The sequence below is a fragment of the Hippopotamus amphibius genome, chromosome X (genome assembly GCF_030028045.1).
Source record: "Hippopotamus amphibius kiboko isolate mHipAmp2 chromosome X, mHipAmp2.hap2, whole genome shotgun sequence".
Lineage (NCBI taxonomy): Eukaryota > Metazoa > Chordata > Mammalia > Artiodactyla > Hippopotamidae > Hippopotamus > Hippopotamus amphibius.
Genome location: NC_080203.1, coordinates 123,182,914 through 123,255,002, shown reverse-complemented (window position 1 = coordinate 123,255,002; position 72,089 = coordinate 123,182,914).

Genomic DNA, 72,089 nt, shown 5'->3' with positions numbered 1-72,089 from the left:
TCGTCTCATTACTGACATTGATCAGAATAATCCAAACCATTGCATTTCATATGAAGATTGAAGATTGGTCTAAATGGAACCTGGAATCAATTCTAAAATGAGTGAATGGTTGGAAAAACAAAGTGGTCCTTCCTTAGGTAGCTGAGTCTCAGCTGCTGATGACTTATCTGTGTTGAATAACACCTTAAAATGGATGAAACGTCATGAATAAAGAGGCTTCTCTGTGGCTGCCTTTCTGTAAACCACACAGCACTTCTGTTTACTTTTACTAAAAGCTGAGATGAATGTAATTTGAAGAGTGTAGCAAATGAAGTGGCTGTCAACAGATATGTCTAAGGGATATATATATATATTTTTCAATCACATTGCTTTTTGTATTGGTAGAAAAGGATAATAGATGTTAGCAGTGCCACCAGAGACAATTTATCTAGATCTCAGAAAGATAGTTGATGACCTTTGGTATAGTAAGCTAATAAATAAGATTAAGGAATTTAAAAATCAGTACTAACATTCATACATGGAAATTATCCTAGCTAGAGTTTGAAATGCAATATTTTAAAGGCAATGGTACCAAATATGTCATAGTAACTAGGATAGAAAGAAACTCCTGCTATTTGCTTAGGCAAGATAAGCTATCAGGTAAAAGTTCTATTCTAAACAATAAAATTCTTTTATGGAAAAAGTATGTTTCGCTGTATAAGCCTAAACATAGAATTTAAGTCTCATAATATTTTTAAGTTTAATGTATAGTCATTTCTCTTTTATAAAAGGAAATCACTCTTGCCTGTCACTGCAAATTGGAATTCCTTAAAATATTTTGTTGGAAATCTATTTGCAAAAACACTGTGATTCTGAAGTTGCAATACGAAAGGCATGGCAAAGGAGGCTTTTATAACCTGGTTCCAACATATCTTTCAATGTTAATTTCCATCACACCCTTGCGCTGCCCTGCTTTCTAAGCTCTAATTATTAAAGAATAGCCATTCTTTCCGGAACAGGTCATTACTCTCCATCTAATTTTGTCATTTATTATTCCCTCCACCTAAAATGCTCTTCTTCCTGCCTCCCCGACCTCCCCCATCACTCCCTTGGCATCCTGGCAAAATCTTACTTATCTTGATCTCATTAAGAACCAATGCATGTGTCTCTTCCTTTATGAGAGGGTCCTTAATGATCCCAGGCAGAGTTGGTTCTACTTTCCTTTGTTCTTTTACAGTGTATACACCAACTCTAGCCCTGGCCACACCCTACTGCCATCTTCCTGTCTGGAGTATGAGTTCCCCAAGGACAAAGAAACGATTCCAAACATCTTTGAATTCTCAGAGTCTTCCCCATAGCCAGTGCGCAGTGCATGAGGGATAAAGGAATTTCCACGTAATAACTGCCATTGGTGCCCTGCCCATAGCACCTTGGCTCTTACTTTTCAGTGCACGTAGGCTCAGCTTTCAAATGTGAATGTCTGCAACAGTTTGCCAGGGGACATTCTCTGGCTGCTGAAGCTTGTGCTGCCCGTGCTCAGGCTGAAAGTACAGAGCAGGCTAGAGATACAGGAGCAGCCTTCAACCGACATGAGTTGGTGGGTAAGACTCCCACCCTCTCACTCCTCGGGTAGGATGACTCGGAGTTCTGTAATCTACACCGTCCACCAGAATTCTCAGGGTGGGGATGAAGCTCAAACTGCCCTTAGTTTAATGTCTTGGTGCCACACCCTGCAATGACTGTTTCCTTCCCCGCCTCATTTCCCCACGTTCCTACTGGTGTTTCCTGGGGCCACCTCACACGTTAACCACTAGCACTCAGTCCTTGTCTCCAGGTCTACTTGTTGCGGAACCCAAGTTAAGAAAACGAAATACTGAGTTGAATGTGGCACAGAGTTTCAAGGGGCTCTCAGTTAAGGTGAGTGTGTCCTTTTAGAGACTGCTTGCTTGAATTTGCCCTTTAGATCAAATGTACCCTTTCAGAGATCACCTGCCCTAACATTGGGAGTCTTGACTTATTCCTTGAAACAATAGAAAGATTTACAGCTTTTTGAGCAGAAGAATAGCATGATAGAGGCAGTGTTTTAGGACAGTTATTCTGGCAGCAGTAGACGGATGGATGAATGGATGGGTAAGTAAGTGAAGACATCAAGGAAGCTGACTAAGCAACTGAAACCTGCAAGAGGGCCTTCACCCAAACCTGAGCAGGCTGACACCCTGATCTCAGACTTCCATCCTCCAGAACTATGAGAAATAAATTTCTGTTATTTATAGGCCACACAGTGTATAGTCTTTTGTTATAGCAGCCTGAAAGCACTAAGACATGTACTATGGTTATACAAAATAACATCTTTTAAAAAAACTTTTCTTCCCATGATGACAAGGGAAAACTGGCTGAATGGTACATGGAAACTGTACTATTTTTGCAACTTCTTGTGAGATTATCATACTAAATGAAGTCAGGCAGAGAAAGACAAATACCATATGATATCACTTATATGTGGAATCTAAAAAATGACACAAATGAACCTATCTATGAAAAAGAAACAGACTCACAGACATAGAAAACAAACTTATGGTTACCAAAAGGGAAAGGTGGGGGTGGGGGGGGATAAATTGGGAGTTTGGAACTAACATATACACACTACTACATACAAAATAGATAAACAAGGACCTACTGTAGAGCACAGGGAACTCTACTCAATATTTTGTAATAACCTATATGGGAAAAGAATCTGAAAAAGAATATATATATGTAAGTGTATATATATACACACACATATAAGATCAATATAACTGAGTCACTCTGCTGTACACCTGAAACTAACACAACATTGTAAATCAACTATACTCCAATTAAAAAAAAAGATGTTATCATGGGAAGAAAAGTTTTTTAAAGATGCTATCATAAGGGGAAACTGGGTTAATGGTACATGGAACTGTACTATTTTTGCAACTTCTTGTGAGTCAAACTACATCACAATAAAACATATGTAGAAGTAAATTAATTGTTAAAAACATTTGAGCCACAGTCTAGACACAAGTGGATAAGTCCCAACCACTATGTCCCTTTGCTCAGAGGTCTAAACCTTTCAAGTCCACTCCTTGTCACCGGATGACCGTTCCCCATGCAGCCTACCTCTTCCCTGCGCATCCAAGGTAAAGTGATCTCTGTTTGGCTCCTGCCCATCCTCTGCCACTTGGCTTCTGGAGCAACATCCTTTTCTGTTTGATTCCCAATTCTTCCTACTTGGGTCACACTGCCGTCAAAGCCCACCTGCCACAAAGCTCAGAGGAATCTCCTCAAGTCTGCCCACCAGCCTCAGTGCTCTCTGCTAACCCCGGTCAGTGAGCTTTCCCACCACCCCTGCATCTGTATCCACCACTCCTGCACTGTCTTACCTCCTCTGGTGAGGAGAGAAGGGGGTTCCTACTTTGTATCCCCTTATCTCCTCAACCACATACATCAAACCCCCCAGTCAGTCTGGAGAGCCTTTCCTCCTCTATGCAGCCATCTTTTCTTCGGCATCCACTTTAGCACTTCAACTAGAATCATCCTTGACCCATCCACAGGAATCATCCATCTCCCCTCCACATCAGGCACCCACACCCAGCAGCCCAAAGCCAGGGTACCTGGGAGACTTTGGGTGATGTGCTTCCTTCCACCACAAGCATTCAGAGCCTGGTTCAGAGCAAGAGTGCTTGGCTAATTGACAAAAATCATATCCTTCCTTTCAAATAGTAAAGCAGGTAATACCCTAGTTTTACTTGTAATCTCATTGTTCTCTCCTCCCTCTCTACAGTAATTCCTTTACTCAAAATTTTTTTGAAAGAGTTAATTTGGCAAAGCCTGGCATTGCCCAGCCTCTGAAAAACCAACACAACAACATCGTGTGCACTGTATTTTTGTGGATGTGAACATGTCCATCAAGACCCAAGGTCATGATTAGTCCAGCAAATTGCTATAGTATCCATCTAGAAATTGTCATTACGTGAGGCATGGAGGATTGCAGAGGTGTGGACATTGGAAATTGGGTCTATAAAGACCAATTAGTCTATAAATGAGCCCCTTGTTCAATTTCTGTTGTCAATACTATAAAATCAATTTGGCAGCAGAGTTAAAAACACCTGCGGGAATTCATGTTAGGCTGTTGTTTTTCCTGGCATCAGGCCTTCCTGCTGTCATCGGGTGTCAAGAGGCTCTCTGGCTGGGAGGACGCTGGTCCTCTCTGTTGCACGCTCCTCTCCCAGCAGCTGCACGATGCTCCTCAGCACTGGCCCCGGGGCTTCAGAGAGTTCCGCTTCCTTTGTCGTAGATGAGCAACTTTGACTCCAAGTCCTTGGAGCTGTTATGAATATTTTATATTTTCTGTATATATTTACCAAAATATTTATGTATTTACATATGTAATATATTTTATATTAAACATATTTGGCCTCAGCAGCAACAATCTCAGAATAAAGTTTTTCCTTGAATCTCAAATTTCTAGTAAATGCATAGCCTTTCTATGATTTTATCTAAGGTTTGAGAGCGTGGTCTCTTTTGAAACATTGTTAAGTAGTGGAAAAAAGAAAAAACAGCTTCTACCATCCAGCTATAACTTAGGTAATGTTGAGCCAAGTAGTGAGGAATCTAAATTCTGCTACTAAATTAATTCTCTCCCAACTCAGTTCATAAGATAAATTGGAACATGGTTAGTATAAGTTTGTCACCCGGATCAGCTACATCATTTGTGGGGCCCCGTGAAAATGAAAATGGGCCTCTTATTCAAAAATTAAGAATTTTAAGATCACAACAGCAGAGCATTAAACCAAACATAAAGCCCTCCTGAGAACGGAGCCTGTACAACTACACAGGTTTGTTTCTCACCGCTAAATTCCACTGTTTCCTTGGAAATGGCTTGGAGCCTCAAGGTTGAAAGCCAGCCCTGTGTATCCGAGTTAAGAAATCAAAATTGAAGCATGTTTCAGAAGGGCTTTGGTGCTTAATCAGACAACCTGGGGAAGCCAGTGTTTTAGTTAGCCATGTCCGGGAACCCATTGATTATAGTTCACCCAAATAGGGATGTGTTTATTTCAGGCGCCAAGAATTCTGGGAGTAGGTAGCCAGGGCTGGCCTAGCAGCTCATAGGTGGCAGGAGAAAACAGGCTCCTTCGGTCTCTCCCACTCTTAGCAACAGGGCTGACACTTGTTAGCATCAGAGGTGTTCCAAGCAGGAAGGAGGAGGCAGAAGCAACAGCACAGCAGGTTGTGCATACGTCTCATTTGGTCAAGACTAAAGCATGGGTCCAACATTAGCTGGAAAGGAGGCTGAAGATTTGAGTTCTTAGCTTTCCAGCCTCCAGAGTTAGACCATAAGGTTGGAATAGTTGATGCAGAACTTAGAATACCATGTTGGCATGTAAATCGGCTGGAATACAGTATCTGCCAAGCCACTTAGGTGCTCCCCTAGAGCAGTGCTTCTCAAATTCAATGTGTATATAAGTTACCTGGGGGTTTTGTTAGACTACAGATTCTGAATGAGTAGATCTGGGGTGAGGCCCAAGATTCTGCCTTTCCCAAGTGATGCCAATACTTCTGATCTATGCACCACACTTTGAGCATTGAGTCCCTGCGATACTGAGAGCCAGGAGAGGGAAAATGAGATAAAAATGAATAAACCTAAAGCGGAGGAACAGGCACTGACATACACTCACAGGAGAAAGGAAACTTGGTTCTCCTTAACTGAGAGAGCAGTATGGAAGCCTCCTGACCAGAATGCCCAGAGGAACTTTCCAATCAAACGGACAACTTGCTCCTGTACAGCACTTGCATCCTGAAGCCAATAATGAGACATTCAGGAAAGATTCAGTTATTTGATAACGTTGATGGTTCGGAAAAGATAGCTCAGCCTACCTTAGTGAATTAATAAGCACAGTGAGTTTCAAAGCCTGAGTCCATTAAGTAGAGGCATAAAAATAAAAGCATGAAAACGGGAAAAGCTGGAAAGTAGAAGTTAACTCTCCAAGCTGAGACTGTCCCTGCAATTATCTTAAGAGTATAAAATTCAAATTAACAGTGTGAATTTGACTCAAATGAACAGGGTGCTCCCAGAGATGAGAGTTTTATTTTGTTTTTGCTAACTTCAGGTGACAATATCACAGAGTTACCCAGGGTCAGCAGTGACAACAAACCATCCAGGATGGTGTATCAATCAGGAGTCCATACTTTCAAGGAACAGAAACCAAGTCTGGCTGCCTTAAACATAAGACAACTTACTGGAGGACTACCGATGCTTACAGAAACGATGGATCTTGGGAATGGACAGGAACCAACAGAATCCCAGAGGATTAGGAAGCGGAAACCACAGCCATAGTCTTAGATCAGACAAAGTCTGTTTCGCACACCATTCCTTCCTGCACTTGAGTTAAAGTCCCAGAAAAGAACTTCCAGTCGGCCACTCTTAGGTTACATACTTCTATCCCGCCAAGTCCTCTTGGCTTCTGTAAAATGTTGTTGGCATCTGGAATTGCTCTCCCACCAAGACTACACTATGCAAAAACCTAACTCCCCCAAAAGAAATCCAAATGATAGCAGGCAGGTGAAATGGGTGCTGGGCAATCAAAAACAGTAATGGGTACAAACTCCAATTGGCTGCTGGTGGCTGCCTGGAGTTTATGTTGAGAAGGTTTCTGAAACCATGTCCAAGCATAATGGGAAAAGGTGCCATCACTGATTAGTGGAGTTGACTCTCAGCACAGAAAGAGCAAGTAGTAAAGTATGTCGCAGCTCTTTGCCACTTTCTGCCCAGCAGACATCTACCTCCCTCCTCCGTAAAAGCTTCCTCTCACCCTTCCTGCTAGAATTAAACCCTCCCCTCTTTGGCTCATATTATTTTCCACTCCTGAATAACTGAGCAAAACTACTAGCAACAATCTGACCCCTCTGTGCCTCCACTTTTCATGGATTAATGAAATATTAATACCCAATTCATAGGGTGGTTTTGAGTGTTATATACACTAAAACATGGCAAACATTTTGCCTGATGCCTGACAAAAAGTCGGCACTCAGTGTTAGTATGCCCCCAGTATGAACCTCTTTACAACCAATGATACATTCTTCCTTGTGTCATGGCTCTTTGTGTCTAAGTATACAGAGACGGAATCAATGGACACTGGACTTTGAAACCTCCTACTCATACCTTTTCCACTCACTGACCATGTGGCCTAATCTTACTTATCACTGTATTTCCACCACCCAGTACAGTACATATCACTTAGAGCAAGAGCTCAGGGAATAGTCACTGAACGAATGAGAAAGTTAACCTCCCTGAGCCTCAGTTCTCCCAGCTATAAATTGAGATCCTACCTGAAAACATCGATATCGCCCGGCACAGTCTTTAACCCCCTATTTGCTGGCCCAGAAATGTTAGGTTCCTTCCTGTCTCAAAAACTAGTATTTTCAATGAATTTTTAAAAATGGCCCTTGAGTGTGATCCATTTCATATACTCAGATTAAACCAGTGAGTAGCTGTATTAATTAGATCTGAACACTTGTTTTAAAAACATAAATGTGTGAGCCACAAAGGAACCCATTTCAGTTTTAACTGAAGGTAACTGAAAGCTACATTTCTATAAGGAAGAAGCCAGACCAAAAAAATCTTCTTTGTTCCTTCCCCCTTCATTATTCCAAGAGGTGTCAAATTATTGACATACACCCAGAAAGTGGTTTTCATGGACTGCAGAGGAATAGGAACAAAAGGACACTACTAAAATAAAGCAAATGCTTACTATTATTTTTAGCTCCCAAACTAGAATGGGTAAAAATTGAAAACTGCTTGTTTCTGCAAGTTCTAAAGGATTGGTCATTCTGAAAACAAATTTATACTTCCTTTAAGATACACTTGGAAAATAATATCACTGTAATAAGTTGAAATTCATCGTGGGCTCCTTTCGCAAAAGGATTTAACTAGAGGGAGCAATTTTCTAGCAATCTGTATTTTTGTACAGACACAGACACATGAAAGAATAGCTTGGAACTCGGTTTACTGCACAATAAAAAATAAAAGCTACTCTTCATTTAAAAATGTTTCAATTACCTTTTGCTTCCTTCCCTTCCATCGTACAGATTTCTTTTCTTCTTCCTTGATTGTTTTCCATTTCACTTATGGAAGAGGAAGCCAACCGCCTAATTCTTATGGTAGATCTATACCCTGTTGATGACACAGCTCTCTTAATTTTCCAATTGTGGGTTTTAGCTACATTAGGCAAGAACTCTGGTTTTTGTCCTCTCTAAAGAATATTGACAGAAATTGAGCCATAGCAAAACATCCGTGTGAGTGTTTGTGTGTTTGTGTCAATGTGTCTGTGTGGGCATATACAAAACACAGAGGAAGCTATAAGTTACTTTAAATACTGATTGTTTTTAACAAAAATTTCTCTTGATTAAAAGAAAGAGAAATGTCATGTGGGCCCCAGGTTGATCATCAGAAAAGCTGGGCTTTCGTTTCTCATTTCTCAGCTAAATAGCTCTGTGAGTGTGGTAGCCAGCCTCCAAGATGGTGTCAAATGATCTCTTCCTTCCGGTACTCACGCCCTTACGTAGTCCCCGCCCGCATTCTATCAGGGTAGGTCTGTGTAACTGACAGAATATGGAAGTATTATCACTGCTGAGGCTCGTGTGTAGGAAGCATTGTAGCTTGTCTACCTGGCTCTCTTGGATCACTCGGTCTGAGGGAAGCCAGTTGCTATGTTATGAGAACACTCAAGCAGTCCTATGGAGGGACGCTGATGGGGTTCAGGACAGGCCTGAATGTGCCACTTTGGCATGTGCATTATTTTGAACTGAAGACAGTCAAGGTCCAACAGACTCAGGAAGAGCTTTTTACTTCCCGCTTAACTGCCTTTAAGAATTTACATAGAGGTTGTGGTCCGGGAAGAGAGCTACCACCAGAGATACCTACAAAGAGTATGGGTCAGGTGTGGTAAGCGTGGGGGGAGGTCAGCAGGACCTGTTTGTTCAAAGCCCTCTGCATGGCCTGACAAACATTTGTTTACCAAACATTTGCTTTTCTTATCTCCTTGTAAATTGTCTTCCTCCCCTTTTCAGCCCCAGACCCCTACCCTCTTCTCCTTACCTCAGGATGGCATATAAGCTTCAATTGCCTGACTGTCTTTGACCCTCTCATGTCTATGAGGCTCCCATATATACAATTAATGTGTCTTGTGTCAATTTAATTATTATACCAGCCAAAGAACCCAGGATGGAAGAAGGGAAAGTTTCCTCCCCTCCAGCCACATGGTGAGCAACAGAGGTTTATGGCCAGCAGTCACTTCAGTGGGTTTGGAAGATCTTCCAGCTCCAGTCAAGCCTTCTGATGACTGACGTCTTGACTGACATTTTGATTGTGGCCTCATGAGAGATCCTGAGCCAGAACCACTTAAGAAGTTCCTCAATTCCTGACCCTCAGAAACTATGACATATACAGTTGTCCTTTGGTATCCACGGGGAGTTGGTTTCAGGACCCACTGCTGATACAAAAATCCCTGGATGCTCAAGTCCCATAGTTGGCCCTCCATATGCACAGGTTCTGAATCTGCAGATTCAACCAACCACACATCACAATGTCATTACATTATCTGCAATTGGTTGAATCTGCGGATATGGAACCCCCAGGTATGAAGGGGCAACTATATTGAAAAAGTGGACCTGTGCAGTTCAAACTTGTGTTATTCAAATGTCAACTGTAAGTATTTATTCTCTTAAATCACTAAATTTTGGGGTACTTACAATAACAACAGGTAACTAATACAATTACCCAGTAGAAGCCACTTTATGTTTCCATTTCTCAGGTTATTTTTATTCAGTCAACAAATATTTACTGCCTAACATGCCAGACATTATTAAAAGGAGAGTTGGACTAAATGTCCCTTCCAGAAATAACATTTTGATTTCCATGGATAACCAACCACAGAATCTGTCAGACTATTCTTTCAATAGAAACTTCAATTTGCTAGATCAAATGGCCATGTAACATGATGCTGGCCAATGAGACAGAAATAGTCATTTGTTTAAAGGGTTTCCAGGAAAGATTTTGATTTCCTGATAAAATAAGGCTGCCACCACTCTTCCCTCCTTCTTCCTGCCTGGAGCTGTAGCAGCCATCTTGTAGCCATGAGGAAAAGGCCTAGGCAATTAAGATATATCAGGCCTTGACATAGCTGAGCTGCCAAATCAATGCCAGTAGTTTCCTGCCTCCAGAAATGTAGCACTTCCTATTTGAGTCATAAAATTTACGCTGGTGGTCCAGTGGTTAAGAATCTGTCTTGTAATGCAGGGGATGCTGGTTTGAGCCCTGGTCCAGGCACTAAGATCCCACACGCCGCAGGTCAACTAAGCCCATATATCACAACTGATGAGCCCATGTACTACAACTAGAGAAAAGCCCACCCACCTCAACAAAAGATCCTGCATGCCACAACTGAGACCCGATGCAGCCAAAAAATAGTTTTTTAAAATAAAAAAAAAGTTATGCTTTGTATTTCTTATAGCCAAATTCAATCTGAATTGATACAATACCATAGAAAGTGATTGATTTCAAAAGAAATAAGTTTTCCCACTAATATATCTCCTTTGCTCTGAATTCCATGAATCGTTGAGATATATTTTTGTTAACATCAACAACAAAAAAGCCTCTCTCCTGCCTTCCTAAACAATAGGCAGTAGTGTATTCATAAGACATTTCTTGAGTGCTCACTATGAAAAAAGCACTGTTTTAAGTGTTTTATAAGTATTAATTCATTTAATCTTCACAATTCCTTGAGGTCAATACTATTATTTTCTACATTTTACAGATGAGGAAACACAGAGATTAAGGAAACTTGCAAGGTTTCATAACTAGTTAAATAGTAAAGCTGAAACATACTAAAATCATGTAGTTTCTCTTTTGTTTTAAATTTTTTAAGAGAATTTCCAAACATATAAAAGTAGAATAGTTACAATTAACTTTCATATACTCATCAACCAGTTTCAACAACAATCAAGATTTTGCCTTTCTTATCCCTTTCTACATTTTTCTTTTCCTGAAGTGTGTTAAAGACTCCTTGGACATCATATAATTTCACCTATAAATATTTCAATGTATCTCTAGCAGATAAGGACTGTTAAAAATATCCATTATCACACCTAACACAATTAAAAATAATTATTTAATAATTCTAAAACTTAGTATATGTTCAATTCCACACCCTCCCTCCCCCCATACCCCCCACCCTGGTCTCAAAAAACTGGATTGTTTAATCAGGTCCAAACAAGGTCTACTTACTGCATTCACTGATATATAAGATCTTCTAGTTTCTATCTTCACCATTTTGCTTCCTTATCTGACATAATCAGATTAAGCAATAAACACAAGAAAAAATGGCCCTTTCCACCTCCCCCTCCACAAAGGCACAGGATCTTCCACACTTTTAATTTAAGCTCCTTTAATATTTTCTGTTTCTGTAACTTTAAATTTTATGTATAGCCAGCAGGTGGAAAAGAGCTGGCTAAGCAATAGAGTAAGATGTTAGACACATGAGTTTGGAAGGAGGGAAAAATAACACTAAGAGCTGTCATCATAGCCATCATATCTAATATTCATTAAGTTTCCGCCTTATACTACGCACTACACTGGTAGGTATCATGTCATCTTTTTTTTTTCTTTTTTCTTTTTGGCCATGCCTCGTGGCATACAGGATATTAGTTCCTTGACCAGGGATCGAACCCATGCCCCCTGAAGTGGAAGCGTGGAGTCTTAACCACTGGACCGGCAGGGAAGTCCCACCATGTCATCTAATATATATGAAGATCTAGGGATATTTCCGCAAGAGTCAGTTAGGGCTGATTTTCAAGTGACCACTCAAATCAGTGGAGACAGAAGTATCCACAAATTAAGAGAAAATCAAAGCCATACTCAGATGAACCCTGGGGAAATGTATCCAAAGGTCTTTAGTAGAAAGAAGAAAAATTAAATAGCTATGCTTTATTGAACATTTCCTCTGTGCTAGACACTGCACTTAATGCTTTACAACCATCATCTCTAATCTTCATGCAACTCTAAGAAGTAAGTCCTACCATTAGCTTTTGGTTCCCTTTCCCCTGCCCCCACCTGCTGGGAGGTGAGAGGAGGGTATGTAAAGGCTGGGAGTAACTAGATAAAATCTCTCAGGCACCAGCCCCATCCTCTATGTTCTATAAATATGAAATAATTGTTATGGGATTAGAATCCAGCATTCTCCTTGTCTTAGTCACCAGAACCATTGTTTCCAAATTTATACCCCATGTTTTTTTTTTTTTAATAAATTTATTTTCTTAAAAAAAAATAATTGGACTATTGGCTCAGAGGCAAAAGATAAAGAACAGCAATAGCAGTAGTCAGAGTAACATCAATTGCACTGGTTCCCAAGGCCCAATTCCCACAGTGATGCAGTGAGGGCCAGGTGATGCCTGAACATGCAGTGAGAAACTCTGAGGCTTGGAAACACAGATCTTTGATAAGAGGGCTGCTACTAAATCTGCCCGGGAGAGAGACAAATTTCATTGCTATCCTGGAAAGCAAGCAAATCTGCCCTCTGCTTTAGAGGAAGACACTATCTTTATCTTGTAAGGCTTTTCATTACACAAGCATCCTTTGAAAGACAGTGTAGGATGCAAATCTGCTGATGCCTTTGCTCAGATGATGTGAGGAATGCAAGACACCCATGGAGAATTATCTCCCAACAAACAAATGATCCAGAAAGGTTTTCACAGGGTCATTCCAGCGTTCCCTGGTAAGTATAAATGTAGGAACTGAAATTAGGAATCTACATATTTCTAAGCTTCTATTTCCTTAATCATTTGGAAAGCAATCATAGAATGTTCATAGCCTAAGATGTCAAAAATGATTCACCTATTTTGAAGAAAATATAGTGCGGAAAAACATTTGTAACTATTATGTGTCCTTCAGGGCCTGACACATAGATAGGCTTTTCACAGAACTCACTTATATCCACCACCATCTATATTTAGTCATTGACATCCTATCACTGCACTAGCAAACACTGTCATTAAATTCATCAAATGTGTTTTCTGAGAATAAATTTATCAATGATACTGATGATGAAGTTTATGAATAAATAAGTGTGTCAATACTCTATAACTACTAAGCTGCTGAAAAAAGCATTATAGACCAGGTGCCACTGGTTTAGTTCAATCATCAACTTGTTAGATTAATGCTTAAATAACTCTATTAGGTTCCTCTTTATATATGAGGAAGCCAGGACTCCCAAAGATTAAGTAGACCCCCTCAGAACACACAGCAGGTTGATGGCAAGAACTGCGTCTGTCTCATTCCACATATGATCCCAAAATGTATGAAGAGGATTCTTTTGATCATATTTCAACACATTAAAGTAGTCTTGGAAGCCAGGAACTTTCATAGGTTCTTGGTAAAAGACTTGGATTTAGGGTCTGAGCCAATAAAATAACTCTGTTTTTTTTTCTAAAATAAACACTCTACAGCCAGGAATTGAGACCTGAAAATAGCTTTCAAACCCAAGTGGAATGGGAAAATACAGGCTGTGATGTTTGTAAAACTGTTCAATGATAAATTAGCTTCTCGGTAGTCCTAAAACTCTTTTGATAGTTCCCTGAATGTATGAGGTTAATAATAAGTTGGGAATGATACCTATAGTTCTCATTTTTCTAGTGCCAACAATAGCCCAGAAAAATTATTTAAGCCACCTCACATATGTTAAGAAACAAAATTCAACTGACTAAATGAGAAGCTCTAAATTGGCTTTATTCAATGATTCCTTTCTTGCTAGTGCTGACTAGGAAATTCCAGACTGGCTTAAAATTCCGCAACTGGGAAAGGCTGAAATTGCTATTAGGTCAGGTATTGTCTTCATGGGGCTTAGCATAAGTGACTCCACTAGAGGCTTGTTGTTTCTTTTTAACACATTTATGAGGAAAAAAACAACAGGATTATTTACTAATTAATAGGAATCTTCACCCTTTGAATTTTTAAACTACCTTTAAACATAAGAAAAAATAGGAAATAAATCCTAATTATGCTTCCAGCATAAATATCACAGTGAGAGCCCCGTAATGTGATACAAAATATCCTCCCAACAATGTATACAAATTCCAATGTGAGAAAATCAAACAATAGGATTACATAGTAATGAAAGGGAGCAGAATTTGCTACCGAAAGTATGCCTCTTTGGGATAAGGATTATTTTTAAAAGGTTATTTTAAAACAAACAAACAAAAACCGCAGATATAGGAAAAGCTCTGAAAACCAAGTAGAAGTTACCCTTTAGTAAGAGGAATTTACAGTTATAAGGGAAATCTCCATATGTAAGGGTATCTCCCTCTTAGTACCAGGAAGAGGAGGATGACTAGATCTTTAGAAACTCTTAACAACAGAGAAGGCATGGACTTAAACCTGCTTAACATCCTTACCTCTGTTTACTGTGCTTTGCCTTGAGAACCTGGCTCTCCCCTTGCCCAACATCTTCTATTTTTAGCTGGAGATGATATCGAAGGTGGTGGCTTGGGCCATTTGGGGGAGTGACTTGAGTGACTCAGTTTTCCTGGGTCTCTCTCATGTATACAAGAGGCATACATGATATTAAACGTCTGTTTGTTTTTCTCCCGTTAATCTGTCTTTTATTACAGGGTCTCAGCCAAGAACCTAGAAGAGTGAAAGGAAAATTATTTTTCGTCCCTTACAAGAGGATGTAATTCCCAGAGATATTAAAAAATATTAGAAAGGCTCAAAATACATCCATCATTTTGGCACACTCTTCAATAATATTTTTTCACCATTTTGGAGGTGCTTATTATTTTTATTCATTTTCTTCACAATTAACATAGTCTACACGTCTAAGTCTCATGAGCACCCAAATGAAGTCCATCAGCTCTCAGCCTGCTTAAGAATCTACATTGCGTTTGAGATCTAGGCTTCTCTCACTGATGTTTTTATAAAATAATAAAGAAAAAATGTAATAAAGCATTCAAATAATGGCACAACTACTGCTGTGCAGAGATGGAGATGCTTCCCAACCTGATTGTTGATGGTACTGAACCAAACTTGGGTCCGCTCGCCCTCATGCAGTAAAGCCAATCTTCTGACGGCGGGTTGTGGTGAAGGCAAGCGCAGTGTTGACACAGGTTGCCAAGCAAGGAGGTCAGGACAGTTAGTGCTGAAAAAAATAGAACTCCCCGCAGGGTTTCAGCAAAGCATTTTTAAAGGGCAGGTGAAGGAGGGGAGTCCCAGAGTATGTGATCACCTCGGGCGCAGTTCTCTGATTGGTTGATGGGGAGATAATAGATTAGTTGATGGGGAGATAACAGGGCAGCATCACAGGGGTTAACATTATCAGCCCTTAGGTCCAGGACTACTCCTGATCATCAAGTAGTTAATTTCTTCCTTTGGGTGGTGGCTTTAGCATCTGTAAAACAACTTAGGAGATATGCAACAGATAGTATTATCTAAGTACTTCAGAAAGGAGCTACAGCAAAGAATAGGGGGGAGGGGTCTGTCCTGGGAAGGTTCCACAGGGTCCTGCTCCATTCTGTTGAATGACAGGTAGTCCCAATATGTGATGGCTTGAAATACTCATTCATCACCTGTTGTATGAAAATTTCAATTTGGCTTAGGAAAGGCAGTTTAAGGATTTTCCACTGAATAATAGATTAATGTGTGGGATGGATAAAACTCAAATTACAAAGGTCAGCACAGCCCCCAAGGTAAAATACTTCTGAACTTCCCAGGTGTGATGGCAGCTAGCTAGTACTGATTCTCCATGTCCATTACTCCTGCAGAATGTCCACTGATGCACAGGACATTTCAATTCAGAGTAGCTTTGGAAGCTGAGCAAAGCAATCAATGACTTGCTGCTCTCTGGGAGAAATTCTGAGGACTGAAGGGGAGATGAGCCTGACTATGAAACTGACCACTCCCTAGTCCTTTCAAACAGGACAGAGTCAGAGATGAAGCGGGTGGGGGTGGGTTGTAACTGCCCCAACATTCACTCATACTTCAGAGAGAACAGGTCTCAGCCACACCTTTTCTGCCAGAAAACCATTCTGAGGCATTTAGGATTATAGATACCAGAAATTTGGCTAAGGGCTGTACCCATCCCCAAAAAGGTTAAAATCTGAGTCAGAAATTGTCACAATTCCTAGTTGGTCCACAAACCTAACCTGGGTGGGTAGCATCACCTTCACTGCTAGAGGTGTAGGGGAGCAACTGCTACCCCAAAATGGGTCTCTTTGGCATGAGGATTAATTTAGATTGATTATTTTTAAGAAACAAAAGATTCAGGAAGTCTTTCTACTTCCCCCTAAAGAATTTAAAGGGCCTATTCCAGGAATAGAGAGAGCTATCACCAGACATATCTTCAAAGAATATGAGCTAGATGTGGCGGGGGAAGCTCTTAAGAGATCAGAGTCCACTCTGTGTCCCACTGTCTCTGCCTGGCCCAGCAAACATTTGTCTACCAAACACTTGCTTTTCCATCTCTATGTTAATTGCCCTCCTCCCTTTTGAAGTCCCAAACCCTTACCCTCAACATTCTCTTTTTGTCTTGAGCTGAAGATGGTATTTAAGGTGAGGGTTTCAACCATTTCGGCGAGTGACTCAGTTTTCCTGGGTCTCTCCCATGCGTACACATTATTAAACTTTTTTTTTTTAATTTTCTCCTGTTAATCTGTCTCATGTTAAGTTAATTTTTAGACCAGCCAGAAGAACCTAGAAGGGTGGAGGAAAATTTCTTCTTCCCCAACACAGGCTAGGTCTCTTTCTTTCAAGGATGCACTAGCAGGAAGAAAAAAAATAAAAAAGAATTGAACATGGCGAGACCAATAAAAATGTTCTGCAACATGAAAAACTGATCATATAGCAGCTATTTTTCAAATGATCATGGTCCAGGTACTCTGTTTGGCACTTTATATACTTATCTAATTTAATTTTCAGACCCTCCTCATAAAAACAGAAATTGTTATTCCCATTCTGGAGGTGAGGAAACTGAAGTGTGGGAAGGATAGCTAAATCTCCCAAAGTCATGTGACTGGTGGGTGGCAAAGTTGAGCCTCAAATAAAATTGAGTCTCTGCTTCTTATCACAGCCCCAAACCATCTTCCAGGGAACCACGGATCTGTGATTCTCAACACTTCCTCACCCCTTACCCCGTTATGCAAACAAATCATGGGGGGTAAAGGGAGTGGGGGGCGGGTCCTGTTAAAATACAGCTTCTAACTTAGGAAATCTGGAGTGAAGCCTGAAAATCTGTATTTCTAACAAGCTCCCTGGGAATAGTAATGCTGCTGGTGCTCAGACCAGTTGGAGTAGCAAACTGTGAAACATGGGACTGTGAGAAAACAGAAGAAAATTGGGCTTTCAAAAAATAGAGTAGAAAATGTGAACTCTTTGAAATAGGCAATGCAAGGTGAAATGAAAGCACAAAAGGCCGGAATGAAAATGGAAGCCACTGAGAAGGGCAAAGTGAGAGCTGAAAGCAATTGAAAAGACTCCAAGGAAACTACGAAGGCAGAAGTGTCCACCTGAGCTAACAAAAGGGGGGAATCTATATTAGAGAACAAACAAATCAAATATATGTAAGGCTAATTTGAACAGCACTCCAAAAATGGCAAGGAAAAATAACAAAAGGATGAAATGATAAAACATTATAGCTATGGAGACAAAGGTGCAAGCTTCTGCAAACAGGCATTGCAAAGGGGAACCAAGACAATGGGGGGAAACAGCAAACTTGAAGATACAGTAGAAGAAAACATTACTACTTAAGGTACTAAGACAAAACACTGGTTCTGAATGATGAAGGCTCAGACATCTCCTGTGGTGGACACTGTAGGTGTCCTGTCTGGTTTCACCTCCACCCACTTCAGAGTCCACCTGCAGCTACAGTGGATGGTCCTAGACTCCCTGGAAGCTCCCTGCCTCAAGCACCTATGTCCCTCTGCTACCAAGGAAGCACATTCAGCCTGTGCACTGGGCATCCCAGACTCACCACCTCCAGGTTAAATTAACCAGGGAGGGGCAGGAGTCAGTGGCTAAATGCTCCAGCTTCCCTTTCACAGGCTGGGACAACTCTGAGGAGCCCTGTACACTGTCTTCCAACAGGCCCAGCAGGATTGAGCTCCAGTTGCCCACAGCTGTAATACACACATTAACTCAGCTTTCTCAGGTTTTCTCTTTTCATTGCCTCATTCCCTAGCCCCTCACTTGTGCATCTAGGGGTCACCTTCCAATTAAGTGATCTATTCCCAAGTCCTTGTCTCAGGGTATGCTTTTGGGGAAACACAAGCTGAGACATGCTCCAAAGATGTCAGAGGAAAATCCCTAACTGTATTCAAAAGGGAAGAAATTCCACATTTAATGGTATGTTATTTAAAGGATCAAGAGCTCCCAGCAGCTTGAAATTTTGAATTCAGGACAGAGGAGGCACTGATGTGCGTGACACATAAGCCTTCCCACATCCCATCACTTACACCACTTCCCCACTTCTCCCTCCTCGGGCTCCACTGTACAAGGTTTATAACACCCAGAATGTTCTAGAGCATGATTCTTATTCCTGATCTCCCACTTTCATCTGTAAACTCCTCACAAAGTAGAATTGTGTCTTATTAGCTTTGTATCCCAAGCACCTAACACAGTAACTTGTACAGAGATGGGTCTTGATAACTTTGGTAAATAAATGCTGGATTAATCACTGGGTCCAAATACTGCTCTGCCAATAACTGCCACTAACGTGACCTTGGAAGACTCACTTAACCAGTCTAAATCATAGTTACCTCCATCTGTAATATGAGACAACTCAACTCAATGTTCTCTGAGGTCAACTTATTATATGAATTCAGATTAGCAAAATTTCTACCCACTCTCCTATCTCTTAAGCCTGATTAATGAAGCGTAAAAAGCTGACTACACTATTAGAGGAGCATTCAAATCTTTTCGAACCACATTAATATATAACCAAGATACCTCCTAAAATCCTAGCATTTAATAGCTCTTTGGGGGCCACAGTAAACTTGTACTGGTGATTATTATGTACTCTCATTGACCAAGGCATCGTCTAGACCTACGCTGTCCAATATGGCAGCCATGAGTCCCATGTGGCTACTGGGCACTTGAAATGAGCCTAGTCCAAAATGAGATGTGAAGTAAGTATAAGATACACACTGGCTTTCAAACATTTAATACAAAAAAAATGCAAAATATCTCAACAATTATATTGATTACATGTTAAAATGATCATATTTTGCATATATTGGGCTAAAATATATGATTAAAATTAATTTTAGCTATTTCTTTTTACTTTTTTTTTTAAGCTCTTTATTGGAATACAATTGCTTTACACTCTTGTACCAGCTTTTGAGGTACACCAAAGTGAATCAGCTGTATTTATACATATATCCCCATATCCCCTCCCTCCTGTGACTCCCTCCCACCGTCCCTGTCCTGGCCCTGTAAGGAATCATCCATCATCGAGTTGATCTCCCTTTGTTATATAGCAACTTCCCACTAGCTATCTATTTTACAACTGGTAGTGTATATATGCCTATGCTACTCTCTCACTTCATCCCAGCTTCCACTTTGCCCCCTGCCCCCCCAGCCCCATGTCCTCCAGTCCATTCTCTGCATCTGCATCCTTATTCTTGCCCTGTCACTGGGTTCATCAGTACCATTTTTCTTTTTCTTTTTTTTAGGTTCTGTATATATGAATTAGCATACAGTATTTGTTTTTCTCTTTCTGGCTTACTTCACTCTGTATGACAAACTCCAGATCTATCCACCTCATTTTATATAGCTCCACTTCATTCCTTTTCATACCTGAGTAATATTCCATTGTATATATATGCCACATCTTCTTTATCCATTCATCTGTTGATGGGCATATAGGTTGCTTCCACGTCCTGGCTATTGTAAATAGTGCTGCAATGAACATTATGGTACATGTTTTTTTTTAGGATTATGGTTTTCTCTGGGTATATGCCCAGGAGTGAGATTACTGGATCATATGGTAGTTCTATTTGTAGTTTTTGAAGGAACCTCCAAACTGTTTTCCATAGTGGCTGTACCAGCTTACATTCCCACCACCAGTACAGGAGAGTTCCCTTTTCTACACACCCTCTCCAATATTTGTTGTTGCCAGATTTTGTGATGATGGCCATTCTGATCAGTGTGAGGTGATACCTCATTGTGGCTTTGACCGGCATTTCTCTAATGATTAGTGATGTTGAGCATATTTTCATGTGTTTGTTGGCCATCTGTATGTCTTCTTTGGAGAAATGTCTAGTTAGGTCTTCTGCCCATTTGTGGATTGGGTTGCTTTTTTGGTATTAAGCTGCATGAGCTGCTTGTATATTTTGGAGATTAATCCTTTGTCCGTTGCTTCATTGGCAAGTATTTTCTCCCATTCTGAGGGTTGTCTTCTTGTCTTGTTTATGGTTTCTTTTGCTGTGCAAAAGCTTTTAAGTTTCATAAGGTCCCATTTGTTTATTCTTGATTTTATTTCCATGATTCTAGGAGGTGGGTCCAAAAGGATCTTGCTTTGATGTATGTCATAGAGTGTTCTGCCTATGTTTTCCTCTAGGAGTTTTATAGTGTCTGGCCTTACATTTAAGTCTTTAATCGATTTTAAATTTATTTTTGTGTATGGTGTTAGGAAGTGTTCAAATTTTATTTTTTTACATGTAGCTGTCCTACATGTAAAAGCTGTCCAATTATATCGTGTCCTTCCATGTCTCTTGTAATAGTCTTTAAAGTCTAATTTGTCTGATGTGAGTATTGCTACTCCAGCTTTCTTTTGACTTCCATGTGCATGGAATATCTTTTTCCATCCCCTTACTTTCAGTCTATATGTGTCCCTTGGTCTGAAGTGGGTTTCTTGTAGGCAGCATATGTACAAGTCTTGTTTTTGTATCCATTCAGCAAGTCTGTGTCTTTTGGTTGGAGCATTTAATCTATTTACATTTAAGGTGATTATTGACATGTGTGTTCCAATTACCATTTTATTAATTGTTTTGGGTTTGTATTTGTAGGTGTTTTCCTTTTCTTGTGTTTCCTACTTAGAGAAGTTCCTTTAGCACTTGTTGTAAGGCTGATTTGATGGTGCTGAATTCTCTTAACTTTTGTTTGTCTGGAAAGCTTTTGATTTCTCCCTCAAATCTGAATGAGATTCTTGCTGGGTAGAGGATTCTTGGCTGTAGGTTTCTCTTTCAGGACTTTCAGTATATCCTGCCATTCCCTTCTGGCCTGCATAGCTTCTGTAGAGAGGTCAGCTGTTATCCTTATGGGTTTTCCTTTATATGTTATTTGTTGCTTTTCTCTTGCTGCTTTTAATATTTTTTGTGTGTGTTTAATTGTCGTTAGTTTGATTGATATGTGCCTTGGTGTATTTCTCCTTGGGTTTATTCTGTATGGGACTCTCTGTGCTTCTTGGACTTGGTTAATTATTTCCTTTCCCACGTTGGGGAAGTTTTCCACCATAACCTCTTCAAATATTCTCTCAGATCCTTTCTTTTTCTCTTCTTCTTCTGGGATGGCTATGACTCGAATGTTGGTGTGCTTAATGTTGTCACCAAGATCTCTCAGACTTTCTTCCATTCTTTTTATTTTTTTTTCTCTTTCCTGCTCTGTGGCAGTCATTGCCCCCATTCTGTCTTCCAACTCACTTATTCGTTCTTCTGCCTCAGTTATCCTGCTGTTTATACCATCTAGAGTATTTTTAATTTCAGTTATTTTGTTGTCCATTACTGTTTGTTTGCTCTTTAGCTCTTCTGAGTCCTTATTAACTGTTTCTGGTGTTTTCTGTATTTTATTATTGAGATTTTTGATCATCTTTACTATCATTACTCTGAATTCTTTTTCAGGCAATTTTCCTATTTCCTCTTCATTTATTTGGTCTTGTGGGTTTTTTTTCCTGCTCCTTTGCCTGCATGGTGTTTGTTTTCTCATTTTGTCTAATTTATAAGAGTTGCTGTCTCCTTTCCCTATGCTGCCTACTAGTAATTCTTCATTTCTGCCCTGTGCCATGGGGATGGTCCAGTGTTTTGAGTAGGCTTCCTGGTGTGAGGTATCTGGGGTCTGATTTCCGGTGTGTGGCTCTGTGTCTTTTCTCTCTGATGAGCAGGGCCATGTCAGGTGGTGTGTTTTAGGGTATCTCTGAGGTTAATATGGCTTTAGGTAGTCTGTGTGCTGATGGGTGGGTTTGTGTTCCTGTCTTGTTTGTAGTTTTGTGTGAGGTATCTAGCACTGGCAGCTGCAGACAGTCAGATGAAGCTGAGTCTTAGACTCTGATACAGGGCTCTGTGAGAATTCTCTGCGGTTAATCTTCCCTGTGTCTGAGGACTCCCTAGTAGTCTAGCATCCTGAATTCAGTGCTCCCTCCCCAGAGCCTCCTACTTGACTTCTGATGGAGTAGTCCAGACTTCAGAGGTTGCTTGTCCCAGTTATGCTGGGATCTTTGCAGTCCTTTCTGGTGTCCGAGGTCGTTTGCTGGTGTTCAGCTGGTTCTCTGTGGGAATTATTGTGTCTTTTGGTGTATTCCTGATGCTTCTGTGGAGAGGGATGCATTCCATGTCCTTCTACTTCACCACCATCTTTCTTCTCTCTCTCCTGTTTTTCCCATGAGTTCCAGTGGCAGCCCAGGGTGGGGAAGAGAGGCTGCAAAGGGTGGACAACCTGGAGGAAGGGCTGTCATCAGAAGGAGGTATCCTGGGGCTTGCTGAGCTGCTGTGCTGGAGTAGAGCAGAAGGACATACAGGGCACAGGAGGAAGGTTGCTAGTGGCTGTGACCCCACCCACAGCGATGGTGGGCCCACTTTCCCTCATTCTCTGCCTACAGCCTTGTCGCCTCTGTGACTGCTGCCACCACCGTGGCACAGCCACCTGCTCTTTTTACTTTTTTAATGTAGATATGAGAACATTTAGCATGAAGAAAGTTTACTGAGACTCATTCTATTTCTACTGGGCAGTGCTGGTATAGAAGCTATCAGAGATAGAAAGATGAGTGCCTTAGTCTCTCACTTTTAAGATAATTTTAGTGTAGTGAAGAGAGAAACAGAGAGAAGGAACAGATTCAAAAGTAACCAACAGAAGACAGCGATAGCAAGACAAAAAGAATAGAGGGAGAAGGTGCTACCCAAGTGATGGGGAGGGAATCATTCCATCACTGGGTTTTATTTGAAAGGGGATTTGGGGGGCATGGGTGGATTTCCTACACAGAAAATCACCCTGTTATATTTCAGCATCATTTTTCTCACAGAGATTTGTGTATTATCACGATAGGCCTTTGCTAACAGTTGCAGAGGAACCAGAGAAAACCAACCCAAACCTGACCTCAAAGATATTATTGTCCTTAAAATGCTCTGAGAACAAGAAAGAATCTTATTTTTATTTCCTGCCCATGGTGTTAAAATCTATCCAGGGATGCGGTGATACAAATTCTCCAAAATAAAGCATTATGGCTTGACTTTCCCTATACGCCTCTAAAAAGACAAACTGTTGTTCACAATGCAGTCTCTTGAATTGGCTAAATGATCTTTCAAATAAACATATTGAGAAATGGGTCTCCCAGGTGCTTAAAAATTCCTCCAGTCCCTTAGTGAATGTTTCAGTGTGACTTCGTGACAACTGGATGAAAAATGAAAAATGTGATGTAGAGCAGAGTCAGCTGGGGTGGGTTTAATAGACATCCACTTGGTAATTCCAGCTTCACAATGATCTTGTGCAATAGCAAGTGAGACTTAAAGGTAGAAAACAGAATTCCACCTTTAACAATCCAACAGCTAACATGTAAAAGAATGAAATTAGAACATTCTCTAACACCATACACAAAAATAAACTCAAAATGGATTAAAGGCCTAAATGTAAGACAGATACTATAAAACTCCAAGAGGAAAATATAGGCAGAACACTCTTTGACATAAATCGCAGCAATATATTTTTGGATCCCTCTCCTAAAGTAATGCGAAAAAAACCAAAAACAAACAAATGAGACCTAATTGAACTTATAAGCTTTTGCACAGCAAAGGAAACCATAAACAAAAAGACAACCGGGAGAAAAGATGGCAGCGAAGTAGAGGGACGTGGAATGCATCCCTCTCCACAGATGCATTGGGAATGCACCAAAAGACACAATAATTCCCACAGAGAACCAACTGAACACCAGCAGACGACCTTGGACACCAGAAAGGACCGCAAGGATCCCGACATAACCGGTAGGGAGGCATCTACAAAGGCTCAAAGAGGGTGAAGCGGCGGAGCTGTGGCAGACGGGAGGGAGTGAGAAACATATGGAGGGTCCGCACCACAGCTCAGCGTCCCCAGACTGAGACGTCCGATTCACAGCTGAACAGAGGGTCCAGGAGCGGGAGCATGGGAACCAAAGAGCTGGTTCAGGGTGAGAAAAATCGTTGCCAGTAAGGTGACGGACCGAGAGGACAGGAGGGAAGAGGTCCGCGGCGAGGAGTGCCTGCCCCTGAGAGCTGCCCGGCCATGATGGCAGCTGGTTGCTGCAGGCTCATGGGCGGGGGGGAAGGAGCCGCGGGCATAGCCTCTCTCTCTTTCGGTGCCTGCAGCGGGCAGTGTAGACACGCCCTGTGGGCCACCTAAGGTGCTCAGAGATAACAAGTACCCTCAGGCCCTCGGGTGGGGCTAGATTAAAACCCCTTGGAATGCTGGCAGCAGAGAGGCTACCAAGAAAAAACAAACAAACAAACAAAAAACCCCAAGAGAGGCCCAACTCTGAGACTTTCTGTTTACACCTGAGCCACTAGCATCCCTCTGCAACAGGCACCTCCAAGCCCGACTGAAACAACAGTGTGCCACTGCTCACTCACTCCCAGGGGAAGGAGCCACTATTGTACCCTCTCCTTCCCCACACACCAACACTTACAGACGAACAATAAAGGAAGCTCTGCTGGTCACAGAATAATACAAAAAACCCAAGGTGAGTAGAAGGACACTTACAGCTGAGACTCTAAGGAAACAGAAATATTAGTATCAATTCTATTGAACTGGTCCATTCTGGGATCAGTTCTGGGTTTTTTTTCTCTCTCTCTTTTTTTTTTTTTCTTTCCTTTATTAATTATGATCTTAGTCCTAAGGGATCTACAAGTTTTATAACATTTTTTTAATTCTATTTTTTATTCTTTTTTTTTTTTTTTTTTTGCCTTTTTATATACTTCTATTTCTAGCTAAGTTTTTGGTAGTATGGACAATATATCTCTCATACCTTCCTTTCATCCCTATCTTTTATACATTTCTATTCCTTTCTTTTTATTTGCATATTTCCAGTCACACTACGCTCTTCTGTTCCCCTGTCTTCCATCCATTTTTAGTTTATTTTATCTTAACATACTTATAAGCAACACTATTGATCTGCTCAGACTCCTGGCTCTATTCTCCAGATGACACACTGCCTTGGTATTTAATATTAGGTTTCTGTCTTTATCTTAGTTCTTAGTACAATTGTCTAATTTCACTCTGAGAATCCCCATTCTGTCTGGTGGTACCCTAGCTCTTTTTTATATTTGATCCTAGCTTTCAATATCTCCCTGGATTAGTGTTTGTTTGTGTAAGGTGTTATTTGTTTGTTTGTTTTTGCTTTTGTTTCTGTTTTTTCTGTTTTGGTTTTGAATTTCTGTTGGGTTTCTCTTTGAATATCTGATAGCATACTGGGGTTCTTCTGGCAGGTCTTTCCAGAGACTTATGTCCTAATGGATTCAGTAATTGTGTGTCTTATACATGTATGTGTTTCCTAGACTTAGTATTTGTTTAACCCAACACTCGGACATTAGTCTGGGGCTCGGACAGTCTTCTATAAACCCCTCTATCACTGGGACAAGCAACCCCAAAAGTTTGGAGTACCATGAGGAAACAAAAAAACACCATGCAGGCAAAGGAGCAGGAAAAAAACCCACAAGACCAAATAAATGAAGAGGAAATAGGAAAAATGCCTGAAAAAGAATTTAGAGTAATGATAGTAAAAATGATACAAAATCTCGATAACAAAATAGAGAAAGTACAAGAAACAGTTCATAAGAACTCAGAAAAACAAACAGCAATGGATAACAAAATAACTGAAATTAAAAATACTCTAGATGGTATAAACAGCAGGATAACTGAGGCAGAAGAACATATAAGTGAGTTGGAAGATAGAATGGGGGAAATAAATGCCACAGAGCAGGAAAAAGAAAAAAGAATAAAAAGAATAGAAGACAGTCTCAGAGACCTCAGTGATAACATTAAGCGCAACAACATTCGAATCATAGCCATCCCAGAAGAAGAAGAGAAAAAGAAAGGATCTGAGAGAATATTTGAAGAGGTTATGGTGGAAAACTTCCCCAACATGGGAAAGGAAATAATTAATCAAGTCCAAGAAGCACAGAGAGTCCCATACAGAATAAACCCAAGGAGAAATACACCAAGGCACATATCAATCAAACTAACGACAATTAAACACACACAAAAAATATTAAAAGCAGCAAGAGAAAAGCAACAAATAACATATAAAGGAAAACCCATAAGGATAACAGCTGACCTCTCTACAGAAGCTCTGCAGGCCAGAAGGGAATGGCAGGATATACTGAAAGTCCTGAAAGAGAAACCTACAGCCAAGAATCCTCTACCCAGCAAGAATCTCATTCAGATTTGAGGGAGAAATCAAAAGCTTTCCAGACAAACAAAAGTTAAGAGAATTCAGCACCATCAAATCAGCCTTACAACAAGTGCTAAAGGAACTTCTCTAAGTAGGAAACACAAGAAAAGGAAAACACCTACAAATACAAACCCAAAACAATTAATAAAATGGTAATTGGAACACACATGTCAATAATCACCTTAAATGTAAATAGATTAAATGCTCCAACCAAAAGACACAGACTTGCTGAATGGATACAAAAACAAGACTTGTACATATGCTGCCTACAGGAAACCCACTTCAGACCAAGGGACACATATAGACTGAAAGTAAGGGGATGGAAATAGATATTCCATGCACATGGAAGTCAAAAGAAAGCTGGAGCAGCAATCCTCATATCAGACACATTAGACTTTAAAGTAAAGACTATTAAAAGAGACAAAGGACGACACTACATAATGATCAAGGGATCCATTCAAGAAGAACATATCACAATGGTAAATATCTATGCCCCCAATATAGGAGCACCTCAATACATAAGGCAAATGCTAACAGCCATAAAAGGGGACATCGACAGGAACACAATAATAGTGGGAGACTTGAACACCCCACTTACATCAATGGATAGATCATCCAAACAGAAAATAAATAAAGACACACAAGCTTTAAATGACACATTAGACCATCTCGACTTAATTGATATTTATAGGACATTCCATCCAAAAACAACAGAATACACCTTCTTCTCAGGTGCACACAGAACATTTTCCAGGATAGATCACATCTTGGGTCACAAATCAAACCTCAGCAAATTCAAGAAAATTGAAATCATATCAAGCATCTTCTCAGACCACAATGCCATGAGACTAGTTATCAATTAAAGGAAAAAAACTGCAAAAAATACAAACACATGGAGGCTAAACAATTCACTCTTAAACAATCAAGAAATCACTAAAGAAATCAAAGAGGAAATCAAAAAATATCTAGAAACAAATGACAATGAAAACACAACAACCCAAAACCTATGGGACACAGCAAAAGCAGTTCTAAGAGGGAAGTTTATAGCAATACAGTCCTACCCTAAGAAACAAGAAAATTATCAAATAAGCAACCTAACCTTACACCTAAAACAATTAGAAAAAGAAGAACAAAGAAACCACAAAGTGAGCAGAAGGAAAGAAATCATAAAGATCAGAGCAGAAATAAATGAAAAAGAAAGGAAGGAAACCATAGCAAAAATAAATAAAACTAAAAGCTGGTTCTTTGAGAAGATTAACAAAATTGATAAACCATTAGCGACACTCATCAAGAAAAAAAGGGAGAACACGCAAATCAACAGAATTAGAAATGAAAAAGGAGAAGTAACAACGGACACCTCAGAAATACAAAACATCATGAGAGACTACTACAAGCAACTATATGCCAATCAATTGGATAACCTGGAAGAAATGGATACATCCTTAGAAAAATACAATCTTCCAAGACTGAACCAGGAAGAAACAGAAACTATGAACAGACCAATCACAAATACGGAAATTGAGGCAGTGATTCAAAATCTCCCAACACACAAAAGCCCTGGGCCAGATAGATTCACAGGCGAATTCTATCAAACATTTCGAGAAGAGCTAACACCTATCCTTCTAAAACTCTTCCAAAATTAAGCAGAAGGAGGAACACTCCCAAACTCATTCTACGAGGCCACCATCACCCTGATACCAATACCAGGCAAAGATGTCAGAAAACAAGAAAATTACAGGCCAATATCACTGATGAATATAGATGCAAAAAACCCTCAACAAAATACTAGCAAACAGAATCCAATAGCACATTAAAAAGGTCATACACCATGATCAAGTGGGGTTTATCCCTGGGATGCAAGGATTCTTCAATATATGCAAATCAATCAACGTGATACATCATATCAACAACTTGAAGGATAAAAACATATGATAATCTCAATAGATGCAGAAAAAGCTTTGGACAAAATTCAACATCCATTTATGATAAAAGCTTTCCAGAAAATGGGCATAGAAGGAAATTACCTCAACATAATAAAAGCCATATATGAGAAACCAAAAGCCAACATCGTTCTAAATGGGGAAAAACTGAAAGAATTCCCTCTAAGAACAGGAACAAGACAAGGATGTCCACTCTCACCATTAGTATTCAACATAGTTTTGGAAGTTTTAGCCATAGCAATCAGAGAAATAAAAGAAATAAAAGGAATACAAATTGGAAAAGAAGAAGGAAAATTGTCACTCTTTGCAGATGACATTATACACAGAAAACCCTAAAGACTCTACCAGAAAACTGCCAGCACTCATTGATGAGTTTAGTAAAGTAGCAGGATACAAAATTAATGCACAGAAATCTCTGGCATTCCTATACACTAACAACGGAAGAGCAGAAAGAGAAATTAAGGAAACAATCCCATTCACCATTGCAACAAAAAGAATAAAATACCTAGGAATAAACCTGCCTAAGGAGGCAAAAGATCTGTATGCAGAAAACTTTAAGACACTGATGAAAGAAATCAAAGACGACACAAACAGATGGAGGGACATACCATGTTCCTGGATTGGAAGAATCAACATAGCGAAAATGACTGTACTACCCAAAGCAATTTACAGATTCAATGCAATCCCTATGAAATTACCAATGGCATTTTTCACAGAACTAAAGCAAGAAATCTTACGATTTGTATGGAAACACAAAACACCCCGAATAGCCAAAGCAATCTTGAGAAGGAAAGATGGAGTTGGTGGGATCAGGCTTCCTGACTTCAAACTATACTACAAGGCCATAGTGATCAAGACAGTATGGTACTGGCACAAAAACAGAAAGGAAGATCAATGGAATAGAATAGAGAACTCAGAGGTAAACCCAAGCACATATGGGCACCTTATCTTTGACAAAGGAGGCACGAATATACAATGGAAAAAAGACAGCCTCTTCAATAAGTGGTGCTGGGAAATTTGGACAGCTACATGTCAAAGAATGAAATTAGAACACTTCCTAACACCATACACAAAAAGAAACTCCAAATGGATTCAAGACCTACATGTAAGGCCAGACACTATAAAACTCCTAGAGGAAAACATAGGCAGAACACTCTATGACATACATCAAAGCATGATCCTTTTTGACCCATCTCCTAGAATCATGGAAATAAAATCAAGAATAAACAAATGGGACCTCATGAAACTTAAAAGCTTTTGCACAGCGAAAGAAACCATAAACAAGACTAGAAGGCAACCCTCAGAATGGGAAAAAATAGTTGCCTACGAAACAACGGACAAAGGATTAACCTCCAAAATATACAAGCAGCTCATGAAGCTTCATACCAAAAAAGCAAATAACCCAATCCACAAATGGGCAGAAGACCTAAATAGACATGTCTCCAAAGAAGACATACAGATGGCCAACAAACACATGAAAAGATGCTCAAAATCACTCATCATCAGAGAAATGCAAGTCAAAGCCACAATGAGGTATCATCTCACACCAGTCAGAATGGCCATCATCACAAAATCTGGAAACAACAAATGTTGGAGAGGGTGTGGAGAAAAGGGAACTCTCCTGCACTGGTGGTGGGAATGTAAGTTGATACAGCCACTATGGAAAACAGTTTGGAGGTTCCTTCAAAAACTACAAATAGAACTCCCATATGATCCAGTAATCCCACTCCTGGGCATATACCCAAAGAAAACCATAATCTGAAAAGAAACATGTACCATAATGTTTATTGCAGCACTATTTACAATAACCAGGACATGGAAGCAACCAAAATGCCCATCAACAGATGAATGGATAAAGAAGATGTGGCATATATATACAATGGAATATTACTCAGCTATAAAAAGGGATGAGATGGAGCTATATGTAATGAGGTGGATAGACCTAGAGTCTGTCATACAGAGTGAAGTAAGTCAGAAAGAGAAAGACAAATATTGTATGCTAACTCACATATATGGAATCTAAAAATGGTACTGATGAACTCAGTGACAAGAACAAGGATGCAGATACAGAGAATGGACTGGAGAACTCGAGGTATGGGAGGGGGCGGGGGGTGAAGGGGAAGCTGAGACGCAGCAAGAGAGTAGCACAGACATATATATACTACCAACTATAAAATAGTCAGTGGGAAGGTGTTGTATAACAAAGGGAGTCCAACTCGAGGATGGAAGATGCCTTAGAGGACTGGGGCGGGGAGGGTGGGGGGGACTCGAGGCGGGGGGAGTCAAGGAAGGGAGGGAATACGGGGATATGTGTATAAAAACAGATGATTGAACTTGGTGTACCCCAAAAAAAATAAAAAAAATAGAAAAAAATAAAAAACTACCATGAGGTATCACCTCACACTGATCAGAATGGCCATCATCAAAAAGTCTACAAATAATAAATTTTAGAGAGGGAGTGGAGAAAGCAGAACCCTTCTACACTGTTGGTGGAATGTAAAATGGTACAGCCACTATGGAGAACAGTATGGAGGTTTCTTAAGAAACAGAGCTACCACATGATCCTGAAATCCCACTCCTGGGCATATATCCAGACAAAACCATAATTTAAAAGATACATGCACCCCAATGTTCATAGCAGCACTATATACAATAGCCAAGATATGGAGGCAACCTCAACAGATGTCCATCCACAGATGAACTGATAAAGATGTGGTACATATATATAATGGAATATTACTCAGCCATAAGAAAGAATGAAATAATGCCATTTGCAGCAACATTAATGGACCTAGAGATGATCATACTAAGTAAGCCAGATAAAGACAAATATATGACATCACTTATATGTGGAATCTAAAAAAATAATAATACAAATGAACTTAATAATACAAACAGAAACAGACATAGAATACAAAGTTATGATTATCAAAGGAGAAAAAGGGGTGGGGGGAGGGATAAATTAGGAGTTTGGGATTAACATACACACACTACTGTATATAAAATAAACAACAAGTACCTACTATATAACACAGGGAACTATACTCAATATTTTGTAATAACCTATAAGGCAAAAGAATCTGAAAAAGAATATTTGTATGTGTATATTATATATAATATATATAATACATACATATATATTTAACTGAATCACTTTGCTGTACGCCTGAAACTAACACAACACTGTAAATCAACTATGCCTCAATAAAAAAAGTTATTCACACAAACAACAGTCCAATAGCTATTTCCTCTTTTCCATCCCAACAGAATTATGCTTTTGCTGGAAGAGGCAATATGCCCAGCTAAAAACTTCATTTCCCAGCCTCTCTTAGAGACAAGATGACCAGATGACCCAGTTGAGACCAATGAAGTATAGGAGGAAGTTGAGTGGGGCTTCTAAGGGAGCTCCCGCACCAGGGCAGACTCAGATAGGGCATCCTCTACCGTGCACTCTCTGCTCTGCCCTTCTTCATGCCTGCAAAGTGGGCACAGTGGGGGTGGGAGGGGAAGAGCTGACTATGGCCCCCCAAGCAGCAATTGCACACTGAGGATGGCTGAGGAAAGAGCTGGAGCCTGAGAGTCATTACGGAGCCACCAGCCCTAGACTGTCCAACTCTGGATTCTTTGTTATGTGAAAAATGCTAAATAACTATTTGTTTAAGCCACATTGGTTGTGTACCCAACCAATGATAACAGTTTCTCTGTTTGGTTGGTGATTTTTCAGCAGATGTGTTGATATGTGTGATCTACCAACCCAACGTTAATGGCAATGGCCATGGCCATCATTACTGCTTAATGGATCATATAACCTAAAAAAAAATAAAACACACAAGCTGCAAGAAAGGTTATACTGGGTGTGACCTGTGCTTTCTCTAGTCCAGTGTTGTCACAGACTGTACTCACTAACACATCTTAAGAGCCTGAGGACAATGATAAACAACCTGTATTGAGTACTTGCTATTGATCAGGCCCTGTTTTTAATGTATTATATATATTATGCATTTACTCCCTGGATGGACTCTGTGGCAAAGGTAGTTAATTCTTCCCATGATACAAATGAGGGGAAGGGGACGCATATGGAGTTAAATGATGGGCCCCAAATCCCAACTACTAAATGGTAGACTCATCAGAATTCACATCAGCCTACTCTCTACCACCTGTATTTGATTGCCTCCTCCTCACAAAGAGCCTGAAATTCTTCGCTCAATGATGGTTTAAATGCCTAGGGCGACCATTCTTTTTTTTTTTAATTGAAGCATAGTTGACTTTCAATATTATCTTAGTCAGGTATACAATGTACATTATACCCCATACAAAATTATTATAAAATATAGACTATATCCCTTGTGGACCATTCTCTCTCTCTTTTGAAAAGAAAAACCTACCTAATGTCTTGAACCTACTTACAATTTTATTCAGTGCTACTTTTCCTGGCTTCTCATGGTATGTTTCAAAACCATCACCACCACAAGCAGGGTCATGCAGGATGTATCTCCTGCTGATGGTGGGTTAGAGCTAAAATAACGATACATACTCTTTGGCTTGGAACAAGCCAGTTTATATCCACAGTCCCAGCATCCTGTCAAGTTTAACATTTGTTCCGGATTTTTCATTTTTAATGAAGTGACACTATTTTTTAACAGCTTTATTGAGATATCTTTGACATTTAAAGTTGTATATATTTAAGTTGTCCAATTTGATGTTTTGATATACCTCTATCTTGTGAAAAAATCTCCACATCAAGCTAATTAACATATCTTCATCTCTGCATAGTTATTGTGTGTATGTGTGTGTGTTGAGATTTAAGATCTATCGTTTCAGCAAATTTCAAGTATACAATACAGTATTATTAACTATCCTCACCGTTCTATACGTTAGATCTCTAAAATTTATTCACCTTGCATAACTGAAACTTTGTACCCTTTGACCAATATCACCCCATTTCTCCCTCTCCTCATGTCCTGGCAACCACCATTCTACACTCCCCTGCTATGAGCTTGACTATTTTAGAAGTAATACTGTTAAAAGACATATTTATATAAGCTGAATGAATTTAGTGGGCTTCTATCTTGTAATTCCAGCTTCTGCGATGGTCTCCTGCAGTAGTGTGCAAGACCCAAAGGCAGTGAATAGAATTCACCCTTTAACAAGTGATTAAGTATTAAACATGGCTACTAATAACCAACTGCTTCTTTTCCAGACACAGATTTATCACCACCACCCTTTCAAGGACAGCATGCAGAGCACCACCTGATAAAGTGAAGGGCTCTCAGACTACAGCATCTAAGGACAGGACATCAATTATCTTTTACTGGCTAACAAACCACCCCAAAACTTCGTGACTCAAAACAACCACCATTTTGTTTGCTCATGAGTCTATGTGCCGGCAACTTGGGCTGGGCTCAGCTGAATGGCTCCTCTGCTGGTCTAGTCTGGGGTCATGCATGTAGGTACAGTCATCTGGTAGCTCAAATATCACTAGATGATCTAGACAGTGGTTATCAAACATTTTGGTCTTGGAATCCCTTCACACACTTAAAAGTTGTTGAGGACCACAAAGAGCTTTCATTGGGTTATAGTTATAGATGTTCACTATATTAGAAAACAGATTTTTTTTAAACATGGATACATAAGCACACATTTTCTATTAACCATCAGAACAATGACGTCATCACACATCACTTAGCCTCTGGAAAATTCAAGTACGCACTTGTGAGTGAAGGAGAGCAAAGAAAGCGTATGTCTTAGGATTACTATGAAAATAGTTTTGACTTCATGGACCCTCTGAAAGGGCCTCAGGGACCACCGAGAGTCATCAGACTTTGAGAACTGCTGGCCTAAGATGATCTTGTTCACATATCTGAAAATTGGTACCAGCTGACAGCTGGGCCTCTCTCTCATTATACAGCCTCTCATCTACCCGGCCATGGTGATCTCAGGGCAGCAAAGAGAGTAGTAGAGGAAGCTATAAAGGGTCTTGATGCCTCGGTCAGCAATCCCTCAAGGATGCTTCCACTACTCTCTATTGGTAAAAACAAATCACAGGGCTATCCCAGATTCAAAGGGAGAAGAAGTAGGACCCATCTCTTGATGGGAGAAGTGCAAAGATATGGCCTTCTTGGCAGACAATCTCTCTCGGACAGCTAACCCCTTCTAGAACAGGGTGGTAGTAGGACAAATATTTGACGCTGCTGCCTCAGCTGGTCACATGAGCCATCTGGTAGTACGTGGTCTGTTATCAGCCTGAGAAATACACAAATGAGTTAGGTCACCAGTAAGTGGTGCTGGTGGGAACACAAGACAATTTAGGATTAGACTATGAGAAATATGCATGGGAAATAAAGGCTGGACGATAATCCTTTCGTAGAGTATGCGGAGAGTAGTCTGAATGTTCTTTTTATAGTGCTCTTGTCATTCACCATATGGGGTAAATCTCAAACATTGATTTATTCTATTGTTTGGCAAAGCATTTTTTACTTTCCAGCAGCAAGCTAACAAAAAGGTTTAATGAAAAATTAAGTACTGAGTTTCCTTTTTCCAAGCAAGGTACTGACAAACTTTTAATTTGCACAAAATATGTTAACATTTACCATCTACAATAAAGGTCCTCAAGATATTTTCCACCTGAAAACCAGCAGACCAAACCTACTAAAGAGGCATCAGCATCTCCTCAAAATTTGCCACTTTAAAAAGTCTGTAGCTGAAGATAGTTTAACACAAGCAGCTGCCAAAGTTCTGAGGACCTAGCACTCTGCAGCAAGGCTGTTCATTCTGACCAAATGACAACTCTTCGTTTGCTCATTTTCAATTCCAAATGTTCTGGTGCACATAACATCACAGCTAATGTGTCAAGTCAATTAGCAGAAAAGAACTTCCCAATTAAATGATGCCAGATTTATATCAATGGTTTCAGATGTTTAAAATGGAAAAATCAGTTAAAACCAATGACAATTTTATTTTTCCATCCATTTCATGAAAACAAAGTAAATCTCATTTCATTCTGTTGAAAGTGAAACAGCTGATGCAGCAAACACTAGTATACATTCAGTTATAAAGCTCAACACGAAAGGTAAAAGTATTTGTTTTTAGGTGAAATATATACCTTTTATGTGATGGAGTACGATGATGTGGTACAAACAATGGCATTATTTCATTAAGAAACCAATGGAAAAAATAGGTGCTTGGAATTGGTTTGCTGCTTACATTACTCATGAGCTGATCATGCTGAAACAAACAAGAGTAGTCCACTAATCAAAATAGAAGCTGCAGCTGTCACAATTTCAATTATGCATCTATAAATACACAGAGTAACTGAACTACAAAATTTGTGTGACAAAGACAGTGTTGAATGCGAAAAATAATAATAATAATCAGCACGGCAACACACGCCTGCTTTCCTTGCTACCCTCATTCACCAGATTTGAGAAATGTTTGAGCTTTTAAGTCTTCCCACAGCATAGGATTTTTGTGAGTGTGCAAAGAGTTCTCTAAATTTTGGTTACAGGGACTTCCCTGGTGGTGCAGTGGTTAAGATGTCGCCTTCCAATGCAGGGGGTTGCGGGTTTGATCCCTGGTTAGGGAGTTAAGATCTCATATGCCTGGCAGCCAAAAACCCAAAATATAAAACAGAAGCAATATTGCAACAAATTCAATAAAGACCTTAAAAATGGTCCACACCAAAAAAAAAAAAATCTTTGAAAAATGAAAAATAATAAATAAATAAATTTTGGTTACATTTTTCCAAAATCCATTGAAAACCTTTAGTCAAGTATTCAAAAAATGGAGAACCAAAATATTTGGCCTTCAACAAACTGTAGTCATTGAAACGAAGCCTGTAAATGGAAGTCATTAAAACATATCCACACAGATGCAAGAGAGAAACCAAACAAAATAAATGATGAGAACTCAGATCATGTACAAGATTTAACTTTGAGAGTCTATTATTGTGTTTTGGGATATCTTGTTTAGGAAGAGCCTTTAGATGGCACTCCTATCATTAACTGGGTTAATCCATATATTCTTCACTAAATGAATTCAAACTGATAAAGCTTACAATTTTGCAGCATCTATATAAATTTGGTGACATTCAAAAGAATCATTAAAAAGAGACAATTTTTTCAATAAGTTTTGTCTGTAAAATATTTGTCGAAGATACCTGAAAGCAAAATGATAGTACCTGTAAAAAATTACTTGGGCTTAAATACTTACACATTTCAATAAGCTACAAACATAGAGATGAGAGGATCTGCCATTTAGCAGAATTTGTTCAGAATCTATGAAGAGGGTAAATTCTCAACTAAAAATATTATGGTCTAAAGATAAAGAGTTGATTGATGTGTCAACAATTTCAAATTATCAACCACAAAAATGCAACTTTAAAGAAAATTACAGCGAATTTTATGAAAAAATGATTAAAAACAACAAAACCATATTAAAATACACTTTAGATAAACATCAGTGACACTCTCAAAGAAAGACAACTAAGAAACTAGTAAAAATGTATAAATTACAAATATTAAAACATTGTTATATACCCAAAAGTAACAAATGTTATGTCAGTTATACCTCAATTTTTTAAATGTGTAAATATATAAATTGCTCTGCTTCTGTTATTCTTTAATGTCAAAATTATCAATGTAAAAATGTTTACAGTTTGCTGTAATGTATACACATATATATTACTTTTACTTTTGAAAGATTTTATTTCTAATAAAACTATCTTTAGATGCATCAGTATAGCAAAACCAAATCATTCATCAATAAATAAATATTTATTTCAGATCTTCCTCCTTTTACTTTGAAAGTGTCCTGGTTAGGACTAAAGTTATATGGTGACCCTAATTATAACTGTATGATTTATGTTTCCGCAGGGCTATCTAATAAATTGTATTAAAATAAGAGAAGCTTTGATGCTATCATAAGAGGGGCTGAAGAGATGCTCAATTTTCACTCAGCACAAGAGATCTTTTCTCTCTCTCTCTCTGTCTTTTTGGCCTGATAGCTTCAGGGAGCAGGATTTGATGTGAGATCATCCTGTTGATTCCCTCTCTCCTTCCTTCCTACTATATTCCATCTTCATGATGCTCAAGGAAGGTTTCTCACTCCAGGGTCCCCAGGGGCTCTTCTTGTACAGGTCAGGATATTTGCCCTAGGCCAGCACAGTGCCCCTTTCCCAAGTTGTCACACCCCACACGACCCCCTCAACCTTATTTGGATCAAGTCCTAAACCAGAAAAGCCACTTGGAGAAAGCCAATAGCTACTCCCTTACAGCTCTCCTTTCTTTGTCTTCCCTTTCCCCATCCCCCGCCGCTTTCAATAAGTTACCACAGTAAGTAAAAAAGCAATAAAAGCCTTTTGTCATTGAATCATAAATAGGGAAGTGTTCTTTTTCATTAATGAATGGTCTTTGAACTGAAATGTTTTGCATTCAGTTTGGTTATCATTTTTGTTGGTTCTTATTGAGGCCCCACTTCAATTATCTCCCAGCATGTGGGCAGCTGCTGCATAATATTTTGAAAACGGACTGGGCTCAGACCACTACAATGGGAGAGGTCAAGCTTGCCGTCATACTTCCGTTGTTTCTATTTTTACAATTGTAATGACGGGCACAATTCCCGTTTCTGTTGTTTGTCCATGTTTATGTTGCTTCTGTTCTAGAGTGTTTTCATTCTCTACCCTGTACGTGAGTTAGGGTAATGTTCGTTGCTCAGAAATCTCTGTGGTCTAAACCATCAAAGCTCTCGCAAATCAAGCCTAGTCAGCTAGAGGTTGGGGATGTGGGTTGGATCTCTGCTCCACAGAGTCTCCCAGAGACCCAGGCTGACTAAGACTTTGCTACCTTCGAGGATCACATGGCAAGTTTGAGAGTCAAACCTGAAAGTGACCACATAGCTTCCACCTACATTCCATGGACCAGCGCTCAGTCACACCTAACTGTACCTAACTGCAAGGGAAGCCGGGAGATGAAGTCCAGCTGTGGGCCTAGGAGGAAAGAAAACAAGTGTGACAAAGGGTTCACTAGCGTCTGCCATAAACTGATTAGACATAGCCCCTGTAGTCATGAGAACCTCAAAACAGGCGGAAGGAAAGCTTTCTTAAGAAAAAAGCCTTAAAGCATAAGCTCACTGCCAAATGCACGTTATGAGAGCTTGTTAAATGATGAAAATTGGCTTTAATTACCAGCGGAATTGGGAATTCATTTTAAAAAGTAGTAATATAACTTGTTTAGGGATTGAAAAAGTTTGTCTCTGAAGAGAATGTGTGATTCAAATGGACTCCCCTTTGTCTTCCTATGGATACGTTTGAGTATCTATTTGACTGCCCACACACCTTGACTGCCCATTTGAAAACAACTGCCAAAGTTACGGGCCTATGCCTCAGCCTTGCTGAACTTCTGGAAAAAATTTTACACACAATTACATAGTGTTGAAATTTGGTGCTCTTTAGAATCGCTTGCCTACAACTTCATAGCAGAATGGAGCTCTCTAACATAAGTTTGAAACTGCTTGCTACTGCAATGATAATTTCACAAAATCTATTTGTATTTTGCAAATGCCTTGCAATCACTGCAATCATAGCTATTCCTTCACTGTCTTTCTTTGACAGAATTTCCATTCTCATTTTACAAGTGAGGCGGCAAATGGCACTCACAGGTTCTCGTTTTGCAGTCCCGAACTGGGCTCCCTCTCCTGTATCTTTATGTGCAGACAGATGATAGATAGATAGGTAGGTAGGTAGGTAGGTAGGTAGGTAGATAATCTGCATCTGTAATTTCATCATCCTTCTTGTTAATGTATTTGTGAACATGTATTCATCTACATCTTAAGTGATAAAAAAAATGACAACATCTGCTTTCATCAATCTCTGTCCTAATAAATGACAATCACATTGGTAGAGCTTATTTCCAAAACTGTCTCCATAAAAGCATTTAAATGATGGCAAAGGAAAATGGTATAATCCAAAGTAGATTTTTTTTTTAGCCAAGTTTGTTTTACCTGTGTTAGCTCATCTGTCCCTTCATTTTTTTTTTCATAGCTCCATTCATTCCTTCAGTCAGGCATTCACAAACATGGTTCCATCATTTGAGCTAACTGAAAAATAGCTGCATACAGCAGGGTTCTTTTCAGAGGACACATTCTGAGGAACATGAATAGGTTTCAAGTTCCAGACATAAAACTACAAGCAGGGGATTCCCTGGTTGTGCAGTGGTTAAGAATCCGCCTGCCGGGACTTCCTAGGTGGCACGGTGGGTAAGAATCCGCCTGCCAATGCAGGGGACACAGGTTCGATCCCTGCCCCAGGAAGATACCACATGCCGCGGAGCAACGAAGCCCGTCCGCCACAACTATTGAGCCTGCGCTCTAGAGCCTGTGAGCCACAACTATTGGGCCCATGTACCGCAACTACTGAAGCTCATGTGCCAAGAGCCCATGCTCTGCAACAAGAGAGGCTACCACAGTGAGAAGCCCATGCACCACAATGAAGAGTAGCCCCCGCTCGCCACAACTAGAGAAAGCCCATGTGCAGCAACGAAGACCCAACACAGCCAATTAAATTAATTAATTAATTAAAAAAAAAAAAAGAATCCGCCTGCCAATGCAGGGGACACGGGTTCGATCCCCGGTCTGGGAAGATCCCACATGCCACGGAGCAACTAATAAGCCCGTGCGCCAAAACTACAAGCCCACGTACCTAGAGCTCTGGACAAGAGCTCTGCAACAAGGCAAGTCACCACAGGGAGAAGCCCAAACACCCCAACAGAAAGTAGCGCCCGCTCGCCGCAACTAGAAAAAGCCCAAGCAGAGCAATGAAGACCCAATACAACCAAAAAATATATATATTAAAAAAACAAAACTACAAGCAGAGAGCTCTTGTGACTAAGTTGTATTCATGACTTATATTTGTACATGCTGCACAGATATCCAGTTCACGCATTCATTTATTTTCTCTGGCTGTACTGAGGTATAATTAACAAAAAAATTGTAATATATTTACAGTGTACAATGTGATGATTTGATATACACATATATTGTGAAATGATTAACATGATTAAGTTAATTAACACATCTATTACCTTCCATGGTTACTCTTCCCCCCTTTTTTTGAGAATGCTAAGAACTACTCTCCCGGCAGAGTTCAAGTATACAATACAGAATTATTAAATACAGTCACCATGCTGTACCTTATATCCTCAGAATTTATTCATCTTATGATTTAAAGTTTGTACCCTTTGACCAGTATCTCCCCATTTCCCCCAACCCCCAGCCTCTGGCAAGCACAGTTGAAGTCTGTGTTTCTATGAGTTTTTTGTTGTTGCTGTTGTTTTAAGGATTCCACATATAAGTGATACCATACAGTGTTTGTCTTTCTGTCTGGTTTATTTCACTTAGTAAAATGCCCTCCAGTTTCATCATCGTTGTTGTTGTCGTCCTTCTTTTTCGTGGGTGAGTAACATTCCACTGTATATATACATCACATTTTCTTTATCCACTTATCTATCAATGGACACCTAGGTTGTTTCCACGGCTTAGCTACTATAGATAATGCCGCAGTGAACATGGGGCCACAGATATCTCTTCGAGATAGTGGTTTCCTTTCCTTTGTATTTATAGCCATGAGTGGGATTACTGGATCATGTGCTAGTTCTATTTTCTTTCAGAAGCCACCATACTGTTTTCCACAGTGACTGCACCAGTTTACATTCTAACTAACAAAACACAAGCGTTCCCTTTTCTCTACATCCTTGCCAACACTTGTTATTTCCTATCTGTTTGATAGGTGACATCCTTTTTTATTCACTTATGCATCTGTTCTTCACTAACCTATTGAGCAGGTACCATTGCTGGGCACTGTCTTAGATGCTGAGGATCCCAAGATGGACAAGGCTGACAAAGTCTCTCCCTCATGGAACTTCTGTTCTTGTGGAGAAGACACTCAAAGAGCAGATATATGGATGGATAGATTATATATAATATTTACAGAAATAATTACATACATATTCATCATAGCATCTATAGATAACAATGATATATGTTATATCACAAGTAAAGCCAATTTTGTGACTTCTTCTGTCTCAACAAGAGCCTTATATAAACATCCACATTCTACATCTGCCCTTTTAGCATTCAGCATTTCAGGAAAATTCTCGCTATCGGTGAACAAAAGGGCTGCAGCATAATAAAAGGTAAGAAAGCTCATTAATGACTGGAATACCCATCCTACCCCTTCCCCACCCAAAACAAGACTCCAGGGCCCCAAGTGGTTGCTGATTGCGTTGTTTCTCTTCTTCCCGTCACATGAAAAATATATAGAATTCTAAAGGCCCTGAGAGATCAGCTTCTCTCACCACATGTTACTAATGAGGAGAGTTAGGTTCAGAAACGTGAGGCGATTTGCCCAAGGTTGCAGAAGTAGATGGGCGAAGAGCGGGACTGGATCTCCATTCTAGTTTTACATCCCCAGGAGAGCACAGTTGTGAGTCACAATCTACTGTATAGCACTAATGAGAAAGCACCGCACACTCAGCTACGGAAAGTGCGACTTCAAGGCTGTAAACTAGAACATTGAAAAGTCTACTGAAAGTCGTTTGCTTTTCTTTCTTTCTCTCCCCGCCCCTTTTAAGGAATGAGACAGATTTTCTTCACAAAGTTGTATGACTTTCTGACACGGTTGGGAAACTGGATCTGCGCTGACAATGGAGAAAACCAGACACTTGAGAAAAAGAAATTAAAATTGGTACAGTCCCCCTAAACACAAGCCGGCTGGTGTTCTTCTAAACTCTGCCCTCATGATGACTGAAACACTCAACACTTTACAAGATAGGTAAGAGGAAGTAAACAAATTTTAAAAGTCAACAAATAAAAAACAGTTTACAGGTTAGGTAAGAAAAAGTCAAAATTGCTAAGCACACACACGAGAAAACTTTCCCCAAGTTCATAAAGGGCAAATTAAAATATCAGGCTATTATTTTTTCAAACCTGTAAACATACCAGCAGTGTTTCTGATGATAATCCTCAGTGCTCATGAGGGTTGGCAATAAGGGAACACACGTGCATCACGGGTTAGTGGGCGTGTCTATTTGGACAACCATTCTGGAAGGCACTTTTTCCGAACAATATACCAGGAGTCCTGAAATGTTCATGCCCTTTGACTCAGAAACGCACTTTTAGGAACTGGGCCTAAGGAGGTAATCAGAGATCCAACTAAAGATGTATATGCGAGGAAATTCATCACTGTGCTGTTCATGACGGCAATACAGTCATATCTTCATACATATGTATATACTTATATAACAGACTAAACACCCAACCAAAAAAGCCATGAGTAAATAAAGTATGGTATATCTATCGCATGGGTTTTTCTATGATTATTCATGATATGGGAGAAGATGCTCACAATATAAAGTTAGATCAGAGATTCTCAACCAGGGATGACTCTGCCTATCAAGGGACATTTGGCAATGTCTGGAGGCATTTTTGCTCGCCGCAACTAGAAGGAGGAGCACTCCTGGCAGCTGGTGGGTAGAGGCCAGGGATGCTGCTAAACATCCTAGAGTGCACAGGCAACCTCTCCCCTACAACAAAGGACTATCCTGTCTATAGTGCCACAGTTGAGAAACTCTATGTCAGACGGATAAAACACCCACAATGCCATGAATGTTGATCGATCTCAAGCTTTAAGAGGATAAAACAAAGACATCACTTGGTAACAAAATTATGGATGAGGTTTATTTTCTTCTTTACACTTTTCTAAATATTCTACCATGAACATGTATTCTTCATAGAGCCAATTAAAACCTTTTAAATAATCCTTCAGAAGCTCTCTGCAGCCTCTTCCATCAAATCAAACTCCTCACCTCCACCCTCAGGATCATGCATAACTTGACCCTACCTGACCTCTGGAAACCTTATTCCTCCCTTCTTTTCATCAAGAACACTCCACTTTAATTAGACAGATCTCTCCTGCCTCCCCCAACACACCCTGCTCACTTGCCCGTCTCCTTCATCATCTGAGACACGGGATAATTGCCCACCTCACGGGACTGTTGAGAGGATCAAATGAGATAAATGTGCGGAAGGATTTTTTAACTGTCGAGTCCACAAATGTTAGTTTTCACTCTGTCACCCTGCCCACCGTCTCTCCAGCTGAACTAAACCCATCCATGATTCAGCTCCTAACCCATGAATCTCTTTTTCTATGAAGTCTGTCCTGACTTCCCCCAGGCTGTTTTGGGGAACAGTGAACCCTACAACTTTGCCACCCTAATAAGAGAAAGGTTGAAGCTGAAGCATAGTTTCCCAAAGTATGCTCCTTAGAACACTAGTCTCATGAGATATCAGTCAAGGTTATGTCAGGAAACAAATGGTACTTCAAACTGGACAATTTGAGGGTAGTTTAACAATGGGCTATTCACAGAGATGAGGGCAGAGTGTAGGGAAACCACAATAGATACAGCAGGGCCCCCAGAGCTAATAACAGCAGGGAGCTTGACCATCCCTAGGGGAAAGAAGGTGGAATGATTTACTGAACCCATAATCAAAAAGGAAAGTCCTAGGGAGAAGGTTCCAGATAGGGGCTGGGAGTTCAGTCAACAGACACAGTCAAATATAAGCAACCCAGCAGAGTGTGACCCAGAGAACAAACACCCAACCTGACTCTCCTTTCTCCCTCTCATCACCTGCGGGTAGGCCTTGCTAGCCAAACCAACCCAGAAGTTAAGGTGTGTATCAGTCAAGGGTCTCCAGAAAAAACAGAACCAATATTGAGAAAGAGAGAGAGATTAATTTTAAGGAACTGGCTCATGTGCTTGGGGTGGGGGTGGGAGGGTGATAGTAAAATCCTGAACTAGAATTTCTTCTTCAGGAAACCTCAGGTTTTGCTCTGAAGGCCTTCAACTGATTGGGTGAGGCCCACCCATATTATGGAGGGTCATCTGCTTTACTTAAAGTGCACTGATTGTCGAGGTTACAAAATACCCTCACAGCAACAGCTAGATTCCCTGTAACCACAGCAGAGGTCAAGGGGGACCTGTTGACATGTTCACATAGGTCAGCCTCCCTGGTGAGCGCACAGCAGAGTGAGGGAGGGCTGGGGGCGCACCTGGAGGAGCAAACAGGAGACAGAAGCTCTCCAGCACAGTTTTAACAGCCATCCTGGCAGCAAAAGTGTTCCATGGTAAAAATAAATTTGCGAAACACTGAGTTAAACAAAGTTAAACCGATTATATTCCTGGTAAAATGAGGAGGGGAGGCACTGTGAACAGGAGAGGTGGGATGTGCAAATACTCACGGGTTAACAGGTTGGGTATAAAAGTGCACTGCGGGTGTCAATGGGCTTATGGAGCTGGAGTAGGATGCCCAAGGGGAGGAGGACAGGCAAGGGGGCCATTAAGTGGAGGAGTTTACAGGCTGAGGACTTTAGCGTATATAATTAAGAGGTTTAATTTTATTCGAGAGGTAACTGAGAGTTATTCTGGGCTCCTTAGAATGGGAGTGACCTAATCCAAATAAAAGCCAAAGAAAGTGTTCATGCTGCTCTGTGTAGGCTGCATTGGGATAAAGACAAGAAACTAAGAAGCCAGAAAGGCGGCTGCTGATGCACTGGGATCTAAGATGGCCATTGATTATTATGGGATTATGGTGGGAACGAAAAGGAACAGGAGAGCCAGGAAAGCTTCCAGAGGGAAAAAAGTGCTTAGCAGCAGGCTTGAAGTAGAAAGGAAAGGACGGAGATACTTCTAAAGTTGCAAAATAACTGCAATGTTATTTCATCATAATTAAAGATCTAGGATACTCATGCAGTCCATCCAACTTCAATCAGCAATCAGTTCTCTCATCCCCAACAAAAATCAGAAGATGCTTTATGTGAGAGGTCGAAATAACACAACCCCCATCCAGTCCATTGTGCCACCGGAGAGCCACTTCTTACAATAATACAATAATTGAGACTAAAACTGCAGACGCTTCTTGAGGAAGAAGCTCAGAAAAGAATAAACTCATGATGGGAAATAATCAGTGTAATTGAAGAAAACTGTAGAAGGATTGTGTTAACAGATGCAATAAGAGAGTGCCTTTCATGACTGCAATTGATGAGGACTTCCACACTCCAGCAGGCAAAGAATCAGGAACCACGAAAGAAAGGCGATGTGCATTTTTTCCACAAAGTATTGGTCTCCCATGCTGGCTGCTGAGCCTTCAATGCAAACACATAAAGCTGTGTCGCATTCTCCATCACAGCCTCCAATGAGGACACACATAAAGCCTCACTCTCTCCAACCACCCAACCTGCCACAGTGGACAGGGAAGACCCTGGGAAGGAGGTTTTGGCACATACCGCGGCCCAAAGGAATGGCCATGGTTCTTAGAGTTGGATGATACAGACCTTGGCTGTGCCACTTGACTTGAGCAAACCCCCTCACCTCTCTGAACCTGCTTCTTCACCTTTAGAATGGAGATCACTTGCCTAGAGTGATAACATGATTACATGAAATAATGTAAATAAAAACATTTCATGGACTGAAAAACAATCTGGTTTATGGTGTTACTATTCATTAGGATCCTTTTGCTATGGGCAGTCACGCCAACCTCCACTGGCCCCACCTTGAGTAGAAAGGGACATCTGGAGTTCAGGACTTGGGTGAACTGAGAGCCACAGAGAGATGCCATCCACAAACGGATTCTCTGGGGTCCCCAGTGAGTGGAAGAAAAGTACCAATGGCCCAGAACTCAGTTTCCTCTCTTATTCCTACCTGATTGCCATGGAAACCCCTAGTCACACTTTCAAAGATTCATTTGACCTGCTATTTTGATGTAACAGAGACAGAAAAATAGGCTTTAATATAGTTAGAATTAAATACTTCTATTAATTGCTTTTACAGAATTTTTCTGCTATTTAATAAAGAAAAAAGCAAACAGTAGTAATTTTCCCCAAAGCTAAGTGAACGAGAACATAGAGGTAATTTCTCCTCTCTCAGAATGGCTTGATCTTGCCTGATAAAATACCACCTCCCCTGAGTAAGAAGTTATTGTTTTCCCAGAAGATGTGGCAGAAAATTAGAAAATGTCAACTGTGATGGAAGTCCCCTTTACAGAGGGCCTGAGATTAAGAGGCAATCATGAGCTGCGTCCTCTTGCCACATCAATCATTAAAGATTAGGAGGGATCCAAGAGCCAGAACGTACCAATGATATCGAGGGAGTCCAGTCAGCGAGCCAGGTTAGCAACTGCAAGGGTTCTATGAAATTGACAGTGTACATTTCAGACTGTGGATGTGATGACCACAGAACGCAGGCTAGGCACCAGGCTGAGCTCCTTCCCTGCATCAGCTCATTGAATCCTCACAAAAATCTCATAAAGTAAGTGCGATTATTTGCCTCCATTCTACAAGCAAGGAACCAGAGGCCTAGGGAGTTAAGTAAGTAAATAGCTCAAGCCCACAGAGAGAATATGGAGCAAAGCCACCATACCACTGTGAACAGGCATCCTAGAAGCCCAAGGTCAAAGCAAAGTGTCCATAAATTCAGGGTGACCATCATCGGCATCTCCAAGTTCTTGTATTTAACTCTTCCTGCTCACACAGACACTTAAAAAATCCTCCCACCCCAAAATATCAGTAAAAGCCTTCAAAGGATGCCTCTCCTGTGCCCATGGACCAGCTTGTCAGCCACGGTCAGCACCTGCCATTTTCACAGTCCTTTCTCTCCCTCCAGTTCCCCCCAACCCATCAATGTCTTTGCTAATGCAGCCCCTAGGGGGAGACTCAATGCTGACACAGCTGATGGGCATCTTGGCGCGACCTTGCCCACGTCTCCTCCTGGTCCCAGAGTTGCCAGTTTTGATGATGGCAGAGCGGTCCTGGGTGCCACGGAGAAGTGGGGACACTGGCTCTCGTCCTTTCACCGTGATGCCCATTGTCACATGGACCTTGAAGCAGCTCATCGAGTGTCTGGTTCTCCCCTTCCTCATGAGGGTTCAAAATCTGACCCTCCTTCCCTAGTTTTCCCCAGTTCCCTTCCCTGCACCTCAGGCACAAAAGCAAACACAAGAGAACAGAATGTCGAAGTCAGTTTACACTAGGGTACTTTTCAGAGCACCTTTCATGATTAAAACTTCTATAATGCAAGAATAATTTTCCTGTAGGACTGACAAAGCATAGCATCATGTAGTTCTGTTTATCAGCTACCATAGCAGTAGTACAGAGTTTTCAATTCACTCAGCCCACCAGTTTTAAACATATGTGATTACTGACGTTTTTCTTCTCATTTGGCAAGGTTCACATTATCTCAAATTTTGTTCCAGAAATGAGACTTTGTAAGTATATTTTAAACCACATTTATTTCACATTTACACAATCCAAATTCACATAAGGCTATATTAACACATGAATATTTCAGCCCTTCCCCCTTTCCCCCATTTTTATTTTTTTATTATTATTTTTAATAAATTTATTTATTTTATTGGCTGTGTTGGGTCTTTTTTGCTGTGCACAGGCTTTCTTTTTAGTTGCGGTGAGTGGGGGCTACTCTTCGTTGTGGTGCGCGGGCTCCTCATTGCCGCGGCTTCTCTCGTTGCGGAGCACGGGCTCCAGGAGCATGGGCTTCAGTAGTTGCAGCACATGGGCTCAATAAGTTGTGGCTCACGGGCTCTAAAGCACAGGCTCAGTAGTTGTGGCACACTGGCTTAGTTGCTCCGTGGTATGTGGGATCTTCCTGGAGCAGGGATCGAACCGTGTCTCCTGCATTGGCAGGCGGATTCTCAACCACTGCGCCACCTAGGAAGCCCCTCTCCCTATTTTTAAAGAGGCAGGAATCTTGCTTGAGAGTTAAGTTTCTCCTACGGAGTGTGGAATCTGGAAAATGAGATGATTCTCAGAGAAATAAGAACAGATTACTCACTCCAGGGGCCCAAATGTATCACAGAGTGTCAGGCGCTGGGAGCGCTAGCTCTAGGAAGGTATCACTGTGTGCGAACAACACAGGGATGGGAAAGAAAGAGGTGGCGAACGAGGGAGAAACACTGTGCGGAGGGGAAAGTTCAGAGGACGGGACAAGAAAGAGAGATTTAGCTCTATACTTGAGTGGGGACTCACAGTCAAGAGACCAAAAAGCTGTGCCTTTTAGTTTCAGGGAAGAGTTTTCAAAGACTAAAGAGAAAATGGGAAGAGGACATTTTATATTTTCATGAGCCACTTCCAGAGAGTTCTTAGGGGGGCTGTTATAAGTTACTATAGAAAGACTGAGAACAATAAAGATGTCTAAAGAAGATGCTCTTTTAAGCTTTGCTAGCATTAAGAATGTACTCCCCCCTTTGGCATTTTTTTTTCCCAAGAGACTGAGTGCAGATGTAAATTGCTGTCAATTATGTTTTTCTGCCACAATACTGTTTCTTTGAAGGCAACAGAGCTCAGAGACCGAGCCATATAGGGCTTCAGTTGCACTCAGGTTATACAGAGGAGCAAAGAACTCCCTGTCATTCCCAGAAAAACAAATGGCCCTCAGGCATATCATACATATAAACAGATAGTAACCAAGGTCACCAACTTTTGAATCTCAGTTCGGTGTGAACGGGGACATACACCATAAAAGTTGAGTGCCATCTAGAATCGGAGCCATCTTCCTTCACACCAGTAGGCGTGTTTAACATACTCAGACCCATTCAAATACTCTGGACTTTTCACAGCAAATACTGGCAAGAAACTTGTGCTTTCTGGGTAGTTTTAGATACATACACCTTCATATCCTTTCTTTCCTTCCCTTGTTCTCCTCTTTGGGCCACAAAGGCAGATTTTACAGATCTCACTCCACTCTGCTGCTGAATCCATCCCATTCTCCCTGTTTAAAAATAGGATCACAATCATCTCATGTGACTGCTCATATCAGTTCCTAGTGGATTAAAACAACTCCCATTTATTTAGCTCATGATTCTTGGAGCTGGGTAGTTGTTCTTCTCATCAGGGCTGGCTCAGAAGATCCCTGCTGGACTTCTGTGTGCTTCTGGAGTCAGCTGGTGGACAGCTGGTGGCTGGATGATCGAAAGTGGTTTCACGCGTGTGTTTGGCTGTTGGCAGAATGACAGAGCCGTGTGCCTTTCCTCGTTCAGCAGGATCGCCGGGTTCCTTCACACAGTGGTCACAAGGTCCCAAGACAAACGAAAGCGGAAGCCACACAGCCTCCCGATGCCTTGGTTTGGAATTCACTTGATGTCACTGGTCACAGCAAGTCCCCAGGCCAGCCTCAGTTTCAAGGATCAGGAAATAGACTCCATCTCTTGATGAGAGGAATGGAAAAGTATTGAGGCCATTTTTGGCAATGTGTTCTACTGCTGTTGTATCTGAATTCACTGTACCCCACTGCAGGGAAAGACACTGTAGCTGAAGTTTCCTGCTCTCTTCCTGCCATTTACTACAGAGGGACTTGGGCAAGAACAATTTACTGGCTGCTCCTGAAATGGGAACAGTATCTTGGCAGAGTTCCTGTCAAGACTACTAAAAGGCAGGTACCCACATGGTGTGTGTGTGTTTGGTAGTGAAAGCCTGCATATCTGCTAACTTCCATTAGAGCCACTAGTGTTGCTGTATGGCCTGCAGGGTGAATGTCCCCTTTTTTGTGTCTTCATTAACTGATTAATCAAGTGGAAAGAGGGCCCTTACAAGAGGACTCTGCCATAACAGAGTGGGACCTGAGACATATAGAGGAGACATATAGGAAAGGTTGAATCCAGAGATTGGAGACAGAGCTAGCCAAGGCCCCCAAGTGGAGAATGGGAGTGGGGCTGGGAGGGAAAAGGCCCTTCACTAGTTACAGAGTGGTAGCATGTCCTAGAAATGTGAGGGGGCAGCTACTAACAGATAGTAGGCACATGAAATGGTGATGGAAAATTCCAGTCACCTCACAAATTTCTCTAGCCTCTTTTCTCCTACCCTACCCTCTCCTTTCCCATCTCCCCCATTCTCACTCCAATTGATTGATTCCCCATTTGCAATTTGCTAATTGATGTCTGCTTTATCTTAATACCCTTCCAGTGCCTCACACAGTGACCAATTCATAAAGGTACTCAGCAAGAATGAATGATGGCAAGACCCAGACCCTTGAAATTAGTGAGTCGATCGATTCACTTTTTCCCTGAAGTTTTCCCTAGGTCTGGTGATTAGGTGATGCAAACCAACATCATTCCCAACTTCACATCGATTCTTCTATAATTAACGTCTTATAAAGCGGTGCTCAACAAAAGCTTGTCGGATAGAAGGAAGGAAGGATGGATGGATGGATAAATGAACACCAAGAGTGGGAAGGAATTCTGAGGTGCAAATACAGCAGCAGCCAGAGGTGGAAGCTGGGACACACAGGGACGTTGCTGAGAGGCTTTCATTGAAGAAGAGACATAGGGAGGATGAAAACGTTCCCCCAGTTGCTCTGCAGCAGCCAACTCACACAACAGCAAACCTAGTACTTTTATCCCCATGATGTCTCTAAATAGATCTGGCCTCATGAACTTGCACTGTTTTAGTTTTAACCGTGACGACACTAGGTAAAGTTTTAAAATACAAGCGTCTTTTGAACAATTTTTTGCAGAGCCTTTTGACTACTCGGTGAGTTCTTTCCAAATTCTGATCCTAATTTCCACATCTGTGTCATCCACAACATCAACGACATTTGTATACTGTAATAGAATAATAAGATCGGGTAGCTTACAGACATCGTAGCTCATGGTGTTTCAGAAATGCAGATCTGTAGTAACAAAATTTTAAAGGATAAGACCTGTAGCCATCATTTTATTTCTATGCAATCCATCAACATTATAAAAATCCCATCATACAACATAAACTGTGACATCAAAAAATAACTTCAATAAATGAAATATTGTTGTGCACTTTCTGTGTTTAATTATGTAGTCCCAAATCCAATTTTGGATTGATAGCCACTTGATTGATTTTGAAATTGTATATGTCAGGAATAGTCTCTTCGAAATTACATCCAAATAAAGAAGTTAATAAAATTGACTTTTTAAAAAAGCAAAACCTGCCCGTATCTGGTATCTTCCTTCTGTAGAGTCTGGCATTTGATAATGTATTTTATTATCTTATTTCAATTCAGTATTCAAGGAAAGCTTTTGAAACCATTTTGATTATCCTGACAGCTGAAATAAAATTTTTACAAGAACAGCATATTTGGAGCCAAAGATCTGGTTGACACAATGAATGCAGTGATGAAAATCATTTCACAGCAGCCCAGCTTAGCATATTGGCTTCATTTAAAATTTATATCACACAGGTTTAAAAACAAAAAAAACAAAAAAACACTTCTCTAAAAGAAAACAGTAGCTTTGAATTATTTCCATTGGCCAAGAAAAGTCCTAAAGCTTTGGAGATCTGAATGTTACCAGAGTCAGAAACCCATTACCCAGCATCTTAGAATTATTTTCAGAGGTTTTGAAAAGGAAAGATATCGTGGGAGCTACGCAATTAAGAAATTAGTCAATTCTCAGAGCAGTAGACTCCTGGAGAGACTTAATAAATTGTGCCTGAACATGTGAAATGCTCTCAGTAAAAATCCGCCCTCTCAAAACTGTGTTCTAACGGGCACTGACACAGCAGTGGTTGCAGATTCAAACTGGCAATCAGAGTCAAGACACATTGCAGGATTTCGTCTCCATTTACATCCCTTTGTAGAAGGTTAGAGGACAGGAAACAGCATCTTCATTTCATCAGGAACCTGTGGTAAGCAGAATCATGGCCCCCCCCAAAGGTGTCCACATCCTAATGCCCAGAACCTGTGAATATGTTATGTTAAATGCAGAAAGGGAATTAAAGTTGTAGATGCAATTAAGGTTGATAATCAGCTGACCTTAAAATAGGGAGATTATTGTGGATTGTCAAAATGGGCCTAAAGCAATCACAGGAGTCCTTAAAAGTGGAAGAGGGAGGTGGAAGAGATTAGAGTGAAGCAATGTGAAAAGGACTCAATCCACCACTGCTGACTTTAAAGATCGAGGGAGGAATGACAAGCCCAGGACTGCAGGCGACCTCTAGAATTTGGAAAAGGCAAGGAAATGGAGCCTTCCCTAGAACCTCCAGAAAGGAACGCAGACCTGCCGACACCTTGATCCTAGCTCTGTGAGATCCACGACAGACTTCTATCCTACAAAACTGTAAGTAATGTGTTAATGATATTTTAAGGTGCTAAGTTTGTGGTCGTTTGTTATAGCAGTGACAGGAAACTCATACGACACTCAACAGGTACCCAAGTACACAGCTTCTTTTGCCCCCACACCCACGCAGGAAATGCAAGGCTGCCACAGAATGACATTCAAGGTGTGGAGAGGTCACCTTGAGACAGAGATGCCACAGCTATAGCTTCCCAACAATCTTTCCTATGGTACCAGTGATACAGGCCCCAAACCTGCATGCCAGCCCCCAGCAGCCCAGGTGCAGGAGCGGTCCCCCGGACCAAGGCCTCATGACACACGGAACAGGGACAATATTCCACATTCATTGATCGCTGTGGTCTGCAGGGACACAGGACTCTGAAGTCCTTCTCACAAGCAGGCCTGGATCAGCCCAGGGCTGAAAGGAACCCTTTCCTCACAGTTCTGATCCCAATGTCATTATATCTACTACATAATAAATCTGAGGAATCTGTCATTGTTCGAATCTGGGGTACAAGTAGGGCCCCCTCCTCACAGACATCAAAGGCTAAGGACTTGCTTTCCCTGGACCCAGACAGCTTAGAAGGACATGGCAGTGTTTCAGTGCTCACTAATTCAGTGCTCATGATCACTTTACGGAACATCACTACCACAAATAATGAGAACCAACTGTATTTAAATCACCAAGAATTATGCAGGAATAGAGCTGGAAAGAATGACAGGCAGAAGATATGTTTTTGTCAAGGAAGAAGAGTGACCCATGCATCTGGAGGTGGGCACAACAACGCAGAGTAGCAGGTGGTAAAGTCGGATGCGATGAGATGCAAAGCTGGAGGATTGGAGGAGGGAGGAAGAAAATTCTGGAAGAATCAGTGAAGAGCAATTGAGCATAAAGAATGGGCCAATATCAGAAATGGGAGACATCAGGGGCAGGTTCGTGACAGAAATTTTTTTTTCCCCTTGGTTGTTGACTAGCTCTAAGCCTCCCTGTGTCTGTGGTCACCCCTCCTCCTATCTGTGTGGGAGCCTGGCTTCTCTACCCTCCACACAATGACAATAGCAGGTCAACCCTCTTCTCAAACTCCACGTTGGGAAAAAGACAAGGTCAGCTGCTGAGTACAGAAGCATAATTCTATCTTATGACTCAATATGTCACAAAATAGAATCCATTTTCTTTGGCTATTTTTATATAAACACCTCTATTACGTCCATAGAAGACAAAGGTTACCTTGCGAAAGAAATTATTCATGAGGGAAAAAATTAGAATTTTGAACAAGCCTCTTAGGTGACCTCTACAGATGTATGAAAATAGGACTTCAATCTATACTAGATGAAGAATCCGAAAAGATGAAAACATAATCAAATTGCAGCAGCACTCCTCAATTTAATTTAACCTTTGAGGGGCCTGGTCAATGGTCTCTTAAAATTAATTTCACCCACTGATTCTCCAGGGAACAGAGAGAAAGAGAACTTAAATATATGCACATTTATAAACATACTGTAGTTTATTTGCCTTTATGTTTTTTCTCCCAACAAAGAAATCTAGATTGCTTATTAAGGCTTCTTAGCTTGAAAAAAAAATCTTGAGAAAAGAGGTTTCATTCTGAAAAAATCCAGGATTAGTGTCCAATCTTGAAGTATTTCTGAAAAAACTTTCACCAAAAAAATGTAAATTTTACTCTGCCATCATTACTAAGCCAACTTGTAATAGCTTTTCCTTAGGGTTTTAGCAATTATGAGATTCTTGATTAAAAATGCACCAAAAAGTTTATATCCAACAATAAGTTTAAAAAAATACTCAGACTTCCTTTTCTAAACTTCTTTTGAGTTTGTCATTTAATTCCTTTACAAAATATTAAAATGGAAATCAACAATGTACCAATTTGACAAGGTTCTTCCACCTTTAGGAACAAGAAAAAATAAATTGCCGGCACTAACCCAAAAAGATTGACTATATAATTTGTCCAAAGTTTAATGGAATAGCTGAACTAGAGGACACTGGGGAGAGGCATTCCATGGGAGAAAAAAAAATGAGCTAATTTATATAAGAATCATTAAAGTCATACTTGGAGCTCCTGCTTGATTAAGAAGGAGTAACACCACCAAGGGCTGCTACAAGTAGAGGGAAGCAGCATTATAAATTGGGTCCAACTTTCTGGAAGGCAATTTGGCTGTATATATCAAAAGCCATAATAACAGATGACCTCATTGACCAGGACTTTCATTTCTTGGAATTTATCTTAAGAAAATAAAGGAAGGATGTAATAAAATTACACTATTTCTTTTATTTTATTATCTTAAATAAATAATTTTATTACTGCAAAACATTGGTTACTCTATTGTTTAAAATTAGAGAAAACTAGAAACGATGAAAATGCTTACCAATAAAGAACTGTTAAAATAAATAGTCTTTCTTCTCCTACCCTCACCCCCTCCACTCTATTTCCAACACAGTGGCCAGCATCATCTTATAATTAAAATGCAATGACTTGAATGTTAACTCAACTTACTGTGGTGATCATTTCTCAATATATACAAATATTGAACCATTGTGTTGTGCACCTAAAACTAATATGATGTTATATGTCAATTACACCTCAACAACAACAACATTTGAATGCAATGACGATGGCCATGTCACTCCTGTGCTCAAAACACTCTAATGGTTCCACTCAGTCAGGGTCAAAGCCAAATCTGTATCACGCACACTTTGCACGGGCTAGAATTGCCATTTAAGTGGCTCTTCCCTGAACAAGTGTATGTGCCCCAAATAACCTCCCATCTTCACTTTAGACACAGAAGACCCTAGGATCTTAGCTCTCTTGTGAAGGACATTCCATTTGATATTTGCCTTGACAGACACCCTCCGACATACATTTTGAAATATATTTTCTCCAAAATTGTAATTATATTAGAGACATTGAGCAGAAAGCTGTTTTTCCCAATCACCACCAAATGACTAGCATCTTTCGTCTGGACTATTGCAAAGCTGCCCACCCTAATCATTCTTCCTACTTAATTTATTCTCCTCACTACATTCTTTTTTTTTTCCTCAAAAAAAAAAGGTCATGGGCTTCCTAAGTGGCGCAGTGGTTAAGAATCCGCCTGCCAATGCAGGGGACGCAGGTTCGATCCCTGTTCCAGGAAGATCCCACACGCTGCGGAGCAGCTAAGCCCGTGTGCCACAACTATTGAGCCTGTGCTTTAGAGCCCGTGAGCCACAACTATTGAGCCCATGTGCTGCAACTACTGAAGCCCACGTGCCTAGAGCCCGTGCTCCACAAGAGAAGCCACAGCAATGAGGAGCCCGCATACCACAACGAAGAGTAGCCCCCACTCACTGCAACTAAAGAAAGGCCGTGCACAGCAAAAGGAGACCCAACACAGCCAATTAAATAAATAAATTAATTTTTTAAAAAAAGGTCATAATTTCCCCATGCTTAAAATCCACCAATGCCTTTCCATGTCTCTGCAGATGAAGATCCAAATTCCTGATGGTCAAGGTTCTAGAACAGTGCTATACAATGGAAATATACTGGGAACCATGTGTTAAATTTTAAATTTTATAGTAGCCATATTTTTTCAAAAAGTTTCAAAATGGTAAAAATAATTTTAATTCTATATTTAATTTTAGTCAATCTGTCCAAAATATGATCATCTCAATATATAATCAATAATTCAAGTAGATCTTAAATGTTACCATTACAAAAAATATATAGTTATATGAGGTGATGTTAATGAACCTTACTGCGGTAAATAATCATTTTTGCAATATATACACGTATCAAATCATCACACTGTGCACCTTAAATTTACATGAGGTGTATCAGTTATACCTCAACAAAGTTGGGGGAAATGTTCAAAAATTATTGAAATACATTACATTCAGTTTTTCATACTAAGTTTTTAAGTCTGATGTGTATTTCACTCTTACAATGAGTCTCAAATTGGACAAGGCATATTTCACATGATCCACTGCCCCACGTGGCTAGGGACTGCCATATTGGACAATGGAGCTCTACAAGGACTATGCCCACCTCTTCAGGCTTCTCAGGCTATAGACCTATCTAACCTTCATGTACTCAAAATCCAATTCTTTGAACTTTCCTAGTCCTTTATACATGCTGAGTTTTCATACAACAAATAATTTGAAAGAAGACATCCAAATTTTTTAATGGGCAAAGATCTGAATGACATTTCACAAAAGGAGATACACAAATGGCCAATAAGCAGATGAATGATACTCAACAGTCATTAGGAAAATACAAATCAAAACCAAAATGAGATACCATTTCATATCCACTAGAATGATTATAATTAAAAAACAGACTAATAAGTATAGATGAGAATGTGAAGAATCTGGGACTCATATATTGCTGGTAGGATTGTAAAATGGTAAGCCTGCTTTGGAAAACAGTCTGACAGTTTCTTAAAATGTTGAACATAGTCACCATAAGACCCTACAATTCCACTTCTAGGTATCCAGCCAAGAGAAATGAATGAGGACATATATCTACACAAGACACACATCCATACAAGACGTATAGAAGCAACTCAAGTGTCCACCAACTGGTAAAAGGATAAACAAAAAGTAGTCTACCCATACAATGCAATACCACTCAGCAATAAAAAGAACAAAGTACTGACACATGCTGCAACATGGATGAACCTCAAAACCATCACACCAAGTGAAAAAAGCCAGATACAGAAGGACACGTGGTATAATTCCACTTTTATGACATGTCTAAAAAAGGAAAATCTATAGAGACAGAACGTAAATAAGTGGTCGCCTAGGGTGGGACACGGGGATGGAGAATGACTGCAAACGGGCACAGGGACCTTTTGGGAGTAATGGAAACATTCTAAAATTGGGTCATGGTGATGGTGGCACAACTGTATAAAATTACTAAAAATTACTGAATTGTACACAGAAAATGAGTGAATTTTATGGCATAAAAAACATAATAAAGTTTAAGAAAAATATTCACAAGAATTAAAAAATAAACTTGAGGCACTGCCCTAGGCAGTCCCGCAGATCTGTCTCTTGCCTCCACAGTGTTTGGATGGAACAGACCCAGGGACACCCCTTCCTCCAGCCCCCAACCACCTTCCAACTTTTTTTTCCAGTCGCAACCTTCAGACCCAACCACTCAGCTATCTTCCACCACCGCACCAGCCAACACCATTTTTTGAGCTTAGCTCCTTATTACCAATCAACCACGAGCTCCCAGATTCATCAGAATGATTCCACCCAAGTGAAGGCTGCCATCAACAGCCTGGTCAACAGGCACCTGCGCACCTCCTGCACCCACCTCTCTGGGCTTCTATTTCCACCACAATGATGTGGTTCTGGAGGGCATGAGCCGCTTTTTCCACGAATTTGAGACAGGCTGGAACCTGGGCCCTGGGACTCTTTGCTGCAGTGCTTGCACGGGGACAAACCTCTGCCTGAGCAACAAAATACAAAGAAACTATAAGGGACTAAAAACAGCTGTTGAGGCAAATTATGAACAATAAGATACAAAAAGACCAAAAATCTAACTGCCACTTCTGAAGAACTGGGAGCAAAAACAGGGTGTTGGGAGCAAAAGCAGGGTAGTGCCCACATCCCTGCACATGGTTCCACCAAGGGATGGGCAGACCACTGAAGCCACCCCTCTGGCCCAATCCCTGGACCCACCCCTACCCTCACTCCATTTCAGAGGCCAGCTCTCTTCCCATCAGGGAGCCAGCAGGGCAACCTGTAACTAGTTTTCACTCCCTCCTGCTCCAGCATGAGCCCCAATAAAGCCTTGCCTGAATTTCTCGTCTGGCCTCTTATCGACATCTATCGATTAAAAAGTCCAAGAACCCAGCTCTGTAACAAATTAGCCACGGAGACGTGTGAGGGCACCTAGCATCTCTCGAAGATGTAAAATCAGCCCAACAGTCGTGCCGTCTTCCAGGATGCACAGGAGCTGTTGCAAAGGGAGTAGAGTAAAGCCCAGGACGCTGCGGAAGCCGCGATACTCATGGAGAAGAACCTGAACCAGGCCCTTGTAGACCTGCACACCCTGGTTCTACCCACGCAGACCCCCACCTCTGTGACTTCGTGGAGAGCGGCTCCCTAGGTGAGCAGGTGAAACTCATCCAGAAGCTGGGCGACCACCTGACCAACCTCCGCAGCCTGGGCTGGGCGAGTCTCTCTTCGAAAGGCTCACCCTCAAGTGCAACTAGAAGCCTCTGAAGCCCAGTGGCCTTTGAGGAGCCCCTCTGGTGTCAGGGCTTCTGCCTGCAGCCCCTCTCTGCAGCCACTAGGCAGCTTTTTAACCACCCTTGAGTCGTCTCCCAAGCCTTGGACCAAATGGAAACAATAAAGCTTTTTGCAGCAAAACAAAAAACAACTTGAATGTTTATATCCTGCTGTAAATGTTTCATACCTTTTATAGTCCCAGCCTCCTCCCACCAGATCATAAGTTCCACGCAGGGAGGAACCATTTATGCCTTGCTCCCTGTTGTAGCTTCAACATCCACGCTATGCCTTCCTTTCACCCAGCAGGGGCTCAAACAGCTGTTGAATATATTGTGAATAAACTACCTGGGCAATTTCAAAAAAAATCACAGACACTTAAAAGTTTTAAAAAATCCTATTCAGCAATAGAACACACTCAACATAGGTGAACATTATGAAAGAAGCCAGAAGTCACTGAGTACGTACTCTATGATTCTATTTATAAAGTTCTAAAACAGCTAAAACTAGAAATCTGAACAGTGGTTTCCTGGGGAAGCAGGGGGCAGGCATTGAGTGGGAAGGGGTACAAGGGAACTCTCACGGGTGATGGAAATGTTCTACATGCTAACCGGAATGGTAGTTATATAGGTGTATATTTGTCAAAATTCAAACTGTACACTTAAAATCAGTGCATGTTGTATACAGATTATATCTCAATTTTAAAAATGTGAATACTTCTGGTAAAAATAAAATTTAAAAATTATTTAATAAAGAAAGCCTCCTAGTTCTTTAGTAGGAAATGCAAGGTTTTCCATGTTCTGGTCCCTGCGTGCTACTCCAAACTCACTTCTCAGAAACTTGCCCCACTGCTCTCCCCAAACTGCCCCCCTAAGCCCATCCCCACAAACCCTGGGTTCCAGCCTTATTAAAATGCTGGCATTTCCCCAAATACACCGTGTCCATCCATGCCTCTGTGCCCTCCCTTCCTAAACCTCCTTCCCTCTCCCTGACAGCTGGGCACCTACTCATTTTGCAAAACTTCCAGAAAGTTGAGTCACCAGTGGGCACTAGAGATCTTTTGGGGTGATGAAGCCATTCTAAAATTGGGTTGTGGTGATAACTGCACAACTCTGTAAACTGACTGAAACTCATTGAATTATACACTTAAAACAAATGGCTTTTATAGTATGGTATGTAAATTAAACCCCAATCAAGTTATTAAAAAAAAATTTCACAACATATGTAAATCAAACCATCACGCTGTATGCTTTCAACTTATAAAGTTGTCTGTATGTCAATTTCTCAGTAAAACTGAAAAAAAAAAAAAAAAAGCTCCAAGACAGCCCTTCTGTGAAGATCTTCCTATTCCCTTCCAAATCCCCAAACCAAACACCTACTTTCTCTGTCACACCCCCCTGTACTCGGTACCTACTCCTGTCAAAGGCCTACACGCTTCAGTGCACTTTTTTCTCTAAGTGGCTTTCTCTCCTCAGACTCTGAAGTCCCTGAGGGCATTGCCTTATCCAAGCTTTGGTCACCCATGCCTAACACCACACCTGCTGCTCATTGGATAAACATGTTGCATTTTAACTTCATAATTCCTTGTGCTACTGCAAAATTCAGCCTAAGAGTCGGGTGCTGGTGAAAACTAGCTGTTTTCCTTATTTTGACAGGCGAGGCTTTGCGTCTTTTGAACGCATGAGTGTTGCTGGTAGAAACACAACAAATACCCACAATTGTTTAGTTGTGATTCCTGCCCTTGGATTTGCACTTCACCCCACCTGGACTCCCCCTACTCCTACCTGCACTTAAAATACCCAGTTCTTTTACACGGACTTAAAAGCCTGTCAAGAACAGAATTTGGAGAACGCCATCCAGTCTCACCAACTTGAACTGATTAGCAGTAGCCCTGCAGGCTTCAGAGTGTCTTAGAAACCATACTGTGTTCTGACTCTTAGCTTTCTTGTCCTAATGAGGTCATACTAATTTCACTGAAAACCCTTGAAATGAGTGTTGGCCCCAAGTCTTCCCCACTCAGCAGGCCAGGCTTTGTCTCTGGATCATGTGAGATATTACAGGGAAGCGAGGAAAGCACTGGATTTTAGGTCAATGGCCCTGAGCACAAGGCCAGCCCCACCCATCACTACCCAGGTGACCCCAGGGAGCTGCTATACTGTTCTAAGGTGCAGCTTCTGCTTCTGCAATAGCAGGTTTAATAACAACTGCCCGTTTGAACTTACCGGGTAACCCCGCACATCAAGAGAGGCAGCGTATGAGAATGTGCTCTTTAGTTTAAAATGCTCCATGGGTCCAGAGTGCTAATCATTTCCTTTCTTGCTGGTTTTCTTTTGCACTTTGCCCTTATGTCTCAGTCCACTGGGATCAGCAAATTATCCCCCAGTTGCTATAGAACAAAGAACCACTTGATCCCCTTCAATCCAACTGGAGAAATGTACACAGAGTAAAGTCTCTATAAAGGGCACCACCTAGCTCAGTGCTCTATACGTTTATTCCCTGAGTGTCTTGAATGATCTTTCTCCAACAGCTGATCACAGTAGCTTGATTTAAAATAAAGTGTGTTATTGCCAGGTCAGCACAAAATCTAAGGGATGACATTTGTTCTCATCGTTATACTTTTCCTGTATTTTTTTCCAATTTTCCACAAAGAACATATATTGCTATTATATTTAGGGAAAAGTGTTTAACCAACAAAGAAAAGAAAAAGAAAAACTTTAATGCTGATTCTATTTTAGACCAACCATATATAGCTAATACTTTCAAAATACTTACTAATTAGGAAGCCCTATTAGAAGAACTTTGTATATATTATCCTCTTGACAACTCTATGAGGTACATGTTATTATTTCATTCCTTTTCACAGATGAGAAAACAGAAGCACAAAGATGAAGCAACCTACCCAGGGTCACACAACTAGTAAGTGATGTAACTGGAATTTGAGCACTTTGGTGTCAGAGTTCATGCTTTTAACTAGTATTCCGGCGGAAAAAATGCGAGTGACTGGTATTACCATCCACCATGGCTTTAAGAGTCCAATTACACAAGCAGGCTCCCTCGGGAGAAATCAGTGGTCTATTAGACCATGGAATCCCAAAGGCAAAAACAATGTCTTATCCATCTGTGTTTCTGTACCAGTTAGCTTTTGCTGCATAACAAATCACCCCCAAGCTTAAGTACCCAAAAACCACAACCATCCATTTCACTCATAATTCTGTGGGTTGGCATTTGGGCTGGACCTTTCTTTGCTGGTCTTCTGCCATGCTTAGCTGAGCCATGCCAGTTAATTGCTGGTCTGCTAGATATCTCTGCTTCCGGAAGTTGGCTGGCTGTCAGATGGGGCAACAGGAGCCCCTGGTCACAGGTCTCTGATTATCCAGCCATCTAGCCTGGGCTTCCTTACATGGCAGCAGTGGCAGAGTCCCCAAGAGCCTTGAGTGGATAAGCCTCAGTGAGCAAGAGCTTTGCAGGTCTCTCCTTGCATCTAATTTGCTATTGACCTACTGGCCAAAGCAAATCACATGGCCAAGCCCAGAGTCAGTGTGGGAGGGGACCACCCAAATGCATGGATGTAGAAGAGTAAATAATCTGTGGCCATTTATGCAATCTACCATTATCCCCATAACCAAACACAGAACCTAGTAGAGTGGGCACAGAAGAAATGCTTACTGAACAGAATGCTGTCTCCTCTTCATAAAAAAACCAAAACGAGACCAATGATCTCTTCCCTCTCTACATGAAGGACACCACATCAAGCAGATGGAAGAGGCTGACTGACACCTCCTCACAGAGGAGCACCTCAACCTGGGGGATGGGGTCTACCACTTGACAGTCAACTCCCAAAACAGGGTCCAATCAGCATTTGGGGTGAGGGGTGTGTTCTTACTGGGGGCTGCTTCCCTAAAGCTCTTAGAATCCCAGGGCTTGCTCTCATCAAGCTTCCCAAGGGATCTTCCCTTCTCCCACAGCTTCTGAGGGGTCCCTCAGGGACACCTCCCTAAAGCTGCTCCAATTAGCATCCCTGCTTGCCCTCTAGTAATTCCCTAAAGTTCTGCAGCCCTTTGAAGAAAAGTGTTCAAAGCCTTCTACAAGGGCACCAGAAGAAACAACCACGTGTGTTTTAGGTCAGTACTTTCCAATAGGGGGTGATATTTCCCCCATGGGATATTTGGCAGTGTCTAGACATTTTTGGTTGTCACCAATGGAGGAAAGGTGCTGGCATCTAGTGGGTAGAGGCCAGGGATGCTGCTAAATATCCTATAATGCACAGGACAGTCCCCACAGCAAAGAATTATCCAGTTCAAAATATCAATAGCCATGTTTGAGAAGCCCTGCCTAAGTTCAGAGGGAGCCCTTCTTCATCCTAAGGATGCACCCACTGCCCCTCCAGGGGTTGTTACATGGCCGGATCCATCACCCCTTCTGAGAAGAATCAATCTCTAGGCAACAATGCTAAATTGTCTCTGCGTAACTTAAATCTCAGGAACAATTCATGGGCACCCCATAATTCCCCAAGTTAGACCTATAAACTAAGATCTAAATGGGAGCTTGGTTACATGCAAGATGATCTTATTGTCTCTGTCTATTATCTATGCTCAATCCTACTGATTCTGGGAGCAATTTTCTCAAGAAAGAGGAGTGCTTAAAGGTTTTTATTGTGAGCCAGTTAATAGCCTCAGGAAAGAAAAATGGCTTCCTATGGAGAAGAGCATTGTGGGATGTCTGTGTGAACCATCCAAACCCTTTGATAAAAATGCATATGAGTTGCAAGGAATAGATGACAGGCATTCAGTTTTAACAAAATGACACTTGTTCCATGGAAGAAGAGAATTTCTTACTGTCAGAGAGAACACCAAGAACCGAGGGAATAAAGCTACACAGACATTGATTGCTACGGCAGCTCCATGTACAAAAGCGACAGGAAATGAAAGCCTTGATTCTAGTCGCCCATCTCACTGTGGCATTTTAGCAATGCTAATTAGAAGAGAGGAGCTGTCATTTCCCCAGCATGCAAGATAAACTAAAATTTATCCAGGAAATTTACTTCTGAAGTTGTCACAAAAGAATTTTAAAGTAAAGGTGCTTTTTATTAACCCTGGACTTTATTCCTTGCCTGTTCGCTTTCTTAGACTCCTGTATGCTAGTAGCTAGGAACATCCTCCTCGCTTATTCCCTGGAGCTCCTCATTCAAGAGTGAGGCAGGGACGGGACTTCCTCAATGGCGGTCCAGTGGTTAAGACTTCATGTTTCCACTGCAGGGAAGGCAGATTAGATCCCTGGTCGGGGAACTAAGATCCTGCATGCTGTGCAGCATGGCCAATAGATGAATAAATAAAGAAATAAATAAATGTAATATTTTTAAAAATATAATTATTTTTTTAATTTTTAAATTAAAAAGAAAAGAAGAGTGAGACAGGGAGAGGAAGAAGGCAGTGAGGGTCCATGGCTCCAGCAGCTCTTTATTTTACTTAAAACCCTTTCTTTCTCTTCTTTCCAGGCCCCGAGGCTTCCCAAAATCCTCCTTCCCCTGCCCTCCTTCTCCATCTCCTCTCTTCTTCCTCCTGTTTCCCTTACCCCCACCTCTGGAACCCAGAGCCCCTGAAGGGCAGATGGGGACTAACAGGAATCTCAGGCATGGTGTGGAGATATGGCCAGTATTGGGAGGAAGCTACATAGCTCACCCCACTCCCCACAGGGTTTGCGGTGTGGCTCAAAATAGGATTTGGATAAAAGGCCCTCTACCCTGGTCATTCTCTGATGCAAGGCCAGTCCTGGGATTTAGACTCATCCAAGGAAAAGCTAGGAGTCCGTCCCCAGCCCCTTGCATCATGAACCCAGCTTCCTATGGGGGCCTCATCCTCTAGCATCCTCTAAGCTGGCTGCTACCCGTGACTGCCTAAACTTGTCCAGGTAAGCCGTGGAGCAGCAGGAAGGTGTGCCCAGGACCAGACCTTGGGGGAGGAGTTTCTCAAGCAAAGTTCCCCTTTGGGTTCCTAATTAGGATCCCACAGCTATTGGTTCTTATGCCAAAGTCCTCTCACTTCAGAGGAGAAACTTTAAGGAGCTGTGAGGCTGGGTTCTCCATCCAGGCTGGGAACCACCTTTGGCTGAACACCGTTAATTTCCATTCTGTCACAATGGAGCCAGCATCTGTGTCAAGTGGTAGCTATGGAGTATAAAGGATAGAGACAGCTGACATGCTGGGATAAAAGGATGGCCCGAATATACATTGAAAAAAACATGAGCTTTTGAGTCATAAGTTTATTAAGTGCCTATTCTGTACTAGACACTGCACTAAGCACTTTATACATTTTTTCCCACAGGCTGTGTGACTTTGGGCAAGGTGGTTAACTTCTCTGTTTCTGTTTGCTTTGCCAGAGAGAAATAGCTACCTTGCGGAATTGTTTTGAGGACTACTTGCAACAGCATGTGGAAAGTTCCTGGCATGTGGAAGCTATCTTAGCTCAAGCTGTCATAACAAAATACCATGGACTGGGTGGCTTAAGTAACAGAAATTTATTTCTTACAGTTCTAGAGACTGGGAAGTCCAAGATCAAGGTACTAGCTGATTTTGTTTCTGGTGAGAGCTCTCTCCGTGAGCTGCAGGAAGTCAACTCCTCACTATGTCCTCACGTGGCCTTTCTTCAGTGTATGTGTGCCAGAGAGGGAGAGAGCTCCCTCTCTCTCTTTCTTCCTCTTCTGATAAAGCCACTAATCCCATCATGAGGGCGCCACCCTCATAATCTAATCTAACCCTAATTACCTCACAAAGACCCCATCTCTAAAAACCATCACTTCTGGGGTTAGGGCTTCAACATATTAATTTTGGAGCGACACAAGCATCAATCCATAACAGTAGGCATTAAGTAAATGGTAGCTGTTATTACCACTAAATTATTATTAACAAAACAGGTATTGACACTCAGGAAACAGCTACAGTGACACAGCTTTGTCTAAAACAAAGGAAATCTGTCTTGAGCAGCTGCTCACCTGAATTGGTACTGGCAGAAAGTAAAGCACCAGTTTCTTAATGCCCCTTCTCAGGCTCCCAGTGCTGGAGCAGTGCCAAGCTATTTCTCCTTGCTGAATCTTGAAGCTTCTGGTGAAGCAGGCTCCCTCACCACTGGTTGAGCACCACTGATCTGGGCAGGCTGCAGCTGTGCCTATTAACCACGATCATTTCCACCATCTACAGCGCATTCTTTGTGGTCCTCCCACATCTACAGTGCTACATTCCCATGTGTTCTGCTCGCTTCCAATTGTGGAACTTGCAATCCTGGCTGCTCTTCCTTATTCTGAGGATCCACAGCACCCAGGATCAAGATTCTCCCCTCTTGGTTAATTTCCAAAATATACAAATAGCTCATACAACTCAATATTAAAAAAAAACAAAACAAAACAAAAACAGCAAAACCCGATCAAAAAAGTGCAGAAGACCTAAATAGACTTTTCTCCAAAAAAGACACACAGATAGCCAATAGGCACATGAAAAGATGTTCAACATCACTAATTATTAGAGAAATGCAAATCAAAACTACAGTGAGGTATCACCTCACACCAGTAAGATGGGCCATCATCAAAAAATCTACTAATAATAAAAGCTGGAGAGGGTGTGGAGAAAAGGGAAGCCTCCTACACTGTTCGTAGGAATGTAAACTGATGCAGACACTATGGAAAACAGTATGGAGGTTCCTTTAAAAACTAAAAATAGAACTACCATATAATCTGGCAATCCCGCTCCTGGGCATATATCCAGAAAAAATGAAAACTAATTTGAAAAGATACATGTACCCCAATGTTCACTGCAGCACTATTTACAATAGCTAAGACATGGAAACAACCTAAATGTCCATCGATAGATGACTGGATAAAGAAGATGTGGTATGTATACACACACAAATATAAATAACTCAGCCATAAAAAAGAATGAAATATTGCCATTTGCAGCACCATGGATGGACCTAGAGATGATCATACTAAGTGAAGAAAATCAAAGACAAATATTATATGATATCATTTATATATGGAATGTAAAAAATAATACAAATGAGTCTATTTACAAACCAGAAACAGACTCACGGACATAGAAAACAAACTTATGGTTACCAAAGGGGAAAGGGAGAAGGGGAAGAATAAATTAGGAGTATTCTAATTATTTAACAGATACACACTACTGTATATGAAGTAGATAAGCAACAAGGATTTACTGTATAGCACAGGAAACAATGTTTAATATCTTGTAATAACCTATAATTGGAAAGAATCAGAATATAATGAATATGTATAACAATCATTTTGCTGTACACCTGAAACTAACACAATATTGTAAACCAACCACACCTCAATAAAAAAGGAAAAAAAAGATGTGCAAGTAAGGAAAAGCAAAAAACAAAAATAAAACAAAAAAATAAGATTCTCCCCTCTTTAAAATTCTAAGCAGAAGTCTCCACCCTCTACCTCCTCGCATTCTTTGGTAGTCCAATCCAGTGACAGGTTGTCTTCAGGGCAGCCTTCACACCTCCCAGTAAATTCTTCCTTTCCCATGCTGAGAAGGGTGAAAAGTATGTTTATTTCTATCTTGGTGAATCTTTAAGCAAATAAATCAAAAATTAATTTCTCAATTGTTTTCTACATGATTTTCAAAAGGATATTTGCTGATACAGAGATAAGATGGTATAAAATTTCAACAAATTCAGTTAAAGGGGAATTAAGCTTCCTTGTTTGTTTTCATGGAATATGGAATATGGACCTTCGTAAGTTCTTAGAGGCCATTTAATCAATACTCTCAGATAACATATTAACTTCTCTTAACTGCCAATTACACCTTTTCCTGCACCAAATGCAAGCAGAATGTCTGATGAAAAGAACATCAAGCTAGACCTCAAGAAACCTGGGCGCTGGACCAAACTCAGTCTCTATTGGGGGTTTCAGCCTCCTCATCTTTAAGGTTCCTTTCATCATGAGCATTCTGCATTGCTTTAAGAAAATTTCCTGAATTCCAAGGTGGTTATGACATTTAAACATGGTGTCCTGTTCTACAGTGAGCCCCCTTTCCAAATGTCCACTGTATTTCAAAGTGCAGAGAGAACCATCACTAATCATTTACTCCAGCAAACACTGATAGAGTGTCAGCAGGAATCTTGACAGGTTCAAATATTTCAAAATTCCTTGAGCAACCACTGGCTTGAACCTTTAACCAAGTGAAACACACTCCTCGTATTTACCATTGCATTCTTAAGCAACAGTCTTCTGCTGTTGAACCACAGTGGAAAAGGGATAAAATTTCAATATAGATAGACTGAAGTTTACTTTCTTTGAGGCAAATATTGCCCCCTCTTTTATCACCCAAACATAATATATAATCTTTGGGCTGAAAAGTGAAAATGGGGCACAAAAGTGAAGGCTACATGGTTGAAATGTGACCTGTGCATTCTGATATAATGTAAAGTAGAAGACGCTATCTGGCATAAATCCTCTCGTGCCTCTCCCACAGCATGCAAGAATCTGGGAAACAGAAGAGTGTGATAGTTCAGACTCCCATTTATCTTATCTGGAAAACAGGGATAAAACTGTGGGTCTCAAAAGGAAGTTGTCAAGATGAAAATACATTCAAATCTGAAGGGTTTACTGAGCATCTAGTCTGTGTCCCATGGCACGCAGGGCCAAGAGGAAACAAATCGCAGCCTCTGTTCTCTCGACATAAGTGGGACTGAGCAAATCTTTGCAGATGCCATGAAGGATACATTTGCACCAAACAATTCGTGAAAATGTTACCAATCATCTCCAGAGAAAATCAATAAGGAATTTCCATTGCAAAGCACACAATATTGTCCCAAACAATATTGATTACCTTATTCCTATAAATAACTCTTCAGCCTGGAGGGAAGAAATATGGCGGCCAAGTAGAAGGACATGGAATGCATCCTTCTCCACATATGCATCAGGAATACACCAAAAGATGCAATAATTCCCACAGAGAACCAGCTGAACACCAGCAAACGACCTCGGACACCAGAAAGGACTTCAAAGATCCCAACATAACTAGGCAGGACAGAGGGGGAAAAAAAAAGGAGAAAGAGGAGGAGAAGAAAGGAAAGGGACTGGTCCCACACCCTAGGGTGGGGGCATCTGAAACAGAGGGGAGATTGCCGAATTCGGGGAAACGTCCCTTATCTGACGGGGAAACCCCTTCTCCAACGGGGAATTTCCCCGGGTCAGAAGGGAAGCATTTAGGACTGTTCAAAGAGGATGAAGCAGCTGAGCTGTGGCAGATGGGAAAGGGTCTGCACACACATGGAGGGTCCGCACCACAGCTCATTGTGCCCAGACTGAGATGTCGATTCACAGCTGAACAGGGGGTCTGGGAGCTGGAACATGGGAACCGGAGAACTGGTTCAGGGTGAGAAACATTGTTGGCAGTGGGAAGACAGACTGAGAGGACAGGAGGGAAGAAATCCGCAGCGGAGAGTGCCTACCATGGAAAGCTGCATGGCCATAGTGGCGGCTGGATACTACTGACTTGCAGGCAGGGGGGAGGAGCCACAGGTGTAGCCTCTCTGTCTCTCTCTCTCTCTCTCATGCCTGTGACGGAAAAAGGAAGGACCCTTGTGGGCCTAGCTAATGCGCTCAGGGAAAACAAAGGCCCCCGGGCGGGGCTGGCCTAGAGTGCCTGCAGCCGAGAGCCAAAAGCCCGCAGAGTGGCCCAGCTCTGGAGACATTCTGTTTACACCTGTGCTGCTGGCATCCCTCTGCAACAGGCACGGCCATGTCTGACTGAGCCACCATGACCCAGGCAGGGTGCCCCAGCAGAGTCGTAGCAGGAGGGAAGAGCTGTGGTTGGAGTTGTTCTCTCGGCCTGAGCCACCCAAGCAGCCATGACCCAGGCAGGGCACCACTGCTCTCTCACTCCCAGGGGAAGGAGCCACTACTGTACCCTCTCTCCCCCCACACATCAGTGCTTACAGACAAACAACAAAGGAAGCTCTGCTGGTTGCAGAATAATAGAAAAAGCCCAAGGTGGGTAGAAGGACACTTACAGCTGAGACCCCAAGGAAACATAAATATTAGTATTAATTCTATTGATCTGGTCCATTCTGGGGTCAGTTCTAGTTTTTTTGTGTTTGTTTGTTTTTTTTTATTAATTATCATCTTAGTCCTAAGGGATCTACAGGTTTTATAACATATTTTTTATTCTATTTTTATTTTTAGCCTTTTTATATATTTCTATTTCTAGCTAAGTTTGTTGTAGTGCTGACTGTATCTCTCCTACCTTCTCTTCATCTCTATCTTTTATACATTTCTATTTCTTTTTCTTTTCATATTTCCAGTCACACTATGCTCTTCTGTTGCCCTGTCTTCTATCCTTTTTTAGTTTATCTTAATATACTTATAAGCAATATTATTGGTCTGCTCTGTTTCCTTGCTTTATTCTCCACATGATACACTGCTTTGGTATTTATTATTAGGTTTTTGTCTTTATCTTAGTTCTAAGTATAATTGTCTGATTTCATTCTGAGAATCTTCAGTCTATCTGGTAGTACTCTAGCTCTTTATGATATTTGATCCTAGCTTTCAATATTTCCCTGGACTTGTGTTTGTGTGTGTGGTGTTTTTGGTTTGTTTGTTTGTTTGTTTGTTTTGTCCTGTTTTGGTTTTGAATTTCAGTTGGTTTCCTCTTTGATCGTCTGAGAGCGTACTGGGGTTCTTCTGTCAGGTCTTTCTAGTGCCTCATGTTCTACTGGATTCAGTATTTGTGTGTCTTATACATGTATGTGTTTCCTTGACTTAGTATTTGCTTGACTCAACACTCTGCCATTAGTCTGGGGCTTGGACAGTCTTCTTTAAACCCCTTTACTGCCAGGACAAGCAACCTCTGAAGTTTGGACTACCATGAGAAAACAAAGAAATACCATGCAGGCAAAGGAGCAGGAAAAAAAAAACTGACAAGACCAAATAAATGAAGAGGAAATAGGAAAAATGCCTGAAAAAGAATTCAGAGTTATGATAGTAAAGGTAATGCAAAATCTCGATAACAAAATACAGAAAATACAAGAAACAGTTAATAAGGACTCAGACAAACTAAAGAGCAAACAAACAGTAATGGACAACAAAATAACTGAAATTAAAAATACTCTAGATGGTATAAAGAGCAGAATAACTGAGGCAGAAGAACGAATAAGGGAGTTGGAAGAGAGAATGGGGGAAATAACTACCACAGAGCAGGAAAGAGAAAAAGAATAAAAAGAATGGAAGAAAGTCTGAGAGACCTTGGTGACAACATTAAGTGCACCAACATTCGAATCATAGGCATCCCCAGAAGCAGAAGAAAAGAAGAAATGATCTGAGAAAATATTTGAAGAGGTTATGGTGGAAAACTTCCCCAACATGGGAAAGGAAATAATTAACCAAGTCCAAGAAGCACAGAGAGTCCCATACAGAATAACCCAAGGAGAAATACACCAAGGCACATATTAATCAAACTAACGAAAATTAAACACAAAGAAAAAATATTAAAAGCAGCAAGAGAAAAGCAACAAATAACATATAAAGGAAAACCCATAAGGATAACAGCTGATCTTTCTGCAGAAACTCTGCAGGCCAGAAGGGAATGGCAGGATATACTGAAAGTCCTGAAAGAGAAAAACCTACAGCCAAGAATACTCTACTCAGCAAGAATCTCATTCAGATTTGATGGAGAAATCAAAAGCTTTACAGAGAAGCAAAAGATAAGAGAATTCAGCACCACCAAACCAGCCTTACAACAAGTGCTAAAGGAACTTTTCTAAGTAGGAAACACAAGAGAAGGAAAAGACCTACAAAAACAAACCCAAAACAATTAAGAAAATGGTAATTGGAACACACATGTCAATAATCACCTTAAATGTAAATGGATTAAATGCTCCAACCAAAAGACACAGACTTGCTGAATGGATACAAAAACAAGACTTGTACATACGCTGCCTACAAGAAACCCACTTCAGACCAAGGGACACATATACACTGAAAGTAAAGGGATGGAAAAAGATATTGCATGCAAATGGAAGTCAAAAGAAAGCTGGAGTAGCAATACTCATACCAGACAAATTAGACTTTAAAGTAAAGACTATTACAAGAGAC